This window comes from Thalassophryne amazonica, chromosome 16 (assembly GCF_902500255.1).
Source record: "Thalassophryne amazonica chromosome 16, fThaAma1.1, whole genome shotgun sequence".
NCBI classification, from domain to species: domain Eukaryota; kingdom Metazoa; phylum Chordata; class Actinopteri; order Batrachoidiformes; family Batrachoididae; genus Thalassophryne; species Thalassophryne amazonica.
This window is the reverse complement of record NC_047118.1, coordinates 80,952,703-81,024,791: the sequence shown is the minus strand read 5'-3', so window position 1 is coordinate 81,024,791 and position 72,089 is coordinate 80,952,703. Positions and strand designations below refer to the sequence as shown.

At 43.0% G+C, this 72,089-nt stretch overlaps 1 protein-coding gene across 2 annotated transcripts; it reads left to right on the top strand.

Moving 5' to 3' along the window:
• The first annotated feature begins 25,218 nt into the window (after positions 1–25,218).
• pigq (phosphatidylinositol glycan anchor biosynthesis, class Q) lies at positions 25,219–68,785 on the top strand. Of its 2 annotated transcripts, none has more exons than XM_034190622.1 (14): positions 25,219–25,346; positions 27,510–27,698; positions 29,145–29,331; positions 29,830–30,005; positions 30,682–30,878; positions 31,088–31,219; positions 35,548–35,668; positions 36,715–36,841; positions 43,297–43,450; positions 46,836–46,947; positions 47,060–47,140; positions 53,619–53,733; positions 55,692–55,753; positions 67,812–68,785. In XM_034190622.1, exons 2-14 carry the CDS (start codon positions 27,546–27,548, stop codon positions 67,962–67,964), a joined length of 1,770 nt encoding a protein of 589 aa, XP_034046513.1. In that variant the 5' UTR covers positions 25,219–25,346; positions 27,510–27,545; the 3' UTR covers positions 67,965–68,785. The 2 variants fall into 2 exon arrangements, with proteins under 2 accessions (XP_034046513.1, XP_034046512.1); XM_034190621.1 differs by having other exon boundaries at positions 31,088–31,223; positions 35,552–35,668.
• Positions 68,786–72,089: the final 3,304 nt, after the last annotated feature.

The following is a 72,089-nucleotide window of genomic DNA, read 5'->3' as shown; positions in this document are numbered from 1 at the left end:
TCTAAAACCTGACTGAAACTCTTCAAATAGACCATTCCTCTGCAGATGATCAGTTAGCTGTTTTACAACTACCCTTTCAAGAATTTTTGAGAGAAAAGGAAGGTTGGAGATTGGCCTATAATTAGCTAAGATAGCTGGGTCAAGTGATGGCTTTTTAAGTAATGGTTTAATTACTGCCACCTTAAAAGCCTGTGGTACATAGCCAACTAACAAAGATAGATTGATCATATTTAAGATCGAAGCATTAAATAATGGTAGGGCTTCCTTGAGCAGCCTGGTAGGAATGGGGTCTAATAAACATGTTGATGGTTTGGATGAAGTAACTAATGAAAATAACTCAGACAGAACAATCGGAGAGAAAGAGTCTAACCAAATACCGGCATCACTGAAAGCAGCCAAAGATAACGATACGTCTTGGGATGGTTATGAGTAATTTTTTCTCTAATAGTTAAAATTTTGTTAGCAAAGAAAGTCATGAAGTCATTACTAGTTAAAGTTAATGGAATACTCAGCTCAATAGAGCTCTGACTCTTTGTCAGCCTGGCTACAGTGCTGAAAAGAAACCTGGGGTTGTTCTTATTTTCTTCAATTAGTGATGAGTAGAAAGATGTCCTAGCTTTATGGAGGGCTTTTTTATAGAGCAACAGACTCTTTTCCAGGCTAAGTGAAGATCTTCTAAATTAGTGAGATGCCATTTCCTCTCCAACTTACGGGTTATCTGCTTTAAGCTACGAGTTTGTGAGTTATACCACGGAGTCAGACACTTCTGATTTAAAGCTCTCTTTTCAGAGGAGCTACAGCATCCAAAGTTGTCTTCATTGAGGATGTAAAACTATTGACGAGATACTCTATCTCCCTTACAGAGTTTAGGTAGCTACTCTGCACTGTGTTGGTATATGGCATTAGAGAACATAAAGAAGGAATCATATCCTTAAACCTAGTTACAGCACTTTCTGAAAGACTTCTAGTGTAATGAAACTTATTCCCCACTGCTGGGTAGTCCATCAGAGTAAATGTAAATGTTATTAAGAAATGATCAGACAGAAGGGAGTTTTCAGGGAATACTGTTAAGTCTTCTATTTCCATACCATAAGTCAGAACAAGATCTAAGATATGATTAAAGTGGTGGGTGGACTCATTTACTTTTTGAGCAAAGCCAATAGAGTCTAATAATAGATTAAATGCAGTGTTGAGGCTGTCATTCTCAGCATCTGTGTGGATGTTAAAAAGACTAAGAGACAAGCTTTCAAATGAATTAAAGCTCTGTCTGGGTTTTTGATTAATTAATAAGCTGGAATGGAAGATTGCTGCTAATCCTCCGCCCCGGCCCGTGCTACGAGCATTCTGACAGTTAGTGTGACTCGGGGGTGTTGACTCATTTAAACTAACATATTCATCCTGCTGTAACCAGGTTTCTGTTAGGCAGAATAAATCAATATGTTGATCAATTATTATATCATTTACCAACAGGGACTTAGAAGAGAGAGACCTAATGTTTAATAGACCACATTTAACTGTTTTAGTCTGTGGTGCAGTTGAAGGTGCTATATTATTTTTTCTTTTGAATTTTTATGCTTAAATAGATTTTTACTGGTTGTTGGTGGTCTGGGAGCAGGCACCGTCTCTACGGGATGGGGTAATGAGGGGATGGCAGGGGGAGAGAAGCTGCAGAGAGGTGTGTAAGACTACAACTCTGCTTCCTGGTCCCAACCCTGGATAGTCACGGTTTGGAGGATTTAAGAAAATTGGCCAGATTTCTAGAAATGAGAGCTGCTCCATCCAAAGTGGGATGGATGCCGTCTCTCCTAACAAGACCAGGTTTTCCCCAGAAGCTTTGCCAATTATCTATGAAGCCCACCTCATTTTTTGGACACCACTCAGACAGCCAGCAATTCAAGGAGAACATGCGGCTAAACATGTCACTCCCGGTCCGATTGGGGAGGGGCCCAGAGAAAACTACAGAGTCCGACATTGTTTTTGCAAAGTTACACACCGATTTAATGTTAATTTTAGTGACCTCCGATTGGCGTAACCGGGTGTCATTACTGCCGACGTGAATTGCAATCTTACCAAATTTACGCTTAGCCTTAGCCAGCAGTTTCAAATTTCCTTCAATGTCGCCTGCTCTGGCCCCCGGAAGACAATTGACTATGGTTGCTGGTGTCGCTAACTTCACATTTCTCAAAACAGAGTCCCCAATAACCAGAGTTTGATCCTCGGCGGGTGTGTCGTCGAGTGGGGAAAAACGGTTAGAGATGTGAACGGGTTGGCGGTGTACACGGGGCTTCTGTTTAGGGCTACGCTTCCTCCTCACAGTCACCCAGTCTTTCCCGGCTGCTCGGGTTCTGCCAGGGGGTAACTAACGGCGGCTAAGCTACCTTGGTCCGCACCGACTACAGGGGCCTGGCTAGCTGTAGAATTTTCCACGGTGCGGAGCCGAGTCTCCAATTCGCCCAGCCTGGCCTCCAAAGCTACGAATAAGCTACACTTATTACAAGTACCATTACTGCTAAAGGAGGCCGAGGAATAACTAAACATTTCACACCCAGAGCAGAAAAGTGCGGGAGAGACAGGAGAATTTGTTGATATTGACTGGAATCCATGTGACCCTCAAATTTAACAAGATTCCCATTACCTGCACTGGCCACTCAGTCTCACAGCATGATGGAACCACCTCCAAATTTAACTGTAGGTAGCACAGACATCCCAAGTCTCCCGGAAGTTCCGGGAGTTTCCCTGATATTGATAGTGGCTCACGGATGCCCGCGAGTCGGATGAAATATCTCGGATTTTAGACTATGCGGGAGTGTTTTTTTTTTTTTTTTCAATGTGAGTGAGAGCGTGCAGGCAATACAATAACTTGTGCATCATGCGCGGATTACTTCGATTGCGCAGGCACGAGAGAGAGAGGGGGGTGGGGGGAGGAGAGAGGTTGCTTGGAACCTGCGTGTCTGTCAAAGCGAGTGATTTGTTCAGTGAGCGTTCAGGGCGACTGCTTGCCAGAGAGCGCGCTGATTGGTTTAGTCAGCAAAATAAGCCAATACATTTCGGTGTGGGAGGGCTTTGGTTTACTCTCTCCGACCGTCACCTAGTTAACACTCAAGTCAGCGCACGTTGCGAGATGGCAGAGGGTGAATCCTCCAGTAAAAAACGAAAATATAAGACTCATTTTACAGCAGAATATACTAAAGTATATCCCTGTCTAGTTAAGGTGAAGAATGATGACACCGTGGCGAGGTGCACTGTACGCAACAGTGACTTCAGTATTACCCACGGAGGACTCAATGATTGTAAAAGACATGTCGAGGTAGGCTAAGTTTAACACGCCAGATCACCTGTATTTTATTTCTGTAGGTTAAATGCTGTTATAAAATTAAGCAAAACGTATTAAAGACTTCTTTTAAGTATTAATGCATATGTAGTTACTATAGGCCTACAGGGCTCTAAATTAACTTTTTTCATCACCAGCCAAAATGGCTAGTAGATGTTAATCTACTAGCCAAACACACACTTACTAATGGGTCAAAGTGGCTAGCAAATATTCTTTTCTACCAGCCAAACTGAATTTTCACCAGCATTTGGCCAGTTGGCTGGTGTTAATTTAGAGCCCTGCTTATATCTAACTAGCCAGCTATCTAACTATCTCTATCCAGCCTGTCTAAGCATTTAAAAAAATCCCCAATTTAATATGTTGATCAATGTAGGCTAAGGGTAAATTAATTGTAGAAAATATGTAGAAATGATAGGCCTAATTATCTGTTTTGTTCTTTAGGGACCACACCATATTAGGGAGGCTAAGCGCAGGGAAGGCTGCTCCAATTTATCTCAGTTCTTTTCTGCAGAAAAGCAAAGTCTCACTGAGAAGGTCACTGCAGCTGAGGTGTATTTCACATAATTTGTTGTCGAACACAATGCGCCATTCAATGTCTGTAGGCACACTGGCAAGTTGTTCAGGAAGATGTTTCCAGATTCAGAAATAGCTAAACATTATGCCTGCTCCTCCACCAAAGCAACAGCCATAATTTGGCCCTGGAACCTGAATGCTCAGAGGATATGTACAAACTAATTCACACAGAAAAAAGCCATACAGTATTTTGGTTGACGAAAGCAATGAGATCATGTGTGAGAAAGAATGTGCTATTTTAGCCAGGTACTACAGTGAAGCACAGGATAAGGTGGCAGTTGGATTTATTGATATGCCAGTATGCAATGATGCCAAAGCTGAAAATATATTCAACTGCATCGCATCATCCATGGAAGAGAAGGGCATTGAATGGTCCAACTGCATAGGATTCAGCAGTGACAATTGCAATGTCATGATTGGCAAAAACAACTCTGTCTTGTCAAGAGTGAAAGCACAGGCCCCTCACATATACAGTGTTGGCTGTCCTAGTCACTTGGTTAACATATGTGCCAAAACTGCTGCAAAAGAGCTCTCAATGTCACCCGAAGAATTGATAATTGACATTTACTACTACTTTGAGAAAAGTTCAAAAAGAAGAGAGGAACTGAAAGAGTTTCAGGAGTTCTGTAATGTAGCCCAGCAGAGAGTACAGAAGCACTGCCCTACACGATGGCTTTCTTTGGGGAAAAGCTTGGACCATCTGCTAAACCAATGGCTTGCTTTTAGTTCTTACTTTGAATCACACAGTGAAAATCAGAAGTCCTGTGATATTGAGAAGAGGCTGACAGACCCTATGATGAAAATCTACACTTGCTTTCTCCACAATGCCACACAGTCTTTTGATAAATTGAATTTGATTTTTCAAAACAAGGCACCCATTCTCTTCAAATTAAATGACAGCGTTGAAGAGCTCCTGCATGACATCGGAAGCAGATTCATAGTGCCAAAGGTGTTGAGAGAGCAGAATGTGCTGGAGATAGATGTGAGCAACCCTGAAGTCCACTGTGCAGATGAAAACCTTTTTGTTGGGTTCTTGACAAGGAGACACTTAGTAAGCGAGGAAGAAATCCCTTCTGACAAGACAAAGCAATTCTTCAAAAGATGCAAGATCATTCTATGTCAGGAGCTTCCAAAAAGTAAAAGTTCCCAGTGAGAGACCAAATCTTGACAAATATGTCAGTTGTTAATCCAGAGGGCCAAGATGATGTGACACCAGAGCTGATTTTGACTTTGGCAGAGAGATTCCCCAATGTTGTGAAAGCAGATGCGAAGGAACAGCTACACTTAGAGGTGCTGGATTATACCTCAACCAATTTGGAGAAAGTCATTCCAAATTACAGGAATTTGTCAATTGATGAGTTCTGGGGGAAGCTATCAAAAGTCAAATCAGTTAGCACAGGTCAGGTCAGATTCAAAGAGCTCTGCCAACTAATGAAGCTGTTGCTGGTTCTGCCCAATTCCAATTGTGATGTGGAGAGAGCATTCAGTTTGGTGCGTCATATCAAAACAGAATTCAGGTGTCAGATGTCTCACCAAACTCTTGTGAACCTGATGTCCTGTAAGATTAACAAATTCAATGATGTTGAGTGCTATGACCTTGAAGTGTCAGGAAAATTGCTCAAATCTGCAAAGCAAGCAGCATGTACATACAATGAGAACTTGAAAAAGTCCCAGGAAAAATAGAAAGCATGACAGGTGTTCTCTGCAGGCTGGAAGATAGAAAGGACATGGACATACAATTGAAATGTATACAGACCAATACTGTACTGTTTTGTTTTTAAGAAATTACTGGTAGTTAATAAAAAGTTGTTGAAAAGTTGTTGGCCTTAAGTGTGTATGTATGGGGCATGGTGGGGGTTGGTTGTGGGGTTGGGTGGCCCGGGGGGATGGGGTGGGGTGGGGGGGGGGGGTCAATAAGCATCTCCCTGAAATGACGTTTTGGAACTTGGGATGTCTGGTAGCATGTGTTTTTCTTGGAATGCTGTGTTCTTTTCAGCCATGCATACCACCCCTTGTTATGTCCAAATAACTCAATTTCAGTTTTATCAGTCCACAGCACCTTATTCCAAAATGAAGCTGGCTTGTCCAAATGTGCTTTAGCATACCTCAAACGACTCTGTTTGTGGTGTGTACACAGAAAAGGTTTCCTCTGCATTACAGCATCATACAGCATCTCTTTGTGCAAAGTGCGCTGTATAGTTGAATGATGCACAGAGACACTATCTGCAGCAAGATCATGTTGTAGGTCTTTGGAGCAGGTCTGTGGGTTGACTATGACTGTTCTCACCATCCTTCGCTTCAGCTTATCTGAGATTTTTCTTGGCCTGCCACTTCAAGCCTTAACTAGTACTGTGCCTGTGGTCTTCCATTTCCTCACTATGTTCCTCAGAGTGGAAACTGACAGCTGAAATCTCTGTGATAGCTTTTTGTATCCTTCCCCTAAACCATGATGTTAAACAATCTTTGTTTTCAGGTCATTTGAGAGTTGTTTAGAGGTTCCCATATTGCCACTCATTAGAAGAGATGCAAAGAGGAGAAACATTTGCAAATGGCCACCTTAAATACCCTTTCTCATGATTGGATTCACCTATGTAAGAAGGTCAAGGGTCAATGAGCTTACCAAACCAATTTGTGACAAGGGTGCCCAAATTTATGCACCTGCCCAATTTTGTTTAAATAATTATTGCACACTTTCTGTAAATACTAGAAACTTCATTTCACTTCTCAAATATCAGTGTGTTTGTCTGCTGTGATATATTTAACTGAAATTTCTGATCCAGACAACCAGTGATTGGTTGATTGGTTATCTGGATAACTGATCATTTTCATGATCTTCAGGAAAACCATGAAAATTATCAGGGGTGCCCAAACTTTTGCATACAACTGTACATTAAAAATGCGTAGATGACACAAGAAAATAAAAACACTTATTTCCATTGTGGTCCATTAAAAGATAGAAGTATACATAATAGAAGTAATAATAAAATAAAATTGTTACGGTTGAGGACCGGGTTTGGATGTTGGCTCAAAATGCAGGGAGCAGTAAGACAGGCAGAATAACTTAAACAAGAGTTTATTGAACAAAACAAGGAACTGTGCAGTAGAAGGGTAATATGAGGAGGATTTGACTCACAGGACAGACAGGATGGACGAAGGGAACCAGAAGGACGGGACAGACAGGACAGGGACCAGGAGAAACAAGCCTGCGGAGCTAGTGGGACTGGATGAACGGCAGGGTGCGATGTAGGAGCACAGCTGGGAACCTGTGGCAACCCGGGATTCTACCCACAGGAACACGGAGGTTCAACTGGAGGTGAGCAGAGATTCTGGCCCTGAACCAGTGGAAGGGCCAAGGTTAAATCCCAAATGGTGATGAGATGAGATGACAGTCATCTGTGGACACCCACTCAGCGGAATGCGGATCAGCTGTGAGACACCGCTCAGAGCCATGTGCTGTCTTGACAGATGGCAAACCACAACAAAAATGATGATAATAATACAACCCCAATTCCAGTGAAGTTTGGACGTTGTGTAAAATGTAAATAAAAACAGAATACAATGATTTGCAAATCCTCTTCAATCTATATTCAATTGAATACACCACAAAGCCAAGATATTTAATGTTCAAACTGATAAACTTTATTGTTTTTGTGCAAATATTTGCTCATTTTGAAATGGATGCGTGCAGCACGTTTCAAAAAAGCTTGGACAATGGAATGTTTACCACTGTGTTACATCACCTTTCCTTCTAACAACACTCAATAAGCATTTGGGAACTGAGGACACTAATTGCGAGTGTCATGATTGGGTATAAAAGGATGATCCCCAAAAGTCTCAGCCGCTCACAAGCAAAGATGGGGCAAGGATCACCACTTTGTAAACAACTGCATGAAAAAATAGTCCAACAGTTTCAGAACAATGTTTCTTAATGTTCAATTGCAAGGAATTTAGGGATTCCATCATCTACAGTCCATAATATAATCAGAAGATTCTGAGAATTTGGAGAACTTTCTACATGTAAGCGGCAAAGCCAAAAACCAACATTGAATGCCCGTGACCTTTGCACTGCATTAAAAACCAGCATCATTGTGTAAAGGATCTTACTGCGTGGACTCAGGAACACTTCAGAAAACCATTGTCAGTTAACACAGTCCGTCGCTACATCTACAAGTGCAAGTTAAAACTCTACCATGCAAAGCGGAAGCCATACATCAACAACATCCATAAACGCTGCCGCCTTCTCTGGACCCGAGCTCATGTGAAATGGACAGATGCAAAGTGGAAAAGTGTGCTGTGGTCTGATGAGTCCACATTTCAAATTGTTTTCGGAAATCATGGACGTCGTGTCCTCCTGACAAAAGAGGAAAAAGACCATCCAGATTGTTACCAGAGCAAAGTTCAAAAGTCAGCATCTGTGATGGTATGGGGGTGTGTTAGTGCACATGGCATGGACAACTTACACATCTGTGATGACACCATCAATGTGGAAAGGTACATCCAGGTTTTGGAGCAACACATGCTGCCATCCAAGCAACGTCTTTTTCAGGGACGTCCCTGCTTATTTCAGCAAGACAATGCCAAGCCACATTCTGCACGTGTTACAACAATGTGGCTTCATAGTAAAAGAGTGCAGGTACTAGACTGGCCTGCCTGCAGTCCAGACCTGTTGCCCATTGAAAATGTGTGGCGCATTATGAAGCGCAAAATACAGCAACGGACACCCCGGACTGTTGAACAACTGAAGTCGTACATCAAGCAAGAATGGGAAAAAATTCCACCTACAAAGCTTCAACAGTTAGTGTCCTCAGTTCCCAAACACTTATTGAGTGTTGTTAGAAGGAAAGGTGATGTAACACAGCGGTAAAAATACCACTGTCCCAGCTTTTTTGAAACGTGTTGCAGGCATCCATTTCAAAATGAGCAAAAATTTGCACAAAAACAGTAATGTTTATCAGTTTGAACATTAAATATCTTGTCTTTGTGGTGTATTCAACTGAATATAGGTTGAAGAGGATTTGCAAATCATTACCTCCGCCAAGGAGGTTATGTTTTCTGTCGTGTTTGTTTGTTTGTCTGTCTGTTTGTCAGCAGGATAACTCAAAAAGTTTTGAACGGATTTCGATGAAATTTTGTGGAGTGGTTGGAAATGACAAGAGGAACAAGTGATTAAATTTTAGTGGTGATCCGGATCACGATGCTAACGCGTTAGCATGTCTATGGCATTTTCAGTGTTAAAAGTTAGCATTAAGCAGTTACAGCTGTCATCACGTTCGGGTGCATTTGTTTTCAAATTGTAATATTTCTTAAATTTATTTTTGTTTATATATTAATAATCTAATGATTATTATATACAATTTTAGAGAAAGAGACAAAAAGAAATAGATCACTGTGCTAAGGAGAGAATCTCTTTAGGGTCAGTGACCCTATGGCCTTGTTTAGAGAAGTGTTTCATAAATGTTAAAAAATTCATATATTTGCAGTTTAGTTGAATAATAAATTGAATTTTGTCTCTTATTTGTTTTTGTCTATAAGCGCGTGTTGGGAAGGTGTAGTGACACAGACCCACAACAGGGGGTGGTAATGAACGGACAATGGATGAGCCAAAAAGTAACAATTTAATGTTGTGAATTGCACAACGGAATACAGACAATTGCAGTCGAGGAGTACAGTCAATCATATACAAGGTGATGTGTGGGCAGGCTCGAGGATAGAAGACATCTGTCCAGAGAAGAACCGGATCCCACACGGCTTCCACCGCCAACGGATCTGAAGAACACCGGAGCTGCCAAGTCCTGGGTCCCAGGTGGCCACTGTCTCCAGCTGTCAGACCAGGTACTGCTGGCAGAAACAGAAATAGTTAATGGTGGATGTGTGAAGACACACCCAGTAATTGTTCCCTGAGTAGTTCCTCCGGGAGGGAGAACCTCCACCTCCAGATACAATATCATCCGTGCAGCTCCTGTTGGTCTCCTTGAGTGAGAGACGAAGACCGTCGTCCTCTCACTGTCCACCAATCCAGCCTCCGACAGAGCCTGCAGGAACACGGCTGCACACAGAACAATGTTTTAAGTCTCAATATAAATCGCAGAGAAGGTTACCTTGTTCGGTAGCTGATTTCTCTGCGAGGAGGTGGAGTTGCAGTCCGGCCTTTATAGTGATGGTGATGAGTGACAGCTGGTGCTGATAAGCGACAGCTGTCACTCCCAGCGGCTCCAACGCCCTCTTGTGCTTGGAGCCCGCACTCCAAGCAGGGCGCCATCTGGATCAGGCTTGTCCGGGTGCCGCCGGTAGAAGTCGGCCAGGAGGGCCGGGTCCAGGATGAAGCTCCTCTTCACCCAGGACGTTCTTCGGGTCCATACCCCTCCCAGTCCACCAAATACTGGAACCCCCGGCCCTTCCGACGGACGTCCAGGAGCCGGCGCACAGTCCAAGCCGGCTCCCCGTCAATGATCCGGACAGGCGGCGGTGCTGGTCCAGGGGCACAGAGGGGAGAGGTGTGGCAGGGTTTGAGTCGTGACACGTGAAAAACCGGGTGTATCCGCAGTGAAGCTAAAGCTGCCAGCTTCACTGCGGCAGGACTGAGGACTTTCAGGATGGTGAAGGGTCCTATGAATCTGTCCTTAAGTTTGTGGGATTCCACCTGCAGGGGGATGTCCTTTGTAGATAGCCAGACCGCCTGCCCGGGCTGATACGTAGGGGCCGGGGCACGCCGGCGGTCTGCATGGGCCTTAGCCCTCGTCCGGGCTTTGAGCAGGGCAGAGCGGGCAGTACGCCACACCCGATGGCACCTCCTCAGATGGGCCTGGACCGAGGGCACCCCGACCTCTCCCTCCACTAGCGGAAATAATGGGGGCTGGTACCCCAAACATACCTCGAATGGGGAGAGACCGGTAGCAGAGGACACTTGACTATTATGAGCATACTCGATCCAGGCCAGATGGTCACTCCAGGCTGTTGGGTGCGTGGAGGTCACGCAGCGGAGGGCCTGCTCCAATTCCTGATTCGTCCGCTCTGCCTGCCCGTTCGTCTGGGGGTGGTACCCGGACGAGAGACTTACAGTGGCCCCAAGTTCCCTGCAGAAACTCCTCCAGACCTGGGAGGAGAACTGAGGACCACGATCTGAGACAATGTCTGATGGAATCCCATGCAGACGCACGACATGGTGGACCAGGAGGTCTGCAGTCTCCTGGGCTGTCGGGAGCTTCGGGAGGGCCACGAAGTGGGCCGCCTTGGAGAACCGGTCCACTATTGTGAGGATGGTAGTCTTGCCCTGGGACGACGGGAGGCCCGTGACGAAGTCCAGGCCGATGTGAGACCAGGGGCCATGAGGCACTGGCAGAGGCTGGAGGAGGCCTTGGGTCTTCTGGTGGTCCACTTTGCCCCTGGCGCAGGTGGTGCAGGCCTGGACGTACTCCCGGACGTCGGCTTCCAGAGACGCCCACCAGAAGTGCTGTCGGACAACTGCCACGGTTCTTCACACCCCTGGGTGGCAGGAAAGCTTGGAACTGTGACAGAAGTCCAGGACTACAGCCCTGGCCTCTGGTGGGACGTACATTTTGCTCTTCGGTCCAGTCCCCAGGTCCGGGTTCCGTGTCAGGGCCTCCCGGACGGTCTTCTCCACGTCCCAGGTGAGGGTGGCCACGACAGTGGACTCGGGGATGATGGTTTCTGTTGGGTCTGAAAGCTTGGTCCTGACTTCCTCCTTGTGCACCCGGGACAGGGCGTCAGACCGTTGGTTCTTCGTCCCGGGGCGGTATGTGATCCGAAAGTCAAAACGCCCGAAGAACAGTGACCAGCGGGCTTGCCTGGGGTTCAGACGCTTGGCGGTCCGGATGTACTCCAGGTTCCGATGGTCTGTGAAAACCGTGAATAGTACCGAAGCTCCTTCCAACAAGTGTCTCCACTCCTCCAGAGCCTCCTTCACTGCAAGAAGTTCCCGATTGCCGACGTCATAATTCCTTTCAGCCGGGGTCAACCTGCGGGAAAAGTAGGCACGGGTGGAGAACCTTGTCGGAATCCCCGCTCTGGGATAGCACGGCTCCTATCCCTGAGTCAGAGGTGTCCACTTCAACTATAAACTGGCGATTTGGATCGGGCTGCACCAGAACTGGTGCAGTCGAGAACCGGCGTTTCAACTCCCTAAACGCGGCTTCGCACCGATCTGACCAGGTGAAGGGGACTTTAATGGTCAGGACTGTCAGGGGACTAACCACCTGACTATAGCCCTTGATGAACCTCCGGTAAAAATTAGCAAAACCGAGGAACTGTTGTAGTTTCATACGGTTTATTGGTTGGGGCCAATCTCTCACCGCCGCAACCTTGGCCGGATCAGGGGCGACGGAGTTGGAGGAGATAATAAACCCCAGGAAGGACAAAGAAGTACGGTGGAACTCGCACTTCTCGCCCTTCACAAACAGCTGGTTCTCCAACAACCACTGCAGTACCTGACGTACATGCTGAACATGAGTCTCAGGATCCGGGGAAAAGATGAGTATATCGTCCAGATATACGAAGACAAACCGATGCAGGAAGTCCCGCAAGACGTCATTAACCAACGCTTGGAACGTCGCGGGCGCATTGGTGAGGCCGAACGGCATGACCAGGTACTCAAAGTGACCTAACGGGGTGTTAAATGCCGTCTTCCACTCGTCTCCCTTCCGGATCCGAACCAGGTGATAAGCATTCCTAAGATCCAGTTTGGTGAAAATTTGGGCTCCATGCAGGGGCGCGAACACTGAATCTAACAGGGGCAGAGGGTATCGGTTGCGAACCGTGATCTCGTTCAGCCCCCTGTAATCAATGCATGGACGGAGTCCGCCGTCCTTTTTGCCCACGAGAAAGAAACCAGCACCCATCGGGGAGGTGGAGTTCCAGATCAGCCCGGCAGCTAATGAGTCCCGGATGTAGGTCTCCATTGATTCTCGCTCAGGACGTGAGAGGTTGTACAGCCTGCTGGACGGGTACTCAACGCCCGGGATCAAATCAATGGCATAATCGTACGGATGGTGCGGGGGAAGGGTGAGCGCCAGATCTTTGCTGAAAATGTCAGCAAGATCGTGGTACTCACTTGGCACCGCCGTCAGATTGAGGGGGGACTTTAACCTCCTCACTAGCTGTCACACCAGGTGGAACCGAGGATCCGAGACATTCCCGGTGGCAGGTTTCGCTCCATTGAACCACAACCCCAGACGGCCAGTCAATCCGGGGATTGTGTTTTAACACCCATGGAAAACCCAAAATCACTCGGGAGGTAGAAGGTGTAACATAAAACATAATCTCCTCCCTGTGATTACCAGACACCACCAATGTCACTGGCTGTGTCTGGTGTGTGATTAATGGAAGAAGGGTGCCATCTAGTGCCCGTACCTTCAAAGGTGAAGGTAGAGCCACTAGAGGGAGCCTGACTTCCCTTGCCCATCTGCTGTCCAGCAGATTCCCCTCCGACCCCGTTTCCACCAGTGCTGGGGCGTGAAGGGTTAGATCCCCACTCAGGATCGTGACTGGGATGCGTGCAGATTTTCGGAGTCTCCCCGCGTGGGTATTGTGACCCACCCTTAGCCCAGTCTCTAAGGACGAGTGCTGCTGTATTGACCATTTGGGGCAGTTTTTCTGCGTGTGCTCGGTTGAGCTGCAGAGAAAACACTCCCCACAGACCAGCCTCCTTTGTCTCTGATGTGATCTCATTTTGGTCCTGCTCGTTTTCCTAACAACGGCAGCAGGGGGAGCTGTCGTCACGTGGAGTACCCTGGCTGTGGAGCGTGGGGAAGACGGCTCCCTTTCGGACCCGGGAGGAGGGATGGCTTGTGCCTGACCACGCCCTTCGTCTCACTCCCGTCGGTGTTCTGTTAATCGGTTGTCTAACCGTATTACCAGGTCGATAAGCCCCTCTAAATCCCGCGGCTCGCCACCAGGTGCTCCTTAAGGACCAGAGACAGTCCGTTTACAAAGGCGGCGCGGAGCGCAACAGCATTCCAGCCGGCTCGCGCTGCCGCGATGCGGAAGTCGACTGCATACTTAGCTGCGCTCCGGCACCCCTGTCTTATCGACAGCAGCACGCTTGAAGCGGTCTCGCCTCTATGAGGGTGGTCAAACACCTGTCTGAACTCCCTCACAAACCCAGTATATGTCATTAGGAGCAGTGAATTTTGCTCCCAGAGCGCCGTGGCCCAGGCGCGTGCCTCTCCTCGAAGCAAATTTATTACGTAAGCCACCCGGCTGGCATCTGACTCGTACATGACGGGACGCTGTGAAAAGACGAGCGAGCACTGCATTAAGAAGTCCGCGCACGTCTCGACACAGCCTCCGTACGGCTCCGGAGGGCTTATGTAAGCTTCAGGGGATGGTGGGGGGGGTCGTTGAACGACCAGCGGAATGTCTGTTTCAGGCCTCCGGTCAGCAGGAGGAGGTGCTGCAGCAGCGCCCTGAGCACGCACTTCCACCTGGGCGGTGAGAGCCTCCATTCTCCGATTGAGAATAACATTCTGCTCAGTGACTAAGTCCAACTGAGCAGTGAAAGCGGTTAAGATTTGCTGCAGCTCACCTAACACGCCTCCTGCTGACGCCTGTTCACCTCGCTCTTCCATTGGCTGTTCAAGCGATGGTTGACGCCCCTCGGGATCCATGACGCTGGCCGAGAAATCCTGTTGGGAAGGTGTAGTGACACGGACCCACAACAGGGGGCAGTAATGAACGGACAATGGATGAGCCAAAAAGTAACAATTTAATGTTGTGAATTGCACAACAGAATACAGACAATTGCAGTTGAGGAGTACAGTCAATCATACACAAGGTGACGTGTGGGCAGGCTCGAGGATAGAAGACATCTGTCCAGAGAAGAGCCGGATCCCACACGGCTTCCACCGCCAACGGATCTGAAGAACACTGGAGCCGCCAAGTCCTGGGTCCCAGGTGGCCACCGTCTCCAGCTGTCAGACCAGGTACTGCTGGCAGAAACAGAAATAGTTAATGGTGGGTGTGTGAAGACACACCCAGTAATTGTTCCCTGAGTAGTTCCTCCGGGAGGGAGAACCTCCACCTCCAGATACAATATCACCCGTGCAGCTCCTGTTGGTCTCCTTCCTGGATGGAGTGAGAGACGAAGACCGTCGTCCTCTCACTGTCCACCAATCCAGCCTCCGACAGAGCCCGCAGGAACACGGCTGCACACAAAACAATGTTTTAAGTCTCAATATAAATCGCAGAGAAGGTGAGGCGGTGGAGGTGGAGTTGCAGTCCGGCCTTTATGGTGATGGTGATGAGTGACAGCTGGTGCTGATAAGAGACAGCCGTCACTCCCAGCGGCTCCGACGCCCTCTCGTGCTTGGAGCCCGCACTCCAAGCAGGGCGCCATCTGGTGGTGGTGGGCCAGCAGTACCTCCTCTTCAGCGGCCCACACAACACACATGCAATATCAATATCAGTGCTCAGATGACAGTAGCTTCTGGGAAAGGTGCAAGTTGCAATAAACTGTCATGCCAAGGGATAAGGATACATGCTATCCAGTCACAGAAGATGAAACTTCATCAACATCATCAACATCATCATCATAGACTTTTATAGGTTCAATGATTCCACGGCATGTAGATGTTATGGCGTCAGTGACCCCATGGCCTTGGCGGAGGTTTGCACTCTGAGTGCTTCTAGATGTATTCAGTTTTTATTTACATTTTACACAACGTCCCAACTCAAACACCCTGGACCTCCCCCCTCTCACTGCTGCCCTCCCCCCTCCCCCCGTTGCCCTCTCCGTCCAAGAGGAGGACGTGAGGAGACATTTCAAAAGGCTGAATCCGTGTAAGGCCCCGGGCCCAGACTGTGTCTCTCCTGCCACCCTGAGACACTGTGCTGATGAGCTGGTCCCAGTCTTCACGGGGATCTTCAACACCTCCCTGGAGTCATGCCATGTTCCAGTCTGCTTCAAGTCCTCCATTATCGTTCCAGTCCCCAAGAAACCACGCATCACTGGACTTAATGACTACAGGCCTGTGGCTCTCACATCTGTAGTCATGAAGACCTTCGAACGCCTGGTTTTATCCCACCTGAAGTCCATCACTGACCCCCTCCTGGACCCCCTGCAGTTTGCCTACAGAGCCAACAGGTCTGTAGACGACGCCATAAACCTGGCCCTGCACTCCATCCTGCAGCACCTGGACTCCCCAGGAACCTACACTAGGATCCTGTTTGTGGACTTCAGCTCTTCATTCAACACCATCCTTCCGGCTTTACTCCAGGACAAGCTTTCTCTGCTCCACGTGCCCGACTCCACCTGCAGGTGGATCACAGACTTCCTGACGACCGGAGTCAGCATGTGAGGCTGGGAAAAAATGTCTCGAACACTCGGGTTCTCAGCACAGGATCTCCACAGGGCTGTGTCCTTTCCCCTCTGCTCTTCTCCCTCTACACTAACTGCTGACCTCCAGCCACGATTCCGTAAAGCTCATCAAGTTTGCGGATGACACCACCCTCATCGGACTCATTTCGGATGTGGATGAGTCTGCCTACAGGAGGGAGGTGGACCGGCTGGTGACCTGGTGTAGCAGCAACAACTTGGAGCTCAACGCCCAGAAAACAATGGAGATGATCGTGGACTTCAGGAAAGCCACAGCCCCCCTGCCCTCCCTCGCCCTCACCAACAGCCCCATCACCACTGTGGTCTGTCACCGCTTCCTCGGCACCACCATCACTCAGGACCTCAAGTGGGAGTCAACCATCAGCTCCCTCATCAAGAAGGCCCAGCAGAGGATGTGGCAGCTGAAGAAGGCCAAGCTGCCTGTCCAGCAGCAGTTCTACACGGCCATCATCGAGTCCATCCTCTGCTCCTCCATCACGGTGTGGTACGCCGGGGCCACAGCCAGGGACAGACACAGACTGCAGCGCATTGTGGCCTCTGCTGAGAAGGTGATTGGCTGTAGCCTTCCATCTCTTCACGACCTGCACGTCTCCAGGACTCTGAGCTGAGCAGGTTGGATCACAGCTGACCCTTCTCACCCTGCACACGGTCTATTCGAACCACTCCCCTTGGGCAGGAGGCTACGGTCCATCCGGACCAGAACCTCCCGCCATAAGAACAGTTTCTTCCCCTCTGCCGTTAGACTCATGAACTCCTAACTCAGTCACCTTAAGCTTAACTCTGTCACTTTATCATTTTATCACGGGTCACTTTAGACAGTGTACTTTGGTTTCTAATTACACTCCTCCCACTGCACTGTTTTGTTCAGTTTCTCTTTCCTTCTGTTTTTCTGTCGCACACATCCTTTCATATTTCATATGTCATTTTTTTTATCTTATATTTTGTCTTAGCATTTTATATTGCTCTCTGTTTAATGTTGCACCATTATAGTAAGTCCCTTCGGCTGCTCCCTTGTTTGCACTCGGGGTCGCCACAGCAAATCCAAGGTGGATCTGCATGTTGATTTGGCACAGGTTTTACGCTCTATGCCCTTCCTGACGCAACTCCACATTACATGGAGAAATGTGGCAGGGGTGGGATTTGAACCCAGAACCTTCCGAACTGAAACCAAGCGCATTAACCACTTGGCCACCACCCCTGCTCAATGTTGCACCATTATATCAAAGCAAATTCCTAGTCTGTGAATCCTTTTCATTGGCAATGGCAATAAACTTCTTCTGATTCTGATTCTGATTCTGAACTTCATTGGAATTGGGGTTGTAATAATAATAGTGTGTATATGATAACAAGAACCTAAACAATTTATAAATACATTAAGACAGTAAATTAACATGAAAAAAATACATAATAAACAGGAAATAAAAGGGTCGAGTTCATTATAGAAACTTTGCATAATTTATTACCACGCTTGAAAAATGTCAGCTGCCTATTTTATAAACACTACACTATCTGGAGCCCATGGATCCCCACAAGCAATGTGTTAGTGCATATATATGTATAGATAGATAGATAGATAGATAGATAGACTGCTGTAAACCAGTACTGATCACTATGTCTGGTATTTATATTGTGTATTTATATTTATATTTGCATTTTTTTTCTTTTTTACTTTCACTTTTGATACTCTGTGTGCTTCTTACCCTGTGTGCTGCTATACAGTGCTGCTGGAACCTCAATTTCCTTGAGGGAGTCTTCTCAAGGGATCAATTAAATTCTATCTAATCTAATCTAATCCAGATATATATAAAACAAAAAAAATTATGTGACTCCTACGGGTTCTTTTCACAAATGAATGAATTTTTTTTATGATTCATTTCTGTTTTTGTAAAGTTCGATGTGCCATCTCACTTCAGAATGAAGTATATGAATGAGCTCAAATGAATTACCTGGAAAAAATTAAGCAACGTACACTGTTGTGTGTTGGGGGGGTGTGGCTGGATATGTTGGTGTTCTTTTCTTTTCTTTGCTCTCCAGGTGGTGTGCAAACTGATTTATTGTCTGTGAAGAAGGTGCTGGCTGAAGAGCCCTTCACCCTCATCAACGTTATGTGCAGCACCTGTGGATGGTGCTCACGTGCAGCCTTAAAGACTTTCAGCTGAAGCAGATAATGAGATGGCGTTCTGCATTTAAGCCATGTGTGATTCAAGCAGAATTGCCGGGAACTCGACTTTGTGATGTTCGTTTGTGAGACGCTGAGGACCGCGCCTGGGTTTGACACATCGTGCCTGTGAAGGAAGAAGGGTGAGGGACACATGCTGTCAGCACACATCTGAGGTGATTAATTGTTTGACTAGTTGTTGATAGTAACTTGGTATTTTGTTACGCAGTAGATTTGAATTGTGATGAGAATTGTGCAGCTTGCTTCTCACTGCCGTGGCGTGCGGAGTGATAATCCTCCACCTGTTGTGAGAAGCTGCTCATTTACATAAAGCTTAAATACAGACCTGAATGTGTTGCTGATAGTGTGTGCCTTTTGAAGGATATTGGTTGTAGCTGCTGACTTACCTCACCTTTTCTATCCTTCGCAGAGAGTCGGTTTGTCGTGTCCACCTGGGGTGTTTGGCGGTAAAGTGAGTCCAGAAGCGTCGGGCTTCGATCCTTGTAGGCGCTGGAGAGCGTGCCAGCCTTCACTCCACCAGACTGACGCATCTTTTGTTCATACACTTTGTTATGCACCAGAGGGTGGAAAAAATAAATTGTTTTGTTATTGGAACCGCTTTCTGGTTATTTTAGCGCTGGCTTCCGTCAGACGCAGGTCCGCTCCTCAACCCGCGTCGACACATAACACTAGTTCCCGGCCATTCCATAATGGACCCAGCGGCAGAGGCGGTTCCTTTCGCCGAAAGAGTACAAGAACACTTGGAGAAAATATGGGAGCAATTACAGCATCTCGCAAACCAAATTAAACAAACAGATGCCCGTGTTACGGAGCTCGCAGCGCAGGCCGTTCCGCTTCCTGCTGCTCCAGCTGCGGCAGCATCGATACCGGTGCAGATAACTCCGTCACCCAGAGATTCGGCGTTTGAACCGATTATTTGTCATCCGGAGCCTTATGCGGGAGACCGCTGTATTGCCCCGACATATAAGCGTCAAGAAAAATAATGGTGACATATCTCCAGGTGTTCTGGGACAGGCGAAATAATACACACACACACACACACACAAAAAAAAAACTTGTATGGGCTAATGTTTTGTTTCTTTGAATGGGGGTTATAATTTGTTTGGGGAGTCAGAGGCGTGTCTGGTGGAGTGAATGATAGGCAGTTAGAGGCCCGTCTGGACTCACTTGATCGTTGTTTTTTTATGTGTATTTAGGTATTTTCTGTTTGGGTCTGGGGTCGTTTTGTTTTGTTGTTTTTTATTTCCCTACTTCCCTAACCCCAACCTCACTTGCCCCAAGACCGTTCGTCTTGTGGGTTGTGGGGTGGTGCAGGTTGGTCACGCTGAGCGTTCTCAGAAGACCTCTGCACCTGGGGGGGGGTTGTTAGGGGCGTTTTTCTTGGTTTGGTTAGGGCCCGGTTCCACTCCAGCCTCGGTGGGCCTTTGTACCGTTCGTCATTGGTGTTGCCGGGGTGTGGTGCAGCGGGAACTTACCTCAGTCGGAGGGGTGGGCCAGTCTGTTGCCGTTCGCCATTTCGGTAGTTCCACCCCTCCCGAGAGGCTGGGGTATGGTCGAGTTGGGGCACCGGACGTATTTCCGGTTTTCCGCTGCGCCTTGGGGTTGGGGGCGGGTTAGTTTTTCCTGTTCCCTTCCCCGGCTTGATGTTTTGTGCCGTTCGCCAAAATTGAGCCGCCGAGGGGCTCTGGGAGGGACCTGGGGTCTTTTGGGGTGCCGGGGAAGGTAACAGGGTTTAACGGTTGTTTTATTTGCCCCCGGGGTTGTTTAAGGTAGTTCTCCGGGGGTTGGACTTTGATTTTGTTTTGTTTCCTTCCGGGTTCCACCTCCAGGGTTGATGGGACGGTCCTCTGGGGGGGAATTGGCTTGTGGGGCCGACTGGCCAAGTGTGGCCGGGTCTGGGGTTCCGGGGTTGTGGGGAGGGTGCCTCCTGGGGTTTGATGGTACGGTCCTCTGGGGGGCGCCATTTGCTCCATGTGTACCTGGGGACCTTTGTGGGATACCGGTTCTGGCTATTCCTCCTGGAACCGGCGGTAAAGGCCTTCTGGGGGGTGTTGAGCTCTGCAAGTCATTCTGGGGGGGTTGTTTGTTATTTTTCTTTTATGCATTTATGTTTGTATTGTGTTTGTGGGGCTGTGTTGGGTTTTTGCATTTGGGAGTTTTTCTTTTCTTCTCGGGGTTGGATGGGACGGTCCCCTGGGGAGGTTTTGGGTGGGTTTTATGTTTTTCTTGTATGTTGTATTGTACTAGGGACTGTTTTGGGGTTTTGTTGATGCCAGCCGGCCTTCCAGCTGCGGTGCCCTGTCCTGTTGTCTGTGGTGGACCTTGGGAACGTTACGCTGTCTGCTTCCTGACGAGGACCCTGGAGGGGGGTGCTGTTCTCGGACCTGGTCTGTTCGGTCACCGGGAGGCTTCCCGTTAAAGGGGGGGTACTGTTGTGTGTTGGGGGGTGTGGCTGGATATGTTGGTGTTCTTTTCTTTTCTTTGCTCTCCAGGTGGTGTGCAAACTGATTTATTGTCTGTGAAGAAGGTGCTGGCAGAAGAGTCCTTCACCCTCATCAACATTATGTGCAGCACCTGTGGATGGTGCTCTGGTGCAGCCTTAAAGACTTTCAGCTGAAGCAGATAATGAGATGGCGTTCTGCATTTAAGCCATGTGTGATTCAAGCAGAATTGCCGGGAACTCGACTTTGTGATGTTCGTTTGTGAGACGCTGAGGACCGCGCCTGGGTTTGACGCATCGTGCCTGTGAAGGAAGAAGGGTGAGGGACACATGCTGTCAGCACACATCTGAGGTGATTAATTGTTTGACTAATTGTTGATAGTAACTTGGTATTTTGTTACGCAGTAGATTTGAATTGTGATGAGAATTGTGCAGCTCGCTTCTCACTGCCGTGGCGTGCGGAGTGGTAATCCTGCACCTGTTGTGAGAAGCTGCTCATTTACATAAAGCTTAAATACAGACCTGAATGTGTTGCTGATAGTGTATGCCTTTTGAAGGATATTGGTTGTAGTTGCTGACTTACCTCACCTTTTCTATCCTTCGCAGAGAGTCGGTTTGTCGTGTCCACCTGGGGGGTGTTTGGCGGTAAAGTGAGTCCAGAAGCGCCGGGCTTCAATCCTTGTAGGCGCTGGAGAGCATGCCAGCCTTCACTCCACCAGACTGACGCATCTTTTGTTCATACACTTTGTTATGCACCAGAGGGTGGAAAAAATAAATTGTTTTGTTATTGGAACCACTTTCTGGTTATTTTAGCGCTGGGTTCCGTCAGACGCAGGTCCGCTCCTCAACCCGCGTCGACACATAACATACACACTGTTTTTGTTTGGTTGTGTTTGTTGTTTTCAGAGAAAACGTGTGTTTAGTACACATCAGTTTGTAACTCTGGTAATCCCGATCCCATTTTGATATCTTGGATTGCAAATCATTTCAATTTGTAATTCATTTGTGGCAAATCTAGATTTACAAATTTGCATTGTGTTATGTTTGTTCTGTTCGGTGTAGTTATTTTTGTTGGATTGGTTTTGTTGTATGTGTGTTCTCTTGCTGGTCTTTTTCCTGCTTGGGGTTTTTCTGTCCCTATCTCTCTTGTCTGTCTCTTGGTGCTTGGTGGTGGGCGTTGCACTCTGTCTGGCCCCACCCTTGTTCTGGGTTTTCCACACACCTGTTCCTAGTGTGTAGCTCATCACCTGGGTGTATATAAGCTTCACTGGTTGCATTAGTTTCTCACCAGATTGGTGCATTTTGTGCCTTCCTTCCAGCTCTGTACTTGTGTTTTTCCTCATCCTGCCTCATCATGTTTTTGATCACCTGCCTGTTTACCTGAGTACACCATTAGCCTTATGATTTTTGTACTGTTGCTTCTTTTGGACTGCCTTCTTGTGCACCAACCTCATCTAAGTCATTCACTAAACCATTTTAAACTCCAGAGCTGTTTGTCTGAGTCCTGCATTTGTGTCCAGCCATTCCTGACCATTGAGCCTGATAAGACGTTTACATACACCTTGGTTAAAATATATAAAAGACAATCTTCCTCCACTGCACATGTTCCATTTGATCAGTGAAAATGAGTCAGAATAATAATAACTAGAAGCACTCAGAGTGCAAACCTCTGCCAAGGCCATGGGGTCACTGACGCCATAACATCTACACACCGTGGAATCATTGAACCTATAAAAGTCTAACAATGATGTTTGCTCAGTAGTAAAAAAAAAGTTTAATCTGCTGTGACTGGATAGCATGTATCCTTAGCACTTGGCATGACAGTTTATTGCAACTTGCACCTTTCCCAGAAGCTACTGTCATCTGAGCACTGATACTGATATTGCAAAAACAAATGAGACACATTCAATTTATTATTCAACTAAACTGCAAATATATGAATTTTTTAACATTTATGAAACACTTCTCTAAACAAGGCCATAGGGTCACTGACCCTAAAGAGATTCTCTCCTTGGCACAGTGATCAATTTATTTTTGTCTCTTTCTCTAAAATTGTATATAATAATCATTAGATTATTAATATATAAACAAAAATAAATTTAAGAAGTATTACAATTTGAAAACAAATGCACCCGAATGTGATGACAGCTGCAACTGCTTAATGCTAACTTTTAACATTGAAAATGCCATAGACATGCTAACGCGTTAGCATCGGGATCCGGATCACCACTAAAATTTAATCACTTGTTCCTCTTAAATTGACCGTAGGTGTGAAGTGTGAATGTGGCCCTGTGATATACTGGTGTCCTGTCCAGAATGTACTGCTATGTACTGCCTATGACTGCTGGGATAGACTCTGGCCCCCATGTGACCCTTAATTGGAGTAAGCAGGTAACTGAGCTATGGAAAAAAAAAATCTCAACCTAAAACGTTCACAGGAGATGCAGAGTGTAGGTGAAAGTAATTGTCAAAGATAAATTATGTGGAAAGATTGAACAGCAATGCAACACACACACACACACACACACACACACACACACACACACACACACACACACACACACACACACACACACACACACACACACACACACACACACACACACACACACACACACACACACACATCAGAGCCAGCAGTCAAGCTTCTCAGAAGCAATGCAAATGTAATGAAGGCAGTGTCTTGTATTCAACCCCTGACATGTCTAAAGAAAACTTGCTGTAAAAAATGACGATTTATATTAAAAATAATCCTTATATTTAGTTTGTTCAATTGCTTGTGGTCTCTGAAAATATCAGAGCCACGTATTAAAATGTTTGTAACTTCAAATATTTTTAAACCCTTTGAGTTAAAGCTGGAATTTATCACTTAATTAATTAACTAATTTTATTTATATAGCGCCAAATCATTCAATCAATCAACTTTTTTCTTATATAGCGCCAAATCACAACAAAGTTGCTTCAAGGCGCATCACACAAGTATAGTCTAACCTTACCAACCCCTAGAGCAAGCAAACAGGAGACAGTAGTGAGAAAAACTCTCTCTGATGATTTGGGGAAGAAACCTCATGTTATGTGCAGACGCAGGTTGAGGAGTGGACCAACGTCTGACCGAACCCAGCGCTAAATAACCAGAAAGCGGTTCCACAAACAAAACGATTTTATTTCCCCTCCAGTGCAATAATTAGTGTACTACATAAATATTTGGTTTGTCTGGCGGAGTGCAGGACGGCGCACTCTCCAATGCCCAAAAGGATCGAAGCCTCGGCGCTTCTGGACTCAGATTCACCGCCAAACACCCCCCAGGTGGACACGACAAACTGACTCTATGAAGGATGGAAAAGGTGAGGTAAGTCAACAGAGCTACAGCAAATATCTTTCAGAGGCACTCACTATCAGCAACACATTCAGGTCTGAATTTAAGCTTTATGTAAATGAGCAGCTTCTCACAACAGGTGGAGGATCATCAGTCCGTACGCCACGGCAGTGAGAAGCAAACTGCACAATTCTCATCAGTGTTCAAATATACTGCGTAACAAAATGCCAAATTACTATTAACGATCATTCAGACAATAATCACCTCTGATGTGTGCTGACAGCATGTGTCCCTCACCCGTCCTCCTTCACAGCCACGATGTGTCAAACCCTGGCGCGGTCCTCAGCGTCTCACAAACAAACGTCACAAGGTCAAAAACAAAAACATCCAGCCAAACCCCCCAACACACAACACCTCAAGCAGACCAGACTCAAAGGGGCGACCCTCTGCTTGGGCCATGCTACAGACACAGTTGACAATATGAATATACAGGAAATTTTGGGAGTCCATGGTGGTGTCCAGGGCGGGAGGCTGGCTGGGGAGTGGGGGGGGGGGGGGGGGGGGGGGGTGTCACTATAAACACATCATGTTTTTGTTTGTGTCTTTGCATGTTTTCTTTTCAGCTCCGTTGTTGTGTACTGAGAGAAAATTTGAAAAACAAAACAAAAAAAACTCTGTCCTCTGTCCCAATGCTTATGGCCCTGACTGTATGCGGAGACAGAGGACAAACACATACAGCAGGACACAGAAACTGAACCATAAAGAGACATAAAGGTGAGACAGCAGGGTGTTAACTGAGGTTTTTCTGGGTTCCAGTTGCTACAGCAACATGGACCCAGAGAGGAATGGAAAAACAGGCAATCTATATCTCAAAGAAAATTCTGCAGCTGCTCCTCTGGACAGAACAAAGAGAGGAAAAAGCAGGAAAAACAGTCCTCTCTGCAAGATGAAATTCCGACTACTTACACTGAGGGGCAGCAAGGTGCTGCAGGGCACCCAACCTGCAGAAATATGTGAGGCAGAAGAAGAAGAAGTAGGGCGGTATGTTGACTGTCAACAAACAACATGGCGGCGCTGTAGGACCCAATGACTGTGCGGACAGCTGCAAGATAAATGTTTTTATTTTATAAACGTTCATCTTTGTGTACAGTTTAACAGGTATGTCGTGTTCCCTCTTCAGGCACACGCTTAGCTTTAACTTTGAATATATTTGTCGCAACTGAGCTTCACAAACGTCATCTAACAGGGTTATGCGTCTAAATGTATAAACTTTCTTTTTAAATTTTGTTACATTTGTGTGTGTGTGTGTGTTAGTTGTTGTTGCTTTTTCATTCATTCATAAATTTGTAGCGAACTGTGTTCCAGCTGACCTACTTTGACATTGATGTTTCTGTCTGTAAAATCAATCAGATTGTTTCCCTGCAAACAAATTCAGTCAAATGTCCTGTTAATACTCTGACTGTAATTCACACACAGTCAAATGTCCTGTTAATACTCTGACTGTAATTCACACACAGTCAAATGTCCTGTTAATACTCTGACTGTAATTCACACACAGTTAGTCAAATGTCCTGTTAATACTCTGACTGTAATTCACACACAGTCAAATGTCCTGTTAATACTCTGACTGTAATTCACACACAGTCAAATGTCCTGTTAATACTCTGACTGTAATTCACACACAGTTAGTCAAATGTCCTGTTAATACTCTGACTGTAATTCACACACAGTTAGTCAAATGTCCTGTTAATACTCTGACTGTAATTCACACTAGCTGTAATAAACTCTGACTGTAATTCACACACAGTTAGTCAAATGTCCTGTTAATACTCTGACTGTAATTCACACACAGTTAGTCAAATGTCCTGTTAATACTCTGACTGTAATTCACACACAGTTAGTCAAATGTCCTGTTAATACTCTGACTGTAATTCACACACAGTTAGTCAAATGTCCTGTTAATACTCTGACTGTAATTCACACACAGTTAGTCAAATGTCCTGTTAATACTCTGACTGTAATTCACACACAGTTAGTCAAATGTCCTGTTAATACTCTGACTGTAATTCACACACAGTTAGTCAAATGTCCTGTTAATACTCTGACTGTAATTCACACACAGTTAGTCAAATGTCCTGTTAATACTCTGACTGTAATTCACACACAGTTAGTCAAATGTCCTGTTAATACTCTGACTGTAATTCACACACAGTTAGTCAAATGTCCTGTTAATACTCTGACTGTAATTCACACACAGTTAGTCAAATGTCCTGTTAATACTCTGACTGTAATTCACACACAGTTAGTCAAATGTCCTGTTAATACTCTGACTGTAATTCACACAGTTAGTCAAATGTCCTGTTAATACTCTGACTGTAATTCACACACAGTCAAATGTCCTGTTAATACTCTGACTGTAATTCACACACAGTTAGTCAAATGTCCTGTTAATACTCTGACTGTAATTCACACACAGTTAGTCAAATGTCCTGTTAATACTCTGACTGTAATTCACACACAGTCAAATGTCCTGTTAATACTCTGACTGTAATTCACACAGTCAGTCAAATGTCCGGTTAATACTCTTACTGTAATTCACACAGTCAGTCAGATGTCCTGTTAATACTCTTACTGTAATTCACACAAAGTCAGTCAGATGTCTGGTTAATACTCTGGCTGTAATTCACACAAACTCAGTCAAATGTCTGGTTAATACGCTGGCTGTAATTCACATAAAGTCAGTCAAATGTCCCATTAATACTCTGGCTGTAATTCACACAAAGTCAGTCAAATTTGCTTTTAGTACTCTGACTGTAATTTACACAAAATCAGTCAAATGTCCCGTTAATACTCTGGCTGTAATTCACACAAAGTCAGTCAAATGTCCCATTAATACTCTGGCTGTAATTCACACAAAGTCAGTCAAATTTGCTTTTAGTACTCTGACTGTAATTTACCCAAAATCAGTCAAATGTCCCGTTAATACTCTGGCTGTAATTCACACAAAGTCAGTCGAATTTGCTTTTAGTACTCTGACTGTAATTCACACAAAGTCAGTCAAATGTCCCATTAATACTCTGGCTGTAATTCACACAAAGTCAGTCAAATGTCCTGTTAATACTCTGGCTGTAATTCACACAAAGTCAGTCAAATGTCCGGTTAATACTCTGACTGTAATTCACACAAAGTCAGTCAAATGTCCCATTAATGCTCTGACTACAGTGCATACTCTGTCCAAATGCACATGGATCTGACGTGTATAAGAGCGATTCTTTTGGCTCCTCACATCTAAAATTTGAGTTCTTGCTGAATCTTTCTCAGATTAGCAGAGCTGTAACATCTTCAGCAGTGGACAACATGGTGCTGAAGATCTTCTTCCCGCAGTGCTGTAACAGGGCTGACAGTGGGCTGCTGGTGGGCCGCTGGATCAGCGGCCATGAGTCGGCTGTGGTGTTGGCAGTGATCCACTATCCCTTCATCCCCGGACAGGTCAAGCAGTACCTTCAGCAGGTCAGTGCAGATATGTGTCTCTGTGTGTGTGGTCTGGATTAGGATTATTTCAGTGTTCCCAGCACATGTTGGCCTTGTATTACAGTTGAATTACAGTTACCATTATATGACACCTTTATTGCCAGTTTTCTTCAGACAAATCAGGGGTTGGATACATGAACATTTCCAAGTCACTGAATATGTCTTGAACTTTATTTACATTAATTATGAATACATACAAACAGTATGACACTCTATGGTAAATCTGTGTGGAGCAGACAGTTCTCAAAAACTGAGTGACTGTGCAAGAAGAAGAATGAGGAAAGCCACCAAGACACCCAAACAACCCAGAGGAAGTTAGAGGCTTCTGTGGCTATGATTGCAGAAATTGTGCACAGTGCATGTTTTGCATTTTGTATCCCCACTTACACAGGTGAAGTGGTTTAGAGGAGGATTTTCTTTCACCAAAGCGTCAAATCTAGGCTTGGATTTCAGATGTACCTTCTGGCAAATTGTAGCTGACCTTTCAAGTCTTCATTTTAAGACAATCCTATGACTGTGGTCAGTAGCACCGGCGCTCCGCACCTGCCTCACCAGTCCTGTTCACCCTGTACACATCTGACTTTGCCTACAACTCAGTCATGTCACATGCAGAAGTTTTCGTTTAAACCACTACTATGGGCTCTATTAAGGATGGGCAGGAGGAGGACTACAGGAGCCCAGTAAAATTGATCAATTCCACTCAGATCCTTGGTGATCAGATGAAAAACTGTTGAGTACAGAAGGGGAAGCTTGAACATTTTACTTATCTTGGCTTTTCCTGCAGATTCAGCCTTATATCTTGTCTAAAGATATTGGCATTCACCTATTTGGCTTGGCTATGGGCAAGATGGCGCCGTTGTATGTGGCCTGCCGTCGGCACTCGCTTCTTTTAGTGTCGTTTTTATTGTTTTTACACTTTGTTACATGGAATGTGTCACCGCTCCTGGTGTATGATTGCCAGACTCTTATCAGCGTTCGGGCTTCACTGGAGAATGTTGATTGATTGATTGATTGACTAAAATCCAGCCCATGTTCTTCTAAGATACCACCATATATATTTAGAATGGCACTAGGGTTATGGTATGATGGCGCACCTCCATTGTGCCATTTTTTTGCCTAGAGCCCTGGAACAATTGGTATAATGCTTCTTACATATGGTCTGTGCTCACAAATCAAGGCCCAAAATGTCCCAGGCACCAAAACAGGACACCGGAACTTTCAGGTCCCCTGCTTGTCCAAACTTAGTTTTTTCTGTGTTTGTACCTGGTGTGTTTTGTTGTACTAAATGGTTTACTGCCAGAGTATATAACTCTTCATGAAATGAGATTCTTGATATTGAATTGAAAGGTGTCAGCAGGACATCAGCTGCCGGTGAGAGTGTCTGTTGGTTTGTTCATTCCTGCCTTCATCACTTTCCTCACTCAGATTCAGACCCAGAGCAAGGTCCCACTGTCCATCTTGGGCTCATGGAGTTTACCAAAAGAAGACCAAGAGGGTATGGAGAGCTTCCTCAGAGACCTCAGCACCTTCTTCCCCCAGCAGCGCTGGCTCCAGATCAGCCGCCGTGTGGATAAAAAAGGCTTTGACTGCCAGGTTCTAAACCAGGAACAGAGTAAGACAACAATTCTGCGGTTGACCTCTAGTTGTACACTAAGTTTGGAGATGATTTGGTATAAGCTCTGACTGGAACAGAACAACATAGAGATGTAAATGGGCTGCATTTATATAGCGCTTTTCATCTGGATCAGAAGCTGCACATGGAAAACTGAGATGGAAACCGAGGAGCCTTGGTTCAAAACCCAGCCAGGCCGGAAAATTGCTAAGGGCCCTTGGGCAAACTCCTTAATCCCTAAGTTTTTCCCAGTGTGTAGTGAGCGCATTGCATGGCATCACTCTGACATCGGTGTGTGAGTCTGCCTGTGTGAATGGGTAAATGTGAGGCATCATTGTAAAGCCCTTTGAGCTTCTGATGCAGGTGGAAAAGTCCATTTAACATTTTAGTGCTAATTTACAGCTGGGGGAACTAAGTCCAAGGATGCAGACAGGTAGGTTGTATGACAAAAAGTTAACCCGTGTAATTACCAAGATGATGCTTCTTTGGTGGTTACAGGTGGGAGATGTCCTGAGCCAGGGCCCAGAGACAAAGATGAGGATGGTGATGATGTGGAACAGCAAGAGAAGAAGGTGGTCTTCATCCATTATGAGCAGAGGAAGGTGATGCTGTCACATCTCCACCCCAACAGAGTTCCGGGTTCCGAGACTGACCCTCCGTCTGATCTCATACAGGTGAAGTCACACAGCTGACAGTTTGAAAGTCCAAAAAGCTCTCCACACATCCCGAAATGTTGCTCCCTTTAAATATCAAAGTACTATAAAGTAACTTTATTTGTTGCAAACTCAGCACACCTCACCATCATCTGAGCTGGTTTGTGTGTCTTTGGTGGTTTGTCTGTCTGTTCACTGTCGACTCTCCCACAGTGGATCCACATAGTGTCAATTGTGATGTCAGTAAGGACTTTTTTCCTCTGTTCAGTTTGCAGTAAAACAGGAAAATTAAGAAGGTTCCCTTGGTCAAAGTCCTTAATCTACAAGATACTCGCAGTGTGCAGTTGAGGGCCATCCATAGCAGCATACTGACATCAAGGGGAGTGTATGGGTCAATGTGAAGCATCATTGCAAAGTGCTTTGAGTGTCTGTACTCAACGGAAAAAGTACAATAGAAGTGCAGTACATTTACCATGATGTTGAATGGTATGTTCCAGCTTTCACCTCATGAAATATTCGTACCATTGAACTCAGAAACATTCATTATTTGTATAATGTATTGAGCTTTGCGTGTCTCAGGAAGGAAAGAACAATAATTTTCAATCAGAACTTCAGCTGACTGTGGGCACTGAGTAAAAATTCCAGCATGTTGCATAGCTGAAGTCTGAGTGCAGTGAAGAGTTCTGTGTCGGCTCAGATGTTCCAGACGGTGTCCCACAGCGAGCCTCTGTACCTCCTGGACAGATATGACGACGGGCCGCTGAAGACGACTCACTGGCAGTCTGACGGCCGCGAGGCCAGCATCATCGTGGAGCTGCTGAAACAGGCTTCTGTGCCGCTCTGCGTCCTCATCAGCTGGCTGCTTTCTGTGTGGACGTGGTTCTGTAACTGCCGGTGAGAAGAGTCGCTATGGCAACACAGAGCTCTGATGTTTATTCTGTTTCAAACGCAAGCGACAAACAACTCAGTCTTGACGTTTTAGTTCTTACTTTTTGTTTGGTTAATGCTCTGTGCCTCTTCCCATTAGCATTGGATAACTTTCTTCATCACTTTTTTGTCTCCGCTTGTCTCACATGGTTCCACCTTCCCTGCTGTTGTTCCAGGATCTTCAGTCTTTACCCGCTGCGCTTTCTGTCCAGTAAACTGTCCACATGCGTCCAGCTCTCTTACAGAACCAAACACATGAGGACGCTGAGCTCATGCAAACCTCCCGCTGGACAAACACACTTCATGAGGCAAGTAGCCAGTAACAGCAGCTCACCTGCATCCTCTGTAGTCCTCTGGTTATGTCAGGTCTAGGATCATGTGTCGCTGCACAGAAACATTTAGAAACACAAGCAATCTGAGTTTTCTGATGTCCACCAAGGGTTGAGGAGGACTGAAAATAAAAGATATATGATTCACATCGTGACCCAGACTTTACCTGGACACAAATTCCTCAACACAATGCAGTAACTGTATACACCTTAAAATCCTATGAAGTGAAATCTTGAGCCAGAATCTGGATCTGGATCACCTCCAAAATTCAGTGGAGTCTTCCATGCTGTAACATCTACTGTATCTGTGGTGAGAATCTGTGAAGTAGTTTCGACATAATCCTTCAAAGCCTATATAAAGTGAAATCTTGATCCAGAATCTGGTTCCGGATCATCTCCAAAATTTAATGGATTCTTCCTGACCTAATGTCTGTATGTGGTAAAACTTTTGTCAAAATCTGTGCAGTAGTTTTGAGGTAATCCTGCTAACAGACTGACAAATAAATAAACGCCAATGATTTTATTACGTCTTCGGCGGATGTAAAAAGAAGAGCACAGTATAACACAATCTTGACAACATGAACAATATCTTTTATATAAAATTAACACGAACAACAAAAATAACAATACTAGTAATCAGTAAATGAAATAAAAGCAGAATCTCCGCTTGTAGTCCACTGTACCCAAAATAATGTGCGTCAATTAATATTTATTTGACTCATATATTAATTCACACAGTGATTCAATTAAATATTTAAATTGTGTACATTGTTTTGGCTGTAGTGGAAAGTATGTGGCAATGCTGCATTTATTTTATTTATTTATTTATTTTTGGCCATTTGTGATCACAAAATGTGACTCCAAACTTTGACCCCTGCATCGCACTGTGTCGTCTCTTTGTTTGGGTTCTGGATGTTAATTTTCCGAGCCTCACCTCCTGCCTTCTGTCCATCAGGATGTTAGCGATCCACTGACAGGCTGAGCTGGGTCCATTTGGAGTGGGGAATTTCAGGGATGATGGTGTTGAACGCAGAACTGAAGTCCGCAAACAAGATCCTAGCATATCTTGCTGTAGAGTCAAGGCATTCTAGGATGTGACTCAAGCCTGTGTTGACCACATCCTCAACTGATGTGTTTGCCTGCATAGGATCCAACAGGGGTCGTGTGATGACCTTCAGGAGGCTCAACACCAGTCTTTTAGGATGTCAGAGCAACAGGCCTGTAGTCATTTAGTCCTGAGATGCAGGATTTATTGGGAACTGGGATGATTGTGGAGTATTTGAAGCAGGAAGGGACTTCACACAGCTTCAGTGATGTGTTGAAGATCTGGGTGAAGATGGGGCCCAGCTGCTCAGCACAGATTTTCAGGTTGGGCGGTGGCACACCATCTGGTCCTGGAGCTTTCCTAGTCTTTTGTCTCCTGGTTAGCTGATACACCTCCTCTGCACAGATTCTAAGTGCCAGTGGGTGATTGATGGCCAGGTACATGCCAGGTCTGAATGGGGCTTCTCAAACCTACACTAGAAGACATTCAACTCATATGGCAGTTGACAGTCTCAAAGACTGATATTACCCCCGTACCAGATTTGTATGTTCGGTATCTGCACATGGTTAAAAAAGAGGGAGTTTGTCTGGTACTGAGTTTACCCTTTCTGTGTGCGGACCAAAGTCAAGTTTACAGACGGGTTATTTTTCTTCATAAATTGAAACCAGCTCTCAGTCCTTTCCTCTATAACAGAAAGGACTGAGAGGATGAGACCAGTGAAAACTCTGTGAGTGCTGTAGTTTATTTACAGACTAAAACCATCATGTTCATGAGCTGATTCCAACAGTGTGCTTAAATGTTTTAGGGTTTCTTTCATGAAAAACACTTACAACTTGGTATATACTCTTCATGTGGACAAAGACAAGTACCTCTGCTTGTAAAATTAAATGTAGAGCAAAATGTGTGAATGTATGCTTTAAAGCATGCATGTACGTGAGAGTGAAAATATATGTTTGAGAAAGGAGAATTTTTGGCCAATGCACCTGTGTGCTGGAGCAGGCACATGGTTGCTTGAGTGTTAAGGACCCCAGTAGCTGAGAAGGCCAAGTGGATGCCCACCTTAAACCTGGCTGTGGCAGATAGATGGATATTTTAGAGATGTGGGAATGGACAGATTTTCTACCTGTGTGGTTGCCACCCAGGACCCAAGGTGGTTCTGCATTGTCATGGATGTGGCAGAGTGCATGCTCCCAGACCTGACTTGTCTGGATATGAAAGTAGACGGCATGTATGTGAGAGTGAAAATGTATGTGTGCAAAAGGAGATTGTATGTATCATGAAAATTCAGTAAGGTATATCTTATATATTATATTCCAGTTCTAAGGTGGAACTATGCTAATATAATAAGGTATATCTAAAAAGGAAGAGTAAAATAGAAGAGTAGAAAAGAGTAGAGTAGAGCCACTTAGGTGCCTGGTCTTGAGAACCAGGGATGGTAGGTTGAAAAGCTTTTTTATCCCATGGGAACTCTCCCTACCCACCCAAGCAGCTCAAGAAAAATTATATACGAGTATAATAAGACATAAGAAAGATAAGACATCATATATATAAAACTATATTTAAATACTAAGGGTAATAAACAACATATACAATAAATATGGTACTATAAAATATACAGGAGTAGGTATTGAAACCTAAATATTAATACAGGAGAAGATTTGGTCATTGTCATGGTATTTTATTATAGAAACAGAGGCTATGATGTAATGTGTATTGTTATCTATATAAAGTAACTCTGCTAGCATACTGTAGGAAAATAAAAAGCATAATCTATATGCTATCAAATGGAAACCTAAGAACTAAGGTACTATGTGAGAGAGGCAGAATGAATTATGGGTCATGCGGTGACTCATGTCTTTGTGCTGTTATGTAATTGGTAGAATGCATCCAAAGTGTTTTATTTTTTTAAAGGCAGTCTATAACTTGATAAGTGGTTGATTTAATGAAGTACATTTTTTTGGTTTATATCCAAGTAGGAATCTTCAAAAATTCTATGACAGTGACAAAGAAAAAAAATTTACACGATATACTGGGAAAATGTGTACAAACATTTGACCAGTAGTGTGTATGCAATATAATACACTGTATTGTTATGACTATTGTAGGGTGTTTTGCACCGTGCCCTATGTGTCATTTGACTGCTTATCAGTCAGTCGTGACTCACGCAGTATAAATAAACAAGTTGATACTGAACTTCTTTGCTGAGCAATATGAATTAGGTTGAATATCAGAAATAGCAGGACTGTTGCAGCTCCGCGCTTGCAGTAGTTAACTAAAGCATCGTGCTCATAGAGCGCAATCCTCCACCAACACTACTTTCCAATTCCACAAATTTTTACCTTGAAAAAAAAAAAATTTCAAGGTCAAAGTCCTGTTAGAAGTGAGTTTTCATAAGCTAAAATATAATACAGAATATAGATCAAAAGCGCTTTTCAATGTTAAAAGCAAATCTCTGCTAAATCTGCAATATGGATCAGATGCGGATCAAACTTAGTCTATTTATTGAGAGTACCAGTTTGCACCTCATTGTCACAAATGAGAGTGATTGAGGCACTTTTGATTAAGACATAATGCAAACAAAATGGGCATTTCAATATTAAATTCAAATGTGCACAAAATTCACAATCCGGATCAAATCCAGATCAAACTTTGTCAGTGATAGAGTGTCAGTCTGCACCTCACTTTCAAATATGGCACATTTGATTAAGACATAATGTAAAATATACATTAAATGGGCTTTTCAAGGTTAAATTTACATGGTCACAAAATCTGTAATCCGGATCAGACTCGGTCAGTTGATAAAGGATACCATCCTACATAATGCTGTTAAATATGAAAGAGGTTTGATCTTTTTTGACAAGAGTTATGAATTTTTGAAAATTCATTCAATGTTAAAGATTGGGATTTTTCCAAGATTTTTCCTGGCTTTGTCCTTTGACCTGTGGTCTTGAAAATTTAATCACATCTTGCCTCTCAGTGTATGAATCCTCAGTAAAAATTTCATAATGATATATGAAACATTGTGGGTTCCAGGTTGTTCACAAACAGACAAACAAGCAAACACAAATGGGGCGACAACATAACCTCCTCCAACTTTGTTGGCAGAGGTAACTAGTTTGTGGGCAAATGCATCACATTACCATAGTAGCATCAGGTTAGTTTTTTTAATTTAGTGAGTCAGAAAATAATTTGTGCAGAATACGAACTCATTACTGTGCATGACCAGATACTGTTTTGTCCTTATTACCTCTGATATGTGTAGGAAGGAGAATATTTTTGTGTCGTTCCTGGTTGATGTGGCTCTTGGCGTGCTGCTTATGTCCTGGCTCTACAGAGAAAACCACATCTCCATGCTGGCCAACACACTGGTACCAGCAGCTGACGTAAGTCTATCTAGATGTGATTTATATGTCCAAATTACCCAAATGCTAGGACATTCTTTAGGGGTTGCACGTGCATACTTTTTCATATTGCAACAAGCCTGGAGTTTTCCGCTGAGGTTGCTGTTATTGCACAGTTTGATCATCTCTGTCCACATGTGAAATATACATAAAGTTCACTTGCTGATTGTCTGTCGTGGTATGGGTGTGACCCAAACATCATTTTTTTTACTTTTTGAGAGATTATTTTAAATGCAAAAAAAGTTTGTTTGCTATGTTGAAGCCAGTCAAACACAGCTAGATGGCAATCAAAACTGAAATTTTATTGGCTCTTTCTCAGTGCTGATGTTTCTTTGATATTGCCTGAAACCTTCGTTAGTAATTGGGGGCACAGGAGCAACATTGCCACATGGGCAACTTTTCCCAGTTTGGTATGACCGTAGTTAGCGATAAAATGTAGCACGTAGGTTTCATAAATCACTGCAACTAATTTAAACAGTCAATATGCAGTTATTTTAATAAAGTGGAAAAAGTTTATACTTTACTTCTATCTCAGTACACTGGAAAGGCTCGAGGCTAGTATATGTTGTAAAAATGTAGCTTATTAAAATCAAACACAACCTGAACAATTAACATGTTGAGTTTATCACAATAGTTCTAAGTGATTTCAGTTGTGATGTAAAAGCTGTTTTTCTTTGCTTTCTTGTGACACACCGGAGTCACATGACACACCTCTTGGTTACATGCTCCAGTGTTTTTGCACATTTGAAATTACACAAAACGTGACACATGATACTGTGACAATCTACTATCATGTTTATTACATCTGGTTGTAAATACCAGGAATTAAACGCTGACATTCTGAATCGTCTTCTCCTGTTCATCTTTGTCTTAATTGTTCCACCAAAACAACTGAATGAGCCATGTTGTTCAACTACATTTTGTGTAGACTGCATGTTGTTCTATCGTGTCGCCACAGAAAATTATCTTTGAATTGTTAATTGTGTGCATTGTAATCTTTTTAATAAAGCTGTTAGTTTCTTCTACAGCATGTGGCCAAAGAGCTGGAGGACCTGCTGCAGTGGCTGATGGGAGCTCCTGCAGGGCTGAAAATGAACCGGGCTCTGGACCAGGTTCTGGGCAGATTCTTTCTGTACCATATCCACCTGTGGATCAGTGAGTCCTCACTACTTAAATCAGTCACATCATGAACACTGCAATTTCATCAAAAGTGACAAAAGCACAAGTCAAAGTAAAAAATTAAGTCCATTTTCAAGCTTTTCCTCACTTGTGTGTCCATTTGTGTGCAGTGGTGGGCACAGATAACCAAAAAATTAACTTCGATAACAGATAATCAGATAACTGAAAAGTTATCTTCAATAAAGATAAAACAATAAACCACCCAAAAAATGTATCAGAAGTTACAGATAACCGATAACAGATAAATTCCAATATTACCTCTGACACATCTACAACTACTAGTAAAACAAATTTAATAACTTATAATAATATTAAAAATAACAACAGACCCCAACAATGAGACCACACTTTACTTTCAACATTTGGCCCCTGCTAGAAGCTCTTGTTTACTACAGCGCTCCCAGCACAGAGGCACCCCAAGAACAGCCATAAAGCCAACTCTCTATCAGTTACAGTGCTCCAGTCAGGCGCAGGTCTTGAAAAATAAAGTCATGCTGACTCATGGTTTTGATTATACATAACATTAGTACCGATAGAATAACTCCATTAATGTCAATTATGTCATTTGTACAAAGTTAAAATATAACATATATCTTTTAATGTTGAATAATGCACTAATTCTGAGGTTTTGTAACAAACAGACAGATTGCAAAGGATTCTGGGTAAAAGTGCCTCTGCTAAACACTGGCTGAGTCTCTCTTTTTTGAGCGAGGCAGAGGGGAAGGCGAAGGGCTACAAATCCCTCCGTTTGGAGGGGTAGGAGGAGCTTACTGCAAAACAAACATGGCGCCGAAAGAGCCGCATAAATGAAGCGGCTTTCATTACAAATTACGCTGTTTAGAAAGTTATAACTTGCCAAAAAACTTTACAGGCAGTTGTCTAAAGAACAAAGGACAAAGATTAATCGGAAGATAATTGGTCCGATAATGGTTTTTAAAGTTATCTAAAAAGAAAAATCCGATAAAGAAAACATTATCTTCGATAATTATCTGTTATCGGATTATCGGAAGTGTGCCTACAACTGTTTGTGTGTGTGTATGAGCAAAGTAACACAGCAGGGCTCCTGCGGGGTCTAAAAAAGTCTTAAAAATCTTAAATTCAGAAACTAAAATTTTAGGTCTTTAAATGTCTTAAAAACACCCACATTTTCACCGCAGGTCTAAAATTTAATTTACTCAAGTCTTAAAAAATTACATTCGCTCCGTCCATTCCGAGAAGTGTCTGTAGAACAGAAAAATGAAACGCTTTCTAACGCGTCGTGACGTCAGACGCATCGCTTCGGAAGCGGCAAGGGGGCGGAGATTGCGGCCACATCACACTCTGGCTGTTTCACAACCTGAAAAAAGTTCAGCGATCGCCATCTTGAATTTGCGGTGCCTGAACCACAAAAAAGCTTTAAAAACAGCAGTAGAATGATTCTGCCATCACCCTGCTGGGAGAAGCTTTTTTTCAGCTACTTTTCGGAGGGACATCGACTGAGGGAGGACTGACGACTTGGTGGGATATCGATCGAACTGCGACAGCGGGCCGACCCGCATGGAGAAGCCGGCCTTCAGGCATCATCACTGGGCAGGCAGCCGGCGGGATGGAGCAGACCCCCTCAGTCCAAAATCTCCCAGTTTTTGGATATATGTGAAGTCCCAGTTTGCCCAACGGAGTTTACTTCTGCAGCTTTATCGAGGTGAGAATAATGTAAAAATAAAACGTGACGTTTGCTGAACTGCTGTAAAGGTTTAATGATCGGCTAACGTTAGCTTAGCCTTTTAGCACAGTTGATCTGAGTGAACGCTTTAATTTCTAAATGGTTCAGTCTTTTTTATTTTTACCAAATAAAGCTACAGCTTTTTTCAGACACCACAAAAGCTCAACTTTAAATAACTTATTTTTTCGGGCGTTTTTTCTGTCGTTTTTTTCTCGTTTTTTCCCTTTTTTATATATAAACTGTTTAGTGTTTCTTTATATTTAAAAGAATATTTTTATTTGTCCCAATCAGGAACATTTGCTGTGCAGACAACCAAACTTCCATTGATGAGCTGAACACCACGAAGTCCAGTCGAAAGAAAACATCTCTGCTTTTCAGCAACACCACCAGAGTTCAAAACTGCAGAAGAGACCTTCATCTGGTCCCATGAATCCAGCAGAACATCACCTGTTTCTAAATAAAAGGCTCTTTGAACAGCAACTATTTCATTATTTTTTAAAACGCTGTTTCATTTTATATTTTAACAATAAATGAACGGATCATTAAAAATGTCCACAAATCAAAGTCAAAAGACATTTGCACAAGTAGAAGCTCTCCACTTATTGTGCTCAAATTCATATTTTAGAAATGACTCTGTCCTGATAACAACATTAAAGGCAATTACATATTTTGACGAAATTACAAGTTTAAATGACTATAAAAAAAATTCATCATGAGGTTTATGTGACAGAAATCCTACTTTACAATCACACTGCAGTCATTGTTAAATTATTTCCTGTTGCATTTTTATAATAAACATTTGTATTTATTTAGTGTCTTTTTCTGGTTGAAATGAGGTATAAATAATCTACCAGACTTTAAAAAATGTACAAGTTTCCATGTTATTTTATTTGTCTAAAAATAAATGTCCAAGGTTCCTTATGTTAAACAAGAAATTATCTAATCTGAACTAACAGGTGGTTTTAGTTTACAGATGAAAGGTTTGTAAAGAACCATTTATTGATTTATTTACCTATTTTAATTACAAGTGTTCTAAACTTTTTTTTTAACAGTAATCAGAAATTTTGAGGTAACAACATTTCCAATGATTTTTCTTCAGAAAACTGCTCTATAAATGAGCAGTCCTGTCACACGTTAATGTTTTGTACAGATCAGTCGTTTCCACTGATCTATTTTGTAGAGATCAGTAATTTCTGAAGAGCTGGCTCAAAGATGGCACAGCTGCTTTTGAAGTCGAATGCTCTGAGAAGAGCACACAAAGACAAAGTCGCTGAAGTGAAAGCCCTTGAGGCTGAGATTAGCGCAAAAGGAGAGGAGCTGAGATATATGGTTGTATAGCGCCTTTTGAAAATTTAACTTTTTTCCAGTTGGTCAGTGTTGTTTATCGTATTGTATATGTTGTGTATTATCACTCAATCTTGTTTTCTGCTTTCGGTGTACTTTGACATGTTTGAAAGCAATACAAAATGACATGGTTTTGAGAATCAAATGTGATTGTCCTTTTTTTTGGGGGGGGGGGGGGGGGGGGGTCTTGAGGTTGGTCTTAAATTTTTCTCATAATGGTCTAAAAAGGTCTAAAAAAGGTCTAAAATTTAACTTGGTGATTCCTGCAAGAACCCTGCACAGGGATTTGATCCGATATGGGCTAAACTTGGTGAAATTAAGAGTCAGCCAAGGACAAAGTTAGAATTAGTTAAAAGTCAAGATCACAATGTTGGCCCATTGCTTGGTAATTGCAGATGCATCTGTTATTATTCATTAATTTTCTGTACCTGCTTATTCCAATAAAGGATAAGATGGTTCCATTTTGGACAGAATTCATCAATGTCAAAGCTTCACAGAACCATATAATTTGGTATCACAGATTTGCAAAGAGTTTGGGCTCTGTCAGGATGATCTATGGTGCACGTTCTAAATATTAAAGCACATAGTGCACATGCATTTTGAGTGTGTCCTATTCACTTATTGTTAGCACGGTGGTTAGTGCTGTTGCCTCACAGCAAGAAAGCCGTGTGGAGTTTGCATGTTGTCTCCGTGTGCATGTGGGTTCACTCCACATGCACACAGGGACAAACTGGTAAATTGCCTGTATTTGTATAGTGCTCCGAATCAGAAGCTCAAAGTGCTTTACATATATGGCTCACATTCACTCATTTACACACACACTGACACCAGTGTCAGGGTGTTGCCATGTAAGGTGCTCAACTACACTCCAAGAGCAATTTGGAGATTAATTATGTTGCCCAATGTCCTTTGGGGCCCTGTCACATTTAGCACGAATGAAGCAGTAATCAGCCAAAATGGGAAAACAGCCAAAATTCCAGGCGCATTTGTGAGGGACACACATTCGTACAGCCATGACAAATGCCGTACGGATACACAGAATGTGTTTCAAAGCCGCCTCAAATGATTCGCACACATTCGGAATGCAGCAGCTCCCGAATGTAGGTCGACTACCCAGAGTGCATGTCGAATGCAGACACAACACGAAACATGACAAAATAAAAACAAAATAAAATAGAAAAGACAAAAAATAAAAAGAACACACGTGGTTCTCCTCAGAAATTTTTAGTATAGCGGTGCTGTTGCTGTTGTTATCACCTGAGGCGGCACGCGCTGCGAGTCATTTTGACTGGTTTTAGATGCACTGAAAGCAAGAATAATAGACAAAAAAAAATGACACTTATGTTGTAATATCTGTGTAAGTTAATAAAATAACATTGAAAAGTTTAAAAACACATTAATGTTTGATGGACATAACATTTGCTCTCCTCTTCAAAAATGACACTGTACCTTTAATCCAATCAGACAGGCAGAGTTTTTCTGTCATGTTGGAAGTTTAGTTTTTCTTCTTAACATTTCTGAGTGGGATTGCATACTTTTTAAAAACAATATAACCCCTAATTGTCTTGTTTGAACAAGAGCTAAACCTGGACTGATGAAAAAAAAATACTTCTGTAAGAAGTAAAGAAGTAAATCTGCTCTTTTAAAGATGAAACCGTGGATGAAAAACTTTCTGAATCAGTTTTTCACACTTTACTGTTTCACTGAGGCTGTGTGGTGAAGATAATTGTTGATTAAAATTGCTTTGCTGCTTTTTTACAGCTGTTCACACTGATCCCCCCCCCCTCTGAGGGAGACAGGAGGAGCCCCCCTCTCTCTGTGAGGGAACGAGAGACTCGTCACTCTCATGCCGTGGTTTATTTGAGCAAACTTTCGAAACATGAAGGCTTTCATCTGTAAAATAAAGCCTTAATGTGTCACTAGCTATGCAGGCAGAAGGAGATCTTTTTATTGGAAGATTTTGACTTTTTCACTCTCTGAGCTGCAGCGCTGTGGCTCTGCTCGGCTCGGCTGGCTGCCGGCGCTGGAGAGGTGAACAGGCAGCAGTCCATTCAGCACAAACAGCCTGGCTGGATTAAAAAATATCTGAGAGCAGGGCACAGTATAATGGCATACGTCGTTGTTCCATTGACTGGGGAGAACCCTGATACAGCACGAAACCCCATATCACTGGCAGAATGCAGCAGGAATATGCAGAATGCACCTCCAATGCCATACAAGCCACTCTAGGACTGGGTGGAAGGCAAGCAAGGGGAGGGGTGTGGCAGAGCAAGTGCTGTGGTCTGCACTTCTGAAGACATGCTGTGTCCCACTGCTGGATGTGGAATGACATCCAACCCATTAACTGATTACATGTCAGTTAATGGGTTGAGTATCCCCCCCCCCATTGCATGCTCTCTCTCTCTCTCTCTCTCTCTCTCTGTAAATCAGCTGTTTAGGGGAGGGGCATGGCAGAGCAAGTACTGTGGTCCGCATTGCTGAAGACCTGCCGTGTAGCACTGCTGAATGTCGAATGACATCCAAACCATGAACTGAAAATATGTCAGTTCATGGTTTGGATGTCTTCTCCCCCGTTGCACGTGCTGCCTCTCTCTCTCTCTCTCTCTCTCTCTCTCTCTCTCTCTCTCTCTCTCTCTCTCTCTCTCTCTCTCTCTCTGAACATCAGCTGTATAGCGGACAGCTGGACACCCTGCTGACCAGACAGGTTCATGTACGAGCGGTAAAGCGATCAGATGATATGTGTGCACACACACGCACAGCAGGTGATCAGAAGATCCAACCTGACACATGTGCAGCGCTTCAATCAGCTGTTATGAGCACATAAGCGTGCTGCAGTGCAATCAGCTGTTCTGACCACACACACGCACACCGGGGCGTGTGGATGGTCCAACCTCACGCAGCTGTTATAGCGGCCAGACTGAAAGGTGCAGGAGGGGTGCAGGATGCCATGAGATCACTGGAGGATTTCTCCAGATTGTGGTTCGACTGCACCTTGACTGCCGATCGATTGTTTTCCAATATGAGCGCAACACAAGTGTAGAGTGCATGTGCTCTGACCGTGGGAATGTGCTGATTGCTGTAAGAATGCTGTACGAGGAGTTCGAATGCAGCTCGAATTTGCCCAAATGTGGTTCGACTCGTCATTCGTACAGCATTTGGGCTCATTCGTGCTCTAGTGTGACGGGGGTATCAGGGATTTTCCAATCTGATGGAGATTTGAACCAACTTGATCTTGTTTAACTTTTTGCTGTTCTGATGGATGTTGAATTTTTTTTATTGTTTGCTTGATGCTTTATTATGTTGTGCACTTTAAATGTTTCTCCTTAAAGTGTTATATTAATTAACAAATTAATTATAATAATCATAATGATGTATTTGTGTCCAGGCTACATCCACCTGATGAGTCCTTTTATTGAGGGGATCCTCTGGTATGGTGGCCTGTCGGCCTGCCTGGGTCTGACCTTTGCCCTTTCGCTGCTCTCTGACATGATCGCTCTTCTCACCTTCCACATCTACTGCTTCTACGTTTATGGAGCCAGGTGAGGCTTCGGCATCCTCAGCTATTTTTAGAGGTGCGCTGTGATTCAGACCGTTAGGCTAAATTAGTAATAATGGATAAATAAACGGCACTTCATTTATTATTCTTTAATTTGCAGACATTTTAAAGATCATAGAATAAAGTATAAAGTACAACAACCCACCTCAGCTGCCCAACAGTTTCTTTGGCCGTCGTGAAGTTTTACTGCAAACAACAGGATTTCCTACTGAGTAGACGTCATCCAGTCTGAGTGGAGAGGATTTCTGGTGATCTGCACCAGGACCTGGGTTCTCCTGCAAAGACACCACCATCACCAAACACCTGTCCTGCAACCTCATAAGCTATTCCCAGGTGTCTCTTGGGAAACACCTGGGAATAGCTCTCAGAGAGAATTGGACGTCTCTGTGAGGTACAGTACGATAAACCTGAACACTGTGGTCTCAGTCTGACATTTGAGGAGAAAAAAAGAACTGAGTAAATAATGGATTTGCTCAGAAGACAGCTTGGCTGATTCGCCTGAGGTGCGAAATAAAATATTACCACATCTTATGATATATTTATGCTCAAGCAGTTCACAAACTCTGAGCAAGTGCCTTTTTATGTTCTGATTATTTTGAGAATTTCTGTTCGTGGATTTTATTCCATCTATGAGCTGGTACCAAAGTACCTCGCTCCTGTTGTGGGTCTGTTGTTCTACACACAGAGATTTGCTGTGGAGATGTTTTGTGATAATTGTCTGTGGACACACTGAGACAATAATTCCATCACCACTGAATTTGGAGTTCATAAGCTTCTTTTGAAAGCCACTGTTTTGAAGCTGTTGTCATTCTGTAAGAACAGTGTTATTGTAATGTATAAGTGTATAAGTATAAGACTTATAAGTGTATAAGACTTATGTGTATAAGACTTACACTGCACTTATACAGCTGTATAAGTGCAGTGTAAGTCCTACAAGAACCTTTGTACTGGTTCTTCTCTTCCACGATGTGCTGTTTCACGTAAAACAGACACGTATTTGTGCAGGGTTTACTGTCAGGAACAATTTGATGTCTCTCAGCAACTTCCAACATCCTCACAAATCTGTGGCTGACTTTTTTTTCTTCTTCCATTTCTTCTTCAGCACAGCCCAAATGTTCACACTCAGTCACTGAAGCACATTCAAACCACGTCCGTGAGGGTTTAGGGCAGTCCTTCTGTTGAATCCTCACATGCACGAGTGCTCGCACTCAGACTTCCCGTAAGTCAGCTTTTCTGCAGACTTTGCCTGAGGAAATTACCCACAGTTCATAGTGTTATGATATAAAGCACAGAGATACCTGGGAAAGCTCAGAAGCATAAAACAATGTAAACAACAGGGAAAAAAACAAATAAATGCTGACACTGGGTGTGTAGTACGCCTAAACCTACAAATAAATATTAATGACGTAAGGTAGTACCTTAAAAGCACATTAAATTAGTATATGCTATATTACATAAGGTTTATTCATCAATTAGTTATGTATTTTAAATTCTTACTCGTTGAAGTTGTGGCGATCCCTAACGAGCAGCCGAAAGAAAAAGACGACGACTTATTGAAGCTGTTTTGACAAAAAAGAGGAGAATTCATTATTTATTAATTAGCTGTTGTCCACTCTGTTTGTCAAGAGCTGAGAACGTGTTCAGATCAGGCAGTCAGCCCCTCAAACAGTTTGGCCATGAAGAAAGTAAAAAAAAAAAAACCCAAAATCAACAAACAGTCAAATTAAAGGTCACATGCCCAAAATTAGGCATACTACCAGGACTTCTATATTTTAAATGCATTCATGTCAAGCATGACATTTATGTAATGGTATTAATACACTCAACTAGCGTGTTGCCCGTGGGGATTCACGGGCTCTAGATTGGGTAGTATTCATAAATCAAGTAGCTGACATTTTTCAAGGCTGGTAATAAATTAAGCAAAGCTTGTAGAGGTACTGGTCTTATAATTACAATATCATGAAAAAGTTGACTTATTTCAGTAATTCCATTCAAAAAGTGAAACTTGTATAAAGTATACATTCATTCCACACAGACTGATATATTTCAAGTGTTTATTTCTGTTAATTTTGATGATTATAACAGCGACTGGGGAAATATCAGCTTTTCCCAGTCGCATGCACACACGCAGAGTTTTTTGTTTTTTCTGCATTCTGCTGCAAGCAGGTGCTTTTAATTTTTGCACACGCAGAGAGACGGTGGCAGAAGACATCAAAAGCATTACTGTCTTTACTCATGTTAACGGTAACATGAGACTGAACTAAACTGACTAAACCAATTGAACTACAAATCACAATAAATTAATAACACAAACAACACTGTTAAACTAACATGAACCACAATAACAACATTTAAAACCCCAAAACCCAGAACTCCGATGGTGCATTGTGGCCCAGCGTCTATTGTTTACTGGTTAGCTATAATTGTTAATTTTCGCAGTGTCATCCTTGACCAAAATACATAAGCATACCAAACAGCAAATGTCAGCTCACCGCGGTGTCAGTGTGATTGAAGCCATACGCATGCATGCTCACACACAGAGGCCACTTGGCTATTATAATATAGATGAGTTTCATAAAAAATAATAACCAGATTTATGTATTTATCATAAATAAATCCAGATTGTTCCAAAATCATATTTAACTGTCAAATATAGACAGATATGCCTCACATTAAATTTACTGGTTAGCTTTGTAGGTGGATGAAAATGTTCTAAGTCGGCCAAAATATTTCTTTGAGTAAACGACTTTGGGATTCAGCCTCCGTCTCCTTGTTCTTGTCCTTTCTCCTTCTGTCTTGTTCTTATTGTATACCTTCTTTATCATCAGCTTCTGCATCTTCTGCTCTAGTGGCCACGTCTGTTTAACCCAGATCCAGCAGCCGTCGCTCATTTCTAGGAAACTTGTGGAAGGCCTCTGTGCTGCTTTACAGTTTGCACTGCCACATTTTCACATCTTAGTGTCTGTATCTCATCATTTATGGTAAATGCATTGATATAGTGCTTTTTCCATGTGCATCAGAAGCTCAAAGCACTTTAAAATTACACCTTACGTTCACCCAGTCACACAGACACACTCACACACCGATCTCAGGGTGCTGCCATGCAAGGTGCTCACGACACACCAGAACTCCAACTAGGGGATTAAGGATCTTGCCCAAGGACCAGAGGATCCTCGGTTTTGAACTCTGCTTAACCACTCGACCATCACCTCTCCACCTGTTTTAGTAAAGGTTTTATATCTGGATCTCCTGGCAGACAGGAGCCCACTCTGCTGTTACAGGATTGTTGATTCTTGTGAGCCTCTCTGAAACACTCATGGGTGTTGTCTCATTTTTCATGAGCAGACTCACCTCTGTGTTTGTCTCAGGCTGTACTGTCTGAAGATCTATGGGCTCTCCTCTCTCTGGAGGCTCTTCAGAGGGAAAAAGTGGAATGTTCTTAGGCAGAGGGTGGACTCCTGTTCCTATGACTTGGACCAGGTAACACACACACACACACACTCTGCTATGCCAGTATTTGCTGCTGTCAGCACTGCTGTGTTCTGTAGAACTGTAACAAATTTACACACACGATGTGTTTGTTGGACTTCAGCTCTTCATTGGGATGCTGCTCTTCACCATCCTGCTGTTTCTGCTGCCAACCACAGCGCTGTACTACCTCGTCTTCACGCTGGTGAGAAACACATTTAAAATCAAATGAAACCATTAAGATGTTCTTGTACAGTGGTGCTCGAATGTTTGTGAACCCTTGAGCTGTTACACATCTGAATTTTGTAATGACGTCAAATAAAAAAACTAGCGTGAAAAAAACTAGTGTGTTGCCTGTGGGAATCCACGGGCTCTAGATTGGGTCGTGTTTATAACCTAGGTAGCTGATTTTTTCAAGGGTGGTAATAAATTATGCAAAGTTTCTATAATGAGTTGGAATGGCGTGTGAGTCCAGAATATTATTAGAACCTCAGATCTCAACATTTTTTAATGTTAATTTACTGTCTTAATGTATTTATAAATTGTTTAGGTTCTTGTTACCATATACACACTATTATTATTAGCATTATTATTACCATTATCATTATTGTTATTATTATTATTTATTATTACTTCTATTTTGCCATTTGATTTTTTTAATGGACCACAATGGACATAAGTGTTTTCACTTTCGTGTGTCATCCATGTATTTTTAGCGTACTTACAGTTATATTATGTACTTATGTTGAACTTAGTAAATAAAATCACACACACACACACACACAAAATTTTAATATATAGATGATTTACTGCCCCCTGCTGGAATGGCGTGTGAGTCCAGAATGTAATTATCAACATCCATTGTTCAGTGTTGTTAGCTAATATCCGTCATTTCTCCAAAAATAGTAGTCCTATCAATGTTTTGTTTTGGCAGCATTCATCCTTGATCCAAAATACATAAGCATATCAAACGGCAAAAGTCAGCTCTCCACATTTTGTCCTTGATTGAAGTTATACACGCCCACAGAACTTTTTGTCTTTTCTGCATTCTGCTGCAAGCAGAAGCTTTTGTTGTTACACACCCACAAACAGAGAAGACATCAAACGCACTACACTTCTCACTCATGGTAACAGCAACATGACACTTAACTAAACTAATTAAACCAATTAAACTACAAAAACACAATAAATCAATAACATTAACAACACTGTTAAAACTAACATAAACCACAATGACATTTTAAACCCCAAAACCCTGAACTCCCACAGTGCATTGCAGCACAACGTCCATTATTCACTGTTGTTAATATTGCCAATTTCTCCAAAAATATTAGTCCTTTCAACTTTCTGTTTTTGCAGTGTTCATCCTTGACCCAAAATACATCAGCATACCAAATGGCAAATGTCAGTTCTCCCCAGTTTCTCCGTGATCAAAGCCATACACACACACAAGCATGCACGGTCAAATGCACGCATACATGCACACAGAGGCCACTTGGCTATTAATATATAAATATTCAGGCTTCTTTCTGTTCAAATTTCTAAAATGATGCCCTTTAAAATCACAGTGAAGACACGAGATAAATAAAAAAAAAAAATAAATGTCAGTATGATGGTGTTCATTAGTGTATACACCCTTAAATATAACGCAATCAAATCATCACTTTTGCAGACAGTTTTTTTTTTTTTTTTTTTTAGACAATGAGGGGTGAACACATGAACATTTTCAAGTCACAGAATATGTCTTTATCTTCATTTACATTAGTCTTTAAAGAATATGAACAGTATGGTAGTGCACACTGAATCTGTCTGGAGGAAGCATTTCTCCAAAACTGAGTGACTGTGCAAGAAGGGGACTAGTGAGAGAAGCCACCAAGACACCTATAACAACTCTGTAGGAGTTCTCAGTTACTGTGGCTCTGATTTCAGATATTCATTGTTTTGCAGTTGTGAATCTTGCGCCGTTTGGTGGTCCGTGACTCACGCGAAAGGTCTATTTCAGGAGAGTTCCGGTGTCCGGAGCTCAGCACTCACAGTGTAAACACATCTGTGAAGTATGGACAGTAAGACTCAGCAGAAGTCCATCACCAGTGCTACAGTGTATAATCCTCATAATCGCCCGTGAACTCACTAAATTAACGCCATCCACATCCTCGCTTTGCCATTGTTTACATGCGCTGTGAGACAGCGGAACTCTGCTGGCACCGTGGTGCATTCTGGGAAGCGCAGGCGGCCACCAGGGGCATCGTGGAAAATGATGAAACACCGAATAGTGCATTGTGTAGCTTTAGTCTTTTGCTGAGATTGATGGATTGATGGAGATTGACCTTTATCTATTTTTCAAGGTCACAGAGCAAAAAACAAAAACACAGTACTCAGATTAACTTTCCATAGGTTGGGTGCTGGAACACCAAATTTGCACCACTTATTGACTACTTGGAGGTTGTGGATGAGTTTGAGTTTTGTATGAGTATGAGCTTTTTCAAGGTTTCCATTCAGCCACACATCCATCACAGCTATTCATGGGATGCATATGTGGACCTTATTCTGAAGAAAGAAAAATTATCAATCACTGAGCGTTGGGGGGCACCAGGCCTTTAGCACAGTATCCCAGTTTGTTATTGTTGTGTGGTAGATATTTGCTTTTTTGTTTTTTAATCAGGGCTTGACTGTTCATCAATTCATCATCAATTTTATTTATATAGCGCCAAATCACAACAAACAGTTGCCCCAAGGCGCTTTATATTGTAAGGCAAGGCCATACAATAATTACGTAAAAACCCCAACGGTCAAAACGACCCCCTGTGAGCAAGCACTTGGCGACAGTGGGAAGGAAAAACTCCCTTTTAACAGGAAGAAACCTCCAGCAGAACCAGGCTCAGGGAGGGGCAGTCTTCTGCTGGGACTGGTTGGGGCTGAGGGAGAGAACCAAGAAAAAGACATGCTGTGGAGGGGAGCAGAGATCAATCACTAATGATTAAATGCAGAGTGGTGCATACAGAGCAAAAAGAGAAAGAAACAGTCCATCATGGGAACCCCCCAGCAGTCTAAGTCTATAGCAGCATAACTAAGGGATGGTTCAGGGTCACCTGATCCAGCCCTAACTATAAGCTTTAGCAAAAAGGAAAGTTTTAAGCCTAATCTTAAAAGTAGAGAGGGTGTCTGTCTCCCTGATCCGAATTGGGAGCTGGTTCCACAGGAGAGGAGCCTGAAAGCTGAAGGCTCTGCCTCCCATTCTACTCTTACAAACCCTAGGAACTACAAGTAAGCCTGCAGTCTGAAAGCGACGCACTCTATTGGGGTGATATGGTACTATGAGGTCCCTAAGATAAGATGGGACCTGATTATTCAAAACCTTATAAGTAAGAAGAAGAATTTTAAATTCTATTCTAGAATTAACAGGAAGCCAATGAAGAGAGGCCAATATGGGTGAGATATGCTCTCTCCTTCTAGTCCCCGTTAGTACTCTAGCTGCAGCATTTTGAATTAACTGAAGGCTTTTCAGGGAACTTTTAGGACAACCTGATAATAATGAATTACAGTAGTCCAGCCTAGAGGAAATAAATGCATGAATTAGTTTTTCAGCATCACTCTGAGACAAGACCTTTCTAATTTTAGAGATATTGCGTAAATGCAAAAAAGCAGTCCTACATATTTGTTTAATATGCGCTTTGAATGACATATCCTGATCAAAAATGACTCCAAGATTTCTCACAGCATTACTAGAGGTCAGGGTAATGCCATCCAGAGTAAGGATCTGGTTAGACACCATGTTTCTAAGATTTGTGGGGCCAAGTACAATAACTTCAGTTTTATCTGAGTTTAAAAGCAGGAAATTAGAGGTCATCCATGTCTTTATGTCTGTAAGACAATCCTGCAGTTTAGCTAATTGGTGTGTGTCCTCTGGCTTCATGGATAGATAAAGCTGGGTATCATCTGCGTAACAATGAAAATTTAAGCAATGCCGTCTAATAATACTGCCTAAGGGAAGCATGTATAAAGTGAATAAAATTGGTCCTAGCACAGAACCTTGTGGAACTCCATAATTAACCTTAGTCTGTGAAGAAGATTCCCCATTTACATGAACAAATTGTAATCTATTAGATAAATATGATTCAAACCACCGCAGCGCAGTGCCTTTAATACCTATGGCATGCTCTAATCTCTGTAATAAAATTTTATGGTCAACAGTATCAAAAGCTGCACTGAGGTCTAACAGAACAAGCACAGAGATGAGTCCACTGTCTGAGGCCATAAGAAGATCATTTGTAACCTTCACTAATGCTGTTTCTGTACTATGATGAATTCTAAAACCTGACTGAAACTCTTCAAATAGACCATTCCTCTGCAGATGATCAGTTAGCTGTTTTACAACTACCCTTTCAAGAATTTTTGAGAGAAAAGGAAGGTTGGAGATTGGCCTATAATTATCTAAGATAGCTGGGTCAAGTGATGGCTTTTTAAGTAATGGTTTAATTACTGCCACCTTAAAAGCCTGTGGTACATAGCCAACTAATAAAGATAGATTGATCATATTTAAGATCGAAGCATTAAATAATGGTAGGGCTTCCTTGAGCAGCCTGGTAGGAATGGGGTCTAATAGACATGTTGATGGTTTGGATGAAGTAACTAATGAAAATAACTCAGACAGAACAATCTGAGAGAAAGAGTCTAACCAAATACCGGCATCACTGAAAGCAGCCAAAGATAACGATACGTCTTTGGGATGGTTATGAGTAATTTTTTCTCTAATAGTTAAAATTTTATTAGCAAAGAAAGTCATGAAGTCATTACTAGTTAAACTTAAAGGAATACTCTGCTCAATAGAGCTCTGACTCTTTGTCAGCCTGGCTACAGTGCTGAAAAGAAACCTGGGGTTGTTCTTATTTTCTTCAATTAGTGATGAGTAGAAAGATGTCCTAGCTTTACGGAGGGCTTTTTTATAGAGCAACAGACTCTTTTTCCAGGCTAAGTGAAGATCTTCTAAATTAGTGAGACGCCATTTCCTCTCCAACTTACGGGTTATCTGCTTTAAGCTGCGAGTTTGTGAGTTATACCACGGAGTCAGGCACTTCTGATTTAAAGCTCTCTTTTTCAGAGGAGCTACAGCATCCAAAGCTGTCTTCAATGAGGATGTAAAACTATTGACGAGATACTCTATCTCACTTACAGAGTTTAGGTAGCTACTCTGCACTGTGTTGGTATATGGCATTAGAGAACATAAAGAAGGAATCATATCCTTAAACCTAGTTACAGCGCTTTCTGAAAGACTTCTAGTGTAATGAAACTTATTCCCCACTGCTGGGTAGTCCATCAGAGTAAATGTAAATGTTATTAAGAAATGATAAGACAGAAGGGAGTTTTCAGTGAATACTGTTAAGTCTTCAATTTCCATACCATAAGTCAGAACAAGATCTAAGATATGATTAAAGTGGTGGGTGGACTCATTTACATTTTGAGCAAAGCCAATTGAGTCTAATAATAGATTAAATGCAGTGTTGAGGCTGTCATTCTCAGCATCTGTGTGGATGTTAAAATCGCCCACTATAATTATCTTATCTGAGCTAAGCACTAAGTCAGACAAAAGGTCTGAAAATTCACAGAGAAACTCACAGTAACGACCAGGAGGACGATAGATAACAACAAATAAAACTGGTTTTTGGGACTTCCAATTTGGATGGACAAGACTAAGAGTCAAGCTTTCAAATGAATTAAAGCTCTGTCTGGGTTTTTGATTAATTAATAAGCTGGAATGGAAGATTGCTGCTAACCCTCCGCCTCGGCCCGTGCTACGAGCATTCTGGCAGTTAGTGTGACTCGGGGGTGTTGACTCATTTAAACTAACATATTCATCCTGCTGTAACCAGTTTTCTGTAAGGCAGAATAAATCAATATCTTGATCAATTATTATATAATTTACCAACAGGGACTTAGAAGAGAGAGACCTAATGTTTAATAGACCACATTTAACTGTTTTAGTCTGTGGTGCAGTTGAAGGTGCTATATTATTTTTTCTTTTTGAGTTTTTATGCTTAAATAGATTTTTGCTGGTTATTGGTGGTCTGGGAGCAGGCACCGTCTCTACGTGGATGGGGTAATGAGGGGATGGCAGGGGGAGAGAAGCTGCAGAGAGGTGTGTAAGACTACAACTCTGCTTCCTGGTCCCAACCCTGGATAGTCACGGTTTGGAGGATTTAAGAAAATTGGCCAGATTTCTAGAAATGAGAGCTGCTCCATCCAAAGTGGGATGGATGCCGTCTCTCCTAACAAGACCAGGTTTTCCCCAGAAGCTTTGCCAATTATCTATGCCCACCTCATTTTTTGGACACCACTCAGACAGCCAGCAATTCAAGGAGAACATGCGGCTAAACATGTCACTCCCGGTCCGATTGGGGAGGGGCCCAGAGAAAACTACAGAGTCCGACATTGTTTTTGCAAAGTTACACACCGATTCAATGTTAATTTTAGTGACCTCCGATTGGCGTAACCGGGTGTCATTACTGTCGACGTGAATTACAATCTTACCAAATTTACGCTTAGACATTGGGTGGCTATTATTTTAAATAATTAAATCTTTCCATATAATGGTTTAAAGAAGTAGAATCCTGCTTTACTACACCTGAATCTGACCCACCTTTTTAAAGTTTTGATTCTGAGACGTGTAATATGTTTGTTTTGTGTAGTTGCGACTTGTGGTGGTGGTGATCCAGGGTGTGATTAACCTCAGTGTGGATTTCATCAACTCCTTTCCTCTCTTCTCCGTTGGTATCCGCATCTGTCGGCCCTACAGACTGGCAGGTACATGATCTTCATCATTCATCTGTTTTATTGGCGGTGCAATTTAAAAAAAAAAAATCTGTGTGGGGAAAAAGAATGAAGTACAGTGTTACAAAAATTAATTCAGCTCTTTAAAATGACCAGACTGTAAAATGTAGAATACCTAGAGTTTCCTCTGAGAGCTCGTGCCTTCCAAGAGTCCTCTGTTGACATGCTCCTTTTATTGCTGTCTTTGTCATTGTGAGAGGGTTATTACTTTAAGCTCTTTTCTAAACGTTTTAGGATCTTTCACCCTGATCACTAATCTTTGAATTTAACCTTTGTTACCTTTGGTCCTGATCATCAAACTTTGATTTTGATTTCTAACCACTGATCCTGATCAAGTCTTCCAAAAGGTCTTCCAAAAGGTCAAAAATCTGAATTACTGATCCTGATCACTCATCTTTAATTGTGATCACTGGTCCTTGTTGGTTGAACCTCGTCAATGAGGTTATGTATTTTTGTTGTCTGCCTTATCTGTGTGTGATCCTCTAATCAGGATCAGTGGGCAGATTTTGACCTTTAAACCTGACTGTTGAACTAATCAGCAATCCTGACTGCATCAGGGACCAAAGGGAGATGGATGTCTAGCCCTCCTCCAAATTTCATTGAAAATAGTTCATCCTTTTAAGATACTAGAGTTAAAAAATCATAGGCAACAGCCAGACTTTGATCCAGATCCACAAGCAAAATTGAAGCAGCTCTTCCTTAACTCAAAGCTTTCCTTTCCAACAAGCTTTATTGAAAGTAGCTCATGGTGTTTTGAGATATCCTGCTGACAGACAGCAAAGAAAACATTGGGAAATAAGGTTGGTACCCACTGTTTGAAACTAACACGACTGTGACCTTGTTTCATGCTGAAGAAAGAATAATAATAATAAAAAAATTATCCTACAGAAATAAAAGGGGAAAATATCTACATCTCTTATTCTTGTAAAGAAACTCAGTCCTTGTTTATTAATGTGTCAATATTTCTTAAATTTGGAAAACTAATTCATGCCTCATGAGCAAATATGAAAGCAACAATGACAAAGATCAGTTTTGGAAGGTTTCCTCATCACCATAAAAGTAAAAACTTGAGGATCATACGTTTGTGCCAGTGCTCCTCTTTGTTTGTTTTTTTCCTCTGGTGCTTAATAATCTCTGTGGGCATGTTATAGTTGGCCCCAAAATTACCCCTACAGGGTCAAATTTTTGGGATTAAAATTTACAACCCCCCATACTGCCAAAATATGTCTGCGTCTTCACTCAGAAAGAGTGTGTGTGTGTGTGTGTGGGGGGGGGGGGCAGAAAGGTCAAGGTCACTGAGACAAAGGTCCCCAAGTGCAGACTTATAATATCTTATGTTGCTCTAATATTGGTTTTGACCCCATTGCCAGTAAAGTTTGCTTGTTACCATACCAACTTTATTTATAAAGCACCTTAAAACAGCCACCGCTGACACAAGGTGCTGTACACTACAAACATATTAACAGATTAAGATAGAACAACAAAGCTAAAATGATCAAATTAAGTCTTGTTGGTATCAAAAGCCAGAGGAAAAAAAGATGAGGTTTTTAAACAAACTTTAAAAATAACCAATGAAGGTGCCTCCCTAACACCCAGAGCCAAGCCAGTCCACAGTTTAGGAGCAGTGACAGGAAAAGCCCTGTCCCCCGTGAGCTTTCGTTTTGACCTTGGCACTTAAAGGAATATGGTCTCTACCTAGTCAGTCTCTCAGCCGACCCGAGAGACTGACTAGGTATATCAGGATGAAGAAGCCCAGAGAGGTACGACAGAGCACAAGAGAGACATGGAGAGACATAAAAACAAACATAAGAATTTTAAAATGAACCCTAAAATATACCGGCAACCAGTATATTATTTACCAAGTGTTATATTTTGTGCATGTTTTCCATCATTGATTTAAATATCTTGTGATTGAGTCATTTACTTTGCAGAAGGAGTGAAGTTTCGGGTGCTATGTGACGAGCCTGGACCAGCCCTTCACCTACTGATGGAGGTCAGGAGGTCATAATTGCTGTATATGTAAAGTTGTCTTCAAGCAGAAAGAACCCTGAAGTCCTTCCAGTGGCCAAACCACAGCAAACATTGTCATGTTAAACAATGACACTTCTGAAATCATATTTTTGATTTGTTGACTGTTTACTGCAGTCACAGTTGAAAATATCGTGTTGTTACCGGAAGCATGGTGACTTTGAAATGCCCACTTAGGCCTTGAATAGAAAAATGTATGAATTTGATGTATATTTTCATCTCTATTTATTCAGTGGTCACTATGAGGAAGCCTTTACTTTTCGCTGGTTATGGAAAATGTAGTATCTTATGTTCTTTTTTTATGGTTTTAAAAGAATGTAGGTTTAGGTGATTTCATCATACATTTTATTATTTCAGTAGTCATCACCTTGATTTGGCAACTCTACCCCTCACAGTGAGAGCACGCGTGCGGCACAATAGCTCTTTCATCGTTGCAAACAAGTCATATTATACACCGATCATCAAGCTAATAGAGGTCTTACAGACACATTTTTGTTCTAATCTAATGTCAGTTGAAGTGGAAACAAGCCCCCACACTATCCGACGGGCGTGTCATGCACACTGCAGGTGGGTTCAGGGGGCGTGCCTCCCAGAGCAAACAGGAGTTCAGACGTGAGGTTCACATCATTACTCTCATTGGATGTCTCCTCTGTCTTCAGATGACCCGGAGGCTGTTCTGAATCATCACCCTAAAGGATGGTCAATTTAGCCTTTTTTAGTTCAAAAAGAGGATGAAGTGTTCCAGAGAGTAACTCGGACCGTCCTTTGAGGAAGTCTTTGTATGACTGACTCATTGTTATGTGTCGGGCGCAGCCCGGAGAACCGACCAGCGTTTGAAGGACCCAGTATAAAATAAGCAGAGCACGGTACAAAGGATAACAGAGTTTACTGAACATAACAGTGCTGTGAAAAATATAAACGTGCGCGGTCTGGCGTGGTGGATTGCGGTGCGCTCCCAGCAGCGCTAACGGTCCGGAGCCAGAACTGGTTCGGACCCAAGGACCCCGCCGACACCCCCCAGGTGGCCGCGACAAACCGAGTCTGTGAAAGAAGGAATCATTATGTGAGTCCACACTCAACACACAGAGAGAACGCTCAAAGGTGTACAAACAGCAAACACTTCCTGGCTTAATTACTAATCAGCTTCCCACCCTGCAGGCATGGAACATCCAGTTCACAAACTCACTGCAGCGGAAGCTGATTTAAACGACCAACATACAGCTCAATATAATAAGGTGTGAGGGACACATTTACTGACTGTATAAATGTTAGTCACAAAATCTAACGTACCTCAGGAAGTGTGCTGACGAGCGTGAGACCTCACCCTCTCCTCTTTCACAGACCATGCATCAAACCTGGACGTTCTCTGCATCCACTGATGATGAGATGGCTCCCGAGACGACAATCTCACCCGTCTGGTCACAAGGTCGAGTCTCTGGCAAATACACACTGTGTACTCCAGTCTTAAATGCCACCATGTTCCAATCCATGTAGATGCACCACAGCTGTGAGTCCTGACGAGCCGCAGGTGATCAGGGTGAGGTCCTGATAAACTCAGCTACACAGCCACTCAGTCCCAAATGCAAGCCACCTGGAAGGAAAAACAAAAGACAGAAACAAAAAGGCAGCCAGGCCCCCCAGCCATACAACAGTACCCCACCCTCACGGGAAGCCTCCCGGCGACCACACAAACCTGGCCCAGGAGAAACACCCCCCTCCAGGGACCATGGCTGGAAACCGTATCCGCATTCATCTTCCAACAGAATCCTCATCTACAGAACGGTAGGTGTCTTCTCCTCTGGCTGCATCTTTGCCCTTGTTTCTATCAGTCAGTTAGCACAGGTGTGGCCAGGAGTTCTTGAACCTGTGCGGTCAGCCTTTGTCCAACCATGTTCACAGTCTGATTAGTCATAAAACAAAAAAGACAAACGCAAACAACCAAAACACCCCCCCCTCCCCAGAGGCCCGTTCCATCAAACCCCGGGAAGGGGAGAAAAGAAAAACAACCCAAACTTAAGTTTGCAAATAAAACTGCTAACACCCCCCCGCCCCCCCCCCCCCAACGACATGTAGGGACCAACACCCCCCAGAGGACATCCCGCCAGCTCCAGGAGTAATAACCACAGCCGAGGTCCCTCTGGGATCCAACGTCACCCACGGGGACTCCCAGCGCCTCCCAGAGGACCATTCCATCAACCCCAGGAGACGCCTCCCCTCATGACCAACGGACCCAGCCCTGGCCGTCTATGGCTAGATGGACCCACAGCCCTTTCCCCCCCAGAGGACACCACAGTCAAACCCTGAGGGCGGAAACTGGGGGGAAAAACAAAAAGAGAAAAAAAAACATACAAACAAAACAACCCCAACCCCACCCCCTTGGCGCAGTGGAAACTGGAAGCACGTCCAGTGTCACCAACCGTGACTATACCCCAGAAGCCAACCGGGAGGAGTGGAACAGCGGTTATGGCAGACAGCACAAAACGGCGCCACTCCTCCGACTTCTAAACCAGCCACTAGCTGCGGGTATATCCCACTGCCCCAAACCTCAGCCACGCCGATGGCAGACGGCTCAAAGGTGTGCTGAAGCCGGAGGTGGAACAGGGAAACAACAAACAAAAACATCCCCCCCCCCCCCCCCGGGTGCAGAGGTTACCTGGGAAACGCCCAGCATAACCAAACTGCACCACTCCAGCAACGCAGACACTACGGCTCACACGGCTGGAGTCAGAGGAGAAGAGAGGGCATAACAAAAGACAAAACAAAAAAAAAGAAAAAACAACCCAAATACCCCCCCATGACCCCCCAGGGGACCGTCCCATCAAACCCCGGGAGGCGAAACCGAAAGAAACAAAAAGAAAGACCAACAGACTAACACAAAGTTGCTTGGGTCCTTTTTTTTTCCAGACAGACTGCAGGGTCACAACCCCAGACCCTAATAGTGAAAAACAAAAAATAAAATCCCACACAAAAACCAACTCAAAAAACACCCACACAAAATGAACTAACACAAAACAAATGAGTGATTTATACCGTCAAGCTCAAACAAATGGAACACACCTGTTCCAACTTAAGAGCTTGACGGTAATGTGACTCAGTCACCAACAGAGGGAGCCAGAGTGCTAAAAATAAAAAACCCCCTTTGGTGACAGAAAATAATTCATGCTGCTTTTCCTGTGAGCAGCACACAACCAAAAATGTGATTCAACTAAATAACACCGGAGCTGACAACAGACGCAGTAGCTATCATTACCCGGGGAAACGGGGCTACGACTGTAACACAGGAAGCACAGCGACCCGTGCCACAGAGCTCCGCCGTGCGCGTGCACCCATTACAGACACACTCTTGCAGCTCCCGTTTAAACCTCTTATCCGGTCGGAGCGTGACGCGAAGCCGTCGCCAGTCACACGACCCTCCACCACGACCCTCGGATAAGGCACACACAGGAACACGGCTGCATGAGCGCTCAAATCAGTATTCAGTAATGGGTTCTCCAACGCGCACCATCCGGGCGGAGAGCACCCGCAACTGATCCGGATAACTTCTGAACGTCTGCTGCCGCCTTCCCGGCACGTTACCGTCTCTGCTACCGCTGGGTCCGTGATGTTTGGCCAGAGACTACTGTTATGTGTCGGACGCAGCCCGGAGAACCGACCAGCGTTTGAAGGACCCAGTATAAAATAAGCAGAGCACGGTACAAAGGATAACAGAGTTTAATGAACATAACAGTGCTGTGAAAAATATAAACGTGCGCGGTCTGGCGTGGTGGATTGCGGTGCGCTCCCAGCAGCGCTAACGGTCCGGAGCCAGAACTGGTTCGGACCCAAGGACCCCGCCGACACCCCCCAGGTGGCCGCGACAAACCGAGTCTGTGAAAGAAGGAATCATTATGTGAGTCCACACTCAACACACAGAGAGAACGCTCAAAGGTGTACAAACAGCAAACACTTCCTGGCTTAATTACTAATCAGCTTCCCACCCTGCAGGCATGGAACATCCAGTTCACAAACTCACTGCAGCGGAAGCTGATTTAAACGACCAACATACAGCTCAATATAATAAGGTGTGAGGGACACCACATTTACTGACTGTATAAATGTTAGTCACAAAATCTAACGTACCTCAGGAAGTGTGCTGACGAGCGTGAGACCTCACCCTCTCCTCTTTCACAGACCATGCATCAAACCTGGACGTTCTCTGCATCCACTGATGATGAGATGGCTCCCGAGACGACGATCTCACCCGTCTGGTCACAAGGTCGAGTCTCTGGCAAATACACACTGTGTACTCCAGTCTTCAATCAATCAATCAATCAATTTTTTTATATAGCGCCAAATCACAACAAACAGTTGCCCCAAGGCGCTTTATATTGTAAGGCAAGGCCATACAATAATTATGTAAAACCCCAACGGTCAAAACGACCCCCTGTGAGCAAGCACTTGGCTACAGTGGGAAGGAAAAACTCCCTTTTAACAGGAAGAAACCTCCAGCAGAACCAGGCTCAGGGAGGGGCAGTCTTCTGCTGGGACTGGTTGGGGCTGAGGGAGAGAACCAGGAAAAAGACATGCTGTGGAGGGGAGCAGAGATCGATCACTAATGATTAAATGCAGAGTGGTGCATACAGAGCAAAAAGAGAAAGAAACAGTGCATCATGGGAACCCCCCAGCAGTCTACGTCTATAGCAGCATAACTAAGGGATGGTTCAGGGTCACCTGATCCAGCCCTAACTATAAGCTTTAGCAAAAAGGAAAGTTTTAAGCCTAATCTTAAAAGTAGAGAGGGTGTCTGTCTCCCTGATCTGAATTGGGAGCTGGTTCCACAGGAGAGGAGCCTGAAAGCTGAAGGCTCTGCCTCCCATTCTACTCTTACAAACCCTAGGAACTACAAGTAAGCCTGCAGTCTGAGAGCGAAGCGCTCTATTGGGGTGATATGGTACTACGAGGTCCCTAAGATAAGATGGGACCTGATTATTCAAAACCTTATAAGTAAGAAGAAGAATTTTAAATTCTATTCTAGAATTAACAGGAAGCCAATGAAGAGAGGCCAATATGGGTGAGATATGCTCTCTCCTTCTAGTCCCTGTCAGTACTCTAGCTGCAGCATTTTGAATTAACTGAAGGCTTTTTAGGGAACTTTTAGGACAACCTGATAATAATGAATTACAATAGTCCAGCCTAGAGGAAATAAATGCATGAATTAGTTTTTCAGCATCACTCTGAGACAAGACCTTTCTGATTTTAGAGATATTGCGTAAATGCAAAAAAGCAGTCCTACATATTTGTTTAATATGTGCTTTGAATGACATATCCTGATCAAAAATGACTCCAAGATTTCTCACAGTATTACTAGAGGTCAGGGTAATGCCATCCACAGTAAGGATCTGGTTAGACACCATGTTTCTAAGATTTGTGGGGCCAAGTACAATAACTTCAGTTTTATCTGAGTTTAAAAGCAGGAAATTAGAGGTCATCCATGTCTTTATGTCTGTAAGACAATCCTGCAGTTTAGCTAATTGGTGTGTGTCCTCTGGCTTCATGGATAGATAAAGCTGGGTATCATCTGCGTAACAATGAAAATTTAAGCAATACCGTCTAATAATACTGCCTAAGGGAAGCATGTATAAAGTGAATAAAATTGGTCCTAGCACAGAACCTTGTGGAACTCCATAATTAACTTTAGTCTGTGAAGAAGATTCCCCATTTACATGAACAAATTGTAATCTATTAGACAAATATGATTCAAACCACCGCAGCGCAGTGCCTTTAATACCTATGGCATGCTCTAATCTCTGTAATAAAATTTTATGGTCAACAGTATCAAAAGCAGCACTGAGGTCTAACAGAACAAGCACAGAGATGAGTCCACTGTCCGAGGCCATAAGAAGATCATTTGTAACCTTCACTAATGCTGTTTCTGTACTATGATGAATTCTAAAACCTGACTGAAACTCTTCAAATAGACCATTCCTCTGCAGATGATCAGTTAGCTGTTTTACAACTACCCTTTCAAGAATTTTTGAGAGAAAAGGAAGGTTGGAGATTGGCCTATAATTAGCTAAGATAGCTGGGTCAAGTAATGGCTTTTTAAGTAATGGTTTAATTACTGCCACCTTAAAAGCCTGTGGTACATAGCCAACTAACAAAGATAGATTGATCATATTTAAGATCGAAGCATTAAATAATGGTAGGGCTTCCTTGAGCAGCCTGGTAGGAATGGGGTCTAATAAACATGTTGATGGTTTGGATGAAGTAACTAATGAAAATAACTCAGACAGAACAATCGGAGAGAAAGAGTCTAACCAAATACCGGCATCACTGAAAGCAGCCAAAGATAACGATACGTCTTTGGGATGGTTATGAGTAATTTTTTCTCTAATAGTTAAAATTTTGTTAGCAAAGAAAGTCATGAAGTCATTACTAGTTAAAGTTAATGGAATACTCAGCTCAATAGAGCTCTGACTCTTTGTCAGCCTGGCTACAGTGCTGAAAAGAAACCTGGGGTTGTTCTTATTTTCTTCAATTAGTGATGAGTAGAAAGATGTCCTAGCTTTACGGAGGGCTTTTTTATAGAGCAACAGACTCTTTTTCCAGGCTAAGTGAAGATCTTCTAAATTAGTGAGACGCCATTTCCTCTCCAACTTACGGGTTATCTGCTTTAAGCTACGAGTTTGTGAGTTATACCACGGAGTCAGGCACTTCTGATTTAAAGCTCTCTTTTTTAGAGGAGCTACAGCATCCAAAGTTGTCTTCAATGAGGATGTAAAACTATTGACGAGGTACTCTATCTCACTTAGAGAGTTTAGGTAGCTACTCTGCACTGTGTTGGTATATGGCATTAGAGAACATAAAGAAGGAATCATATCCTTAAACCTAGTTACAGCGCTTTCTGAAAGACTTCTAGTGTAATGAAACTTATTCCCCACTGCTGGGTAGTCCATCAGAGTAAATGTAAATGTTATTAAGAAATGATCAGACAGAAGGGAGTTTTCAGGGAATACTGTTAAGTCTTCTATTTCCATACCATAAGTCAGAACAAGATCTAAGATATGATTAAAGTGGTGGGTGGACTCATTTACTTTTTCAGCAAAGCCAATAGAGTCTAATAATAGATTAAATGCAGTGTTGAGGCTGTCATTCTCAGCATCTGTGTGGATGTTAAAATCGCCCACTATAATTATCTTATCTGAGCTAAGCACTAAGTCAGACAAATGCCACCATGTTCCAATCCATGTAGATGCACCACAACTGTGAGTCCTGACGAGCCGCAGGTGATCAGGGTGAGGTCCTGATAAACTCAGCTACACAGCCACTCAGTCCCAAATGCAAGCCACCTGGAAGGAAAAACAAAAGACAGAAACAAAAAGGCAGCCAGGCCCCCCAGCCATACAACACTCACTTTCTTTACTGTGACTGATTGGATACTGAGGCTGATCCATAAGCCTGATCACCACAACATCTCAGTTCATGCCAAGTCAAGCACTGGTGCTGCGACTCACCACATCCACAACACCACGGAACCTTCTTGGGTCCTAGATGGCAACCACCAAGGCAGACAACTGGTCCATTCTCACATGTCTAAAATACACATATCTGCTGCTGCCAGGTGAAACATGGGCGTCCCCTTGGCCTTCTCCAGTTACTGGGATCCTCAACACTCAGGCATCTGCGTGCTGGATCATTCAGAGAGAAGCACACCATGTGGTCAAAATGTCAAAGCTGATGATATTGTTGGGAAGGTGTCGTGACACGGACCCACAACAGGGGGGCGTTAATGAACGGACAATGGATAAGCCAAAAGTAACAATTTAATGTTGTGAATCGCACAACGAAGTACAGACAATAACAGTAATGTGGATTGTCAGTTATACACAAGGTGATGTGTGGGCAGGCTCGAAGATAGAAGACGCCTGGCGAGAGAAGAGCCGGATCCCACACAGCTTCCACCACCAACGGATCTGAAGAACACCGGAGCCGCCAAGCCCTGTGCCCCAGGTGGCCACTGTCTTCAGCAGTCAGACCCGGTACTGCTGGCAGAAAACAGAAACAGTTAATGGTGGGTGTGTGAATACACACCCAGCAATCGTGTAAAGCTTAGTTCCTCTGGGAGGGAGAACCTCCACCTCCACACCCAGAATCACCCGTGCAGCTCCTGTCAGTCACTCTCCCTGGAAGGAGTGTGAGGCGAAGACGTCGCAAATCACACTATCCGCCAATCCAGTTACAGACTGAGTCCACAGGATACACGGCTGCACACAGAACAATGTTCAAACACTCAGAAAATCACAGCAGAGAACAATTACCTGGAACGGTAGCTGATTTCTCGGCGAGGAGGTGGAGTTGCAGTCCGGCTTATATGGTGATGAGTTGAACGAGTAACAGCTGGTGCTGATAAGTGACAGCTGTCACTCCCAGCGGCTCCAACGTCCTCTCGTGCTTGAAGCCCGCACTCCAAGCAGGGCGCCATCTGGTGGTAGTGGGCCAGCAGTACCTCCTCTTCAGCGGCCCACACAACAGATCTCTCATGATGCAAGTGATACAGCTCATCTTAGCCTCTGTAACTAACCGCTTGTTTGACAAAAAGTCATTCCAGCGGTACCCAAGGATCCTTTAAAGAGACCTAGTACCAAAGATATTTAGTTATCGCTTTAGGTAGTTTGACCCTCAAGGCTTGGACCTTCATTCTCCTGCAGAGGTATCGGTATTGCCAAACACCTCTGACTCCATAAGATCTTTCCAGGCATCTCTCGATCTCAAAGGATTTGAACTTATGTTCAACTCCTTCACCACATACAGATATACTTCTGATGGCTGAGTCCAGGTAACCATGGAAAGCCTGACTCTTGGTCTTAATCCAGGACGATGGCAAAGACAAAGAAGACAAGATAAATATAATCCAAGTATTGTGTTGTGTTATTTTTCAGATATCCCAACTAAAAATAGGTAGGCATCAACTAATCTGAAGGCAAGTGACCAGAATTGACACTCATATAATGTAAGAGAGATTTTTCATTGGTAGAATACTATTTAAGCTATCAACTCGTAGCTTAAAGCAGATAACCCGTAAGTTGGAGAGGAAATGGCGTCTCACTAATTTAGAAGATCTTCACTTAGCCTGGAAAAAGAGTCTGTTGCTCTATAAAAAAGCCCTCCGTAAAGCTAGGACATCTTTCTACTCATCACTAATTGAAGAAAATAAGAACAACCCCAGGTTTCTTTTCAGCACTGTAGCCAGGCTGACAAAGAGTCAGAGCTCTATTGAGCTGAGTATTCCATTATCTTTAACTAGTAATGAGTTCATGACTTTCTTTGCTAACAAAATTTTAACTATTAGAGAAAAAATTACTCATAACCATCCCAAAGACGTATCGTTATCTTTGGCTGCTTTCAGTGATGCCGGTATTTGGTTAGACTCTTTCTCTCCGATTGTTCTGTCTGAGTTATTTTCATTAGTTACTTCATCCAAACCATCAACATGTTTATTAGACCCCATTCCTACCAGGCTGCTCAAGGAAGCCCTACCATTATTTAATGCTTCGATCTTAAATATGATCAATCTATCTTTGTTAGTTGGCTATGTACCACAGGCTTTTAAGGTGGCAGTAATTAAACCATTACTTAAAAAGCCATCACTTGACCCAGCTATCTTAGCTAATTATAGGCCAATCTCCAACCTTCCTTTTCTCTCAAAAATTCTTGAAAGGGTAGTTGTAAAACAGCTAACTGATCATCTGCAGAGGAATGGTCTATTTGAAGAGTTTCAGTCAGGTTTTAGAATTCATCATAGTACAGAAACAGCATTAGTGAAGGTTACAAATGATCTTCTTATGGCCTCGGACAGTGGACTCATCTCTGTGCTTGTTCTGTTAGACCTCAGTGCTGCTTTTGATACTGTTGACCATAAAATTTTATTACAGAGATTAGAGCATGCCATAGGTATTAAAGGCACTGCGCTGCGGTGGTTTGAATCATATTTGTCTAATAGATTACAATTTGTTCATGTAAATGGGGAATCTTCTTCACAGACTAAAGTTAATTATGGAGTTCCACAAGGTTCTGTGCTAGGAACAATTTTATTCACTTTATATATGCTTCCCTTAGGCAGTATTATTAGACGGTATTGCTTAAATTTTCATTGTTACGCAGATGATACCCAGCTTTATCTATCCATGAAGCCAGAGGACACACACCAATTAGCTAAACTGCAGGATTGTCTTACAGACATAAAGACATGGATGACCTCTAATTTCCTGCTTTTAAACTCAGATAAAACTGAAGTTATTGTACTTGGCCCCACAAATCTTAGAAACATGGTGTCTAACCAGATCCTTACTCTGGATGGCATTACCCTGACCTCTAGTAATACTGTGAGAAATCTTGGAGTCATTTTTGATCAGGATATGTCATTCAAAGCGCATATTAAACAAATATGTAGGACTGCTTTTTTGCATTTACGCAATATCTCTAAAATCAGAAAGGTCTTGTCTCAGAGTGATGCTGAAAAACTAATTCATGCATTTATTTCCTCTAGGCTGGACTATTGTAATTCATTATTATCAGGTTGTCCTAAAAGTTCCCTAAAAAGCCTTCAGTTAATTCAAAATGCTGCAGCTAGAGTGCTGACGGGGACTAGAAGGAGAGAGCATATCTCACCCATATTGGCCTCTCTTCATTGGCTTCCTGTTAATTCTAGAATAGAATTTAAAATTCTTCTTCTTACTTATAAGGTTTTGAATAATCAGGTCCCATCTTATCTTAGGGACCTCGTAGTACCATATCACCCCAATAGAGCGCTTCGCTCTCAGACTGCAGGCTTACTTGTAGTTCCTAGGGTTTGTAAGAGTAGAATGGGAGGCAGAGCCTTCAGCTTTCAGGCTCCTCTCCTGTGGAACCAGCTCCCAATTCAGATCAGGGAGACAGACACCCTCTCTACTTTTAAGATTAGGCTTAAAACTTTCCTTTTTGCTAAAGCTTATAGTTAGGGCTGGATCAGGTGACCCTGAACCATCCCTTAGTTATGCTGCTATAGACGTAGACTGCTGGGGGGTTCCCATGATGCACTGTTTCTTTCTCTTTTTGCTCTGTATGCACCACTCTGCATTTAATCATTAGTGATCGATCTCTGCTCCTCTCCACAGCATGTCTTTTTCCTGGTTCTCTCCCTCAGCCCCAACCAGTCCCAGCAGAAGACTGCCCCTCCCTGAGCCTGGTTCTGCTGGAGGTTTCTTCCTGTTAAAAGGGAGTTTTTCCTTCCCACTGTAGCCAAGTGCTTGCTCACAGGGGGTCGTTTTGACCGTTGGGGTTTTACATCATTATTGTATGGCCTTGCCTTACAATATAAAGCGCCTTGGGGCAACTGTTTGTTGTGATTTGGCGCTATATAAAAAAAAAATTGATTGATTGATTGATAGAATACCAGCGCTGTCAGCTTCGGAGCCTTATTTCACCCTCTTTGTGGTGAGCACTCCACTGTACTGTAATTCTCTCTTGTGAAGGTTACTTCAGACTAGTTTCTTGATCTGTGTTTCTTCTCTTGGACACGGACATCCTTCCTACAAGAAGCTAATGGAGTCTCTGGACTGCAGACCAGTTTCTGGTGGGCTAAACTGGTTTTATGGGCCCAGCCGTCACCCCGTCCATCTCCCTTTCTTCCAAGAGCACTGTTGGTGCAGCTAAATCCAGTTGATTGAATGTTTTGTTTTGATGGCGTAGCCAGATGATGTATCTTGCTCTGAGTGCAGTCTTTGAAGCTGAATCCAAGATATTTTTCCTCTTCCCTCTTCTTTGTACAGAATATAATGTAATGTAAGTCATCGTAATATTTAAATTCATTTTTGGCCTGTGGGCCTACACTCACTCATTTTCGGCTCTTGGCCTGCAGAGACAGTGTGAAGGTTAATTATGTTTCATTACATGGTATAAGTTTAATTTTCACTCCAGTGTATATTAATGATGTTAATATTTGCTTTTATTTCTTGTTTTTTTTTACTTTGCTTTGTCTCTCACGGCTTCTCCGCGCCCTTCCTCAGATAAACCCACTGAAGTGCAGCACAGTGGTGCAGACCTACCACATCCCGACCTACAGTTGCTACCCCAAACACTCGTGGACCGCCCTGATCAAAAAGCTGTTTGTTGGGGAGCTGGTTTACCCCTGGAGGCACAAAACCACCAAGACCGACTGAAAGACATCAGCCAACAATGTGAGACTAGAGACGCCAGGACACGGGTCTGATGAAGGGAAAAGAAAAAGGCATAAATTGGTTTTAGTTTTGCTGAGTTGTCTGTTGGAAGTGAGTTTTATCTTGTTAAAGCTGTAAAAACATCCATTTTCTCAGTGACTCAAAATTAAATTGCAAAAATTACGTTTAAACTTGAAAAACAGCAGTTAATCCTGTCCCTGTGTTTCATAAAAATATGAAATTGTTTTATTTTTATCATGTCGATGGAAACAAGTAACACACACATACGTAAATGCCCTGCGTGGACTGTAGCCTTTTAAATATAAATGTCATAATTTGGTATGCGTGCACATTCCTGGAGCGTCCAGCAAGTGGCAGTGTTCACCAGGTGGCAGCACAGCACGACATATTGTCATATGAAATCCAGAACATTGTTCAAAACGTTAGTCTTTCAAGCTTTTGAAAATGTTTTGAAATGTTCTGAAGCAGTGTTTCCAGTTTGCCATCGCGAACTAGCAGTACTGATGAAACGTTTTGACATGTCCCCAGCCACACATTCTATCTATTCTTTACTTATGGTTCGAACTTCCTGTTCAGTTGTTTATTTCTTCTCATATTTTCCCAGTGTAGCGCGCATGACTTTTCTCCCCACGGTTGTTAAATTAACTTAACTGACACTGGTGTAAAGGGTGTAGCACACGTCCGTGTAATATTATGCAGGCAAAACAAAGTTGTGTTTATGATGAGTTACTAATATGTACTTTTTGGTTCTGTTTCTGTCTCACAAATGAGCCATTGTTCTTGATGATAATTACATCTTACTTTTATATTCATATATACATATATATATATATATATATATATATATATATATATATATATACACACACACACACACACCTTGCATTGGAAGGAAGTTGATTACTTTTTGGTGTCAATGTTAATCAAGGATTATTAATATAATATTATTATTTTAAATGTCTCCTTTTTTTATTTTTATGTTATTTGTATGCTGAAAAAGCAGCATCCCTGCCTCCACTTCAGCTCTGTTAAGAGATGATAAACTGAAGGCTGTTAGGTCTTGGCAGAAATATAAGCTTTGTTTGTGCCCGCTAGTTACTCACTGTTTATTAATTTGTCTATTGATTAACTTATTTTGTGCACTCTAATCAATAATTGCAATACAGTAGTAGATCTGATTTTTAGACACTGGACCTGGTTGCCACTATATTTTGAGAGGTGTTGCCACTTCATTTTAATATGAATTTTCTTTATTTGTTGGATAGTTTTTGGAAATGATCTTTTTTTTTTTTAACCCTAAATGCAAAGCATTAAATTTTGTGCAGAAGGGTGGAGCTATTGGCAGTCTGATTTGTTGCATTTTGTATTGTTAACGTTGCAAGAGTGTGCATTTTTTGGCATGTAGAGAGCTTTGGACCGTGTTTGAGGGTTATTTCAAGTCACCAATTCAGAAGAAAGATGCACATGTAGTGACCTCATGAACAAATCCCAGTTTTAGGACAGTAGCGCTAACCATTTATGAAATACAGCACATCAAAATGGTGATACATATATTGACAAATGTCTTCTTTTTTGTCCATCTTCAAACTTCCATTAATTTACTGCTTTTCCTGGTATAAATGTTTCATTTTATGCATAAGGTTAACTTTTGCCATGGAATCAATATACAGGTGCTGGTTATATAATTAGAATATCATGAAAAAGTTGATTTATTTCAGTAATTCCATTCAAAAAGTGAAACTTGTATATTATATTCATTCATTACAAACAGACTGATATATTTCAAATGTTTATTTCTTTTAATTTTGATGATTATAACTGACAACTAATGAAAATCCCAAATTCAGTATCTCAGAAAATTAGAGTATTACTTCAGACCAATACAAAAAAATTATTTCTAGAAATGTTGGCCAACTGAAAAGTATGAACATGAAAAGTATGAGCATGTACAGCACTCAATATGTAATGCAATGTGGTGTGGCATGGTCAGTCTGTGGCACTGCTCAGGTGGTATAAGAGCCCAGGTTGCTCTGATAGTGGCCTTCAGCTCTTCTGCATTGTTGGGTCTGGCGTGTCACATCTTCCTCTTCACAATACCCCATAGATTTTCTACGGGGTTAAGGTCAGGCGAGTTTGCTGGCCAATTAAGAACAGGGATACCATGGTCCTTAGACCAGGTACTGGTACCTTTGGCACTGTGTGCAGGTGCCAAATCCTGTTGGAAAATGAAATCTGCATCTCCATAAAGTTGATCAGCAGCAGGAAGCATGAAGTGCTCTACAACTTCCTGGTAGACGGCTGCATTGACCTTGGACCTCAGAAAACAGTGGATCAACACCAGTAGATGACATGTCACCCCAAACCATCACTGACTGTGGAAACTTTACACTGGGCCTCAAGCAATGTGGATTCTGTGCCTCTCCTCTCTTCCTCCAGACTCTGGGACCTTGATTTCCAAAGGAAATGAAACATTTACTTTCATCAGAGAACATAACTTTGGACCACTCAGCAGCAGTCCAGTCCTTTTTGTCTTTAACCCAGGCAAGACGTCAGGTGTCTTCCCCATGATTGTGTAGCCTACAGCAGTGATTTTCAACCTTTTTTGAGCCGCGGCACCCTTTTTGTATTTACAAAATCCTGCGGCACACCACCAACCAAAATAATATTATAATGCTATTACCTCTGGTTTTGCGCAGAACCCAATTATCGCAATAGAAAATCGATACAGAAAACATTGCATTTCGAAAATCCTCAAGCATTTTGCGCTCTGATCTCAAGTAGGGCTGTCACGATTACGAATTTCTGGAGACGATTAATTGTCAGACAAATAATTGCGATTGACGAATATATTGTCTATTTTTTTTTTCTTTTCTTTCCCTTCTTTATATTCTACTATTGTAGTATAATTACACAACTCTGGAAGAACGTTTGGCTTCTGTGAGTGGAGAAACTGGGAATGGTGCAACATTTTTATTTTTATCTTCATTTTACATACAGTCCCAACTTTTTCTGATTTGTGGTTGTTTCTGTTGCATTTCTGAAATAGTTTCTCCTCATCAGTCACGTTTTGTGCTTAAACACTGCATTAAGCTCAAGATTGAACAAATAAATACCTTTGGAAAATAACAGCTGTTAAAGTTCAGAGTTCTCACCTGCTTTTTGTGATCTGTGCATCTGAACATTGTTTTTTTTGTGTGTATCTCAGTTCATTCATATATTCTCATTTTTTAAATATGTTTTTAAAGATATTTGACCATTTATTTCATCTCATGATCTCATAAATTCAGCATACGACGCGCACATGGTGTGAACAGGACGGTAACGGCAGAATCACACCTTTAGAGAAAGTTCAGAGAGAAGTAAAGGCAGCTTCATGTTTCCGTTTTGTTAACGTTCACTTGGGTTAAAATCCTCTCTGCTCCGCGCTCGCTGCGCACTGAACGTGTCGCGCCTGCATTCAGGAATCTCACTCACCCACCCCCTCCCCTCCCTCACCCACCCCCTCCCTCGCAGTCTGCAGCCTGTTAACTCCGCGCGCGCGCACACACAGGCACTGACACACACACCAACAGCTCCGCATTTTAGACGGCTTTTGAAGGAGACGGCACTGTTTTAATCAGCCGTCAGCCTCCTTGTTATTGTCCCGCCTTAAGACGAGAGCGAGGCTGCAGCACGCGAGGCTGAGTCGTTTTATGCTTTATGGATAAAATAAATAATTCATGGTAATCGCGAATATGAAAAATACCCACGGCACCCCTGACGATCGATCACGGCACCCCGGTTGAGAATCACTGGCCTACAGAACTAGACTGAGAGACCAGTTAAAGAACTTTGCAGGTGTTTTGAGTTTATTTGATGAGAGTGTGACACCAGGTGTCTTCAATATTGCACCTTTTCACAATATTCTAATTTTCTGAGATACTGTTTTGTTGTCAGTTATAATCATCAAAATTAAAAGAAATAAACATTTGAAATATATCAGTCTGTGTGGAATGAATGTATACATTATACAAGTTTCACGTTTTGAATGGAATTACTGAAACAAATCAACTTTTTCATGATATTCTAATTATATGACCAAACTTTCTTTGCAGAAGAACAGCGCCA

Bases quoted from the DNA above. Each gene is read 5' to 3' on its own strand.
- pigq (XM_034190622.1), top strand. From the start codon at position 27,546: ATGGTGCTGAAGATCTTCTTCCCGCAGTGCTGTAACAGGGCTGACAGT. The intron at 31,220-35,547 runs GCAAGTAGCCAG...TGATATGTGTAG, and splicing joins GGACAAACACACTTCATGAG to GAAGGAGAATATTTTTGTGT. The intron at 36,842-43,296 runs GTGAGTCCTCAC...ATTTGTGTCCAG, and splicing joins CCATATCCACCTGTGGATCA to GCTACATCCACCTGATGAGT.